The 72,089-nt window shown below is 35.0% G+C and overlaps 1 pseudogene; it reads right to left on the bottom strand.

The window, feature by feature from the left end:
• Positions 1 to 32,939: 32,939 nt before the first annotated feature.
• Positions 32,940 to 33,810, bottom strand: LOC103003819 (voltage-dependent anion-selective channel protein 3-like; annotated as a pseudogene).
• Between the last annotated feature and the right edge of the window lie 38,279 nt (positions 33,811 to 72,089).

Here is a 72,089-nt window from a genome sequence, read left to right as displayed (position 1 = left end):
AAACTTTAAAGGGGAGTTAATACATATCCTTCATTAAAAATTCCCCAAAAATTGGGAAGGAAGAAACACTTTCCAATACATTTTGCAAAGCCAACATTATTCCTATACCAAAACCAGACAAACACACCACAAAACACACACACAAAAAATGAGAATCCAAAATCCCTGATGAATATAGATGCAAAAATTCTCAACAAAATATTAGCAAACTGAATTCAAAAACACATTAAAAGGATCATACACCACAATCATGTATAGGTTATTCCAGGAATGCAAGAAAGATTCAATTTCTGCAAATCAATGAACGTGACACACAACATTAACAGAACAAAAGATAAAAATCATATAATTATCTCAACATGCATAGAAGGCATTTGACAATAGCCAATATCTATTTATTACACAAACTCTCAACAAAGTGGTATAGAGAGTACGTACCTCAACATAATCAAAGCTATATATGAAAAACACAGTTAACATCATACTCAATGATGAACAGTGTTTTAAGATCAGGAACAAACAAGGATGCCCACCACAGCCACTTTTATTCAACAGAGTATTGGAAGTCCTGGCCACAGCAATTAGGCAATAAATAAATAAATAACTGGAATTCAAATTGGAAAGGAAGAAGGAAAACCATCACTAACTGCAGATGACATGATTCCAAACATAGAAAGCTAAAGACTCCACATACACACACACACACAAAACTATTAGAACTAATAAATGAATTCAGTAAAGTTGCAGGATACAAAAATGTATTGTGTTTCTATACATTAACAATGAACTATGAGAAAGAGATTTTTTTAAAAAATCCAATTTAAAGTTGCATCAAAAATAAATTTTAAAAAACTAGGAATAAATTTAACCAAGGTGGTAAAAAACTTGTGCTCTGAAAACTATAAGAGAATGATGAAAGAAACTGAAGACAACACAAGTAAGTAAAAAAAATACCATATTCATAGATTGGAAGAATTAATATTGTTAAAATGGCCATACTAACCAAAGCAATCTATAAATTCAGTGCAATACCTATCAAAAAAACTAATGGCATTTTTCATAGAATTGGAAAAAATAATTCTAAAATTTGTGTGAAAAAACAAAAACCTCACATAGACAAAAATATCTTGAGAAAGAAGAACAAAGATGGAGGTATCATGCCCTCTGTTTTCAAACCAAACTACAAAGCTACAGTAATCAAAATTCTATGATGTTGGCAAAAAAACCAGACACTTAGATCAGTGAAACAGAATAGAGAACCTAGAAATAAACTCATGCATATATGGTCAATTGATATATGACAAAGGAGGCAAAAATATACAATGGAGAAAAGACAGCCTCTTCATGCAAAAGAATGACTGTCTTACACCAACACAAAAATAAATTCAAACTGGATTAAGGACTTGAATGTAGACCTGAAATCATAAAACTCCCAGAAGAAAATATAGGCTCTTTGACATTGCTGTTACTAATAATTTTACAGATCTGTCTCCTTAGGCAAGGGAAACAAAAGCAAAAATAAACAAATGGTACTATATCAAACTAAAAAGCTTTTGCATGAAAAGGAAACCAACAAAACAAAATGGCAACCTACTGAATGAAAGAAGATATTTGCAAATAATATATATCTGGTATGTGGTTAATAGCCAAAATATATAAAGAACTTATACAACTTGAATATCAAAAAAAAAAACCCTGATTAAAAAATGGGCAGAGGACCTGAATAGACATTTCCCCAAAGAAGACATACAGATGGCCAATAGGCACATGAAAAAATGCCCAACATCACTAATCATTAAGGAAATGCAAATCAAAGCCACAATGAGATATCACTTCACACCTGTCAGAATGGTGATTCTCAAAAAGGCAAAAAATAACAATTGTTGGCAAGAATGTGGAGAAGAGGGAACCCTTGTGCACTGTTGGGGGGAATATAAAATGGCACAACCACTATGGAAACAGGAACATATGACTCATACATCAGGAAAAAAAGCAGAAACTGCCTGTGAAAGAATACAGCTGTCAGATTTAATAGACAAAAGCTTCAAAGCATCCATTGTAAATATGTTCAAAGAAAATCATAATGAAAAAGTAAAGTAAGATATGAGGACAATGTCATATCAAATAGAGTGTATCAATAAAAAGACTGAAACTAAAAACAAAACACATGAAATTCTGTAATTGAAATAAAACTATAGCAAACTGATTTTTGACAAAGGTGCCATGACCATTCAATGGGAAAAGAACAGTCTTTTCAATAAATGGTGCTGGAACAGGAAAGTCACATGCTGAGGAAAGAAGTTGTACCTCTACCTCTCACCATATACAAAAATTTACACAAAACGGATCAAAGACCAAAATGTAAGAGATGAAACTATAAAATTCTTAATAGAAAGCTTATGGGAAAATCTTTATAAACTTGGATTTGGCAATGGATTCTTAGATATGATACTAAAAGCACAAGCAACCAAAAATAAAACCATAAATAAATTAGACTTCATCAAAATTAAAAAGTGCTCCAAAGGGCACTATCAAGAAAGATAAAGTATATGGGGAATGGCCAATATGGCAGAGTAGAAGGACCGTGAGCTCATCTCCTCCCATGGGCACACCAAAATTTCAACTCTTTACAGAGCAACCATCAATGAGAAAAACATCAGTACTAACAGAAAAGATCTTCTACAATTAAAAACATAGAGAAAAAAACCCACAATGAGTGGGGTAGGAAGGGCAGAGATGGTGTATAGTCAGGATCGACATGCCCAGGTAGGCAACCCACAAGTGAGAGAATAATCATAATTGCAGAAGTTCTGCCCAAGGAGCAAGGGGTCCAAACCCCAGACCAAACTCCCAGCCCAGGGATCCTGCACAAGGAAAAAGTGCTCCTAGAATGTTTTTCTTTGAAGGTCACTGGGGCTTGCTTTTGGGAGAGCCAGAAAGCTATAGGAAACAAAAACTCCACTCTTAAAGGATACACACAAAGCCTCACATGCTCCAAAATCCAGGCCAGAAGCAGTAATTTAAAAAGAGCCTGGATCAGACCCACTTGATGATCTTGGAGAGCCTATCAAAGAGGCAGGAGGAAACTGCATCTCACCCTGGGGACATAGATGCTGGTGGCAGCCATTCTGGGGAGCTCATTGTATGTATGTATACATATGTACACATACATACAAACAACCGCTAGCTCCTGGGGTTCAGCCAAATCCAAAGCTCAACCCCAGGAGCTAGGCGAACAGAGAAGAGGAAGGGACATTTCTCCCAGCAGCCTCAGGAACAGTGGCTTAAACATCCACAGTCAGCATGATGCACCCCACATCTGTGGAATGCCTGAATAGACAACGATTCATACCAAAATTGAGGCGGTGGATTTGGGGAGCCACTGTAGACTTTGGGTTTGCTTTCTGCACCTAATTTGTTTCTGGTTTTATGTTTATCTCAGATTAGTATTTAAAGCTTATTACCATTAGTAGATTTGTTTATTGATTTGGTTGCTCTCTTCCTTTTTTTTTATATGTATATATATATATATTTTTTTCTCTTTTTCTCTTTTTGTGAGTGTGTATGTGTATGCTTCTTTGTGTGATTTTGTCTGTATAACTTCGCTTTTGCCATTTGTCCTAGGGTTCTGTCTGTCAGTTTTTTTGTTGTTTTTTGTTTTTAGTGCTTTTTATCATTGGTGGATTTGTTTTTTGATTTGGTTGCAATCTCCTTTCATTCTTTTTTTTATTACTTTAAACAAAATTTAATAATATTTGTTTATTTTTTATTTTAATAACTTAATTTTTTTCTCTCTTTCTTTCTTTCTTTTCTTCTCCTTTTTCTTCTGAGCCATGTGGTTGACAGGGGGGTATTGGTGCTCCGGCCAGGTGTAAGGCCTGAGCCTCTGAGTGCGAGAGCCAAGGAAGATAAAAGAGTGGAAATAACTACTGCAGAGCAGAATAAAGAAAAAGGAATGAAAAGAACTGAGGACAGTTTCAGAGACCTCTGGGACAACGTTAAATGCACCACCATTTGAATTAAGGGTCCCAGAAGAAGAAGAGAGAAAAAAAAAAAGGGACTGAGAAAATATTTGAAGAGATTATAGTTGAAAACTTCACTAATATGGGAAAGGAAATAGTCAATCAAGTCCAGGAAGCACAGAGTCCCATACAGGATAAACCCAAGGAGAAACATGCCAAGACACATATTAATCAAAGTATCAAAAATTAAATATGAAGAAAATTAAAGGCAGCAAGGTAAAAGCAACAAATAACATACAATGGAATCCCCATAAGGTTAACGGCTGATGTTTCAGCAGAAACTCTGCAAGCCAGAAGGGTGTGGCAGGTCATATTTAAAGTGATGAAAGGGAAAAAACTACGATCAAGATTACTCTACCCAGCAAGGATCTCATTCAGATTCCACAGAGAAATTAAAACCTTTACAGACAAGCAAAAGTTAAGAGAATTCAGCACCACCAAACCAGCTTTACAACAAATGCTAAAGGAACTTCTCTAGGCAGGAAACACAAGAGAAGGAAAAGACTTACAATAACAAACCCAAAACAATTAAGAAAATGTTAATAGGAACATACATATTGATAACTACCTTAAATGTAAATGGATTAAATGCTCCCACCAAAAGACATACACTGGCTGAATGGATACAAAAACAAGACCTACATATGCTGTCAACAAGAGACCGACTTCAGACCTAGGGACACATACAGACTGAAAGTGAGGGGATGGAAAAAGATATTCCATGCAAATGGAAATCAAAAGAAAGCTGGACTAGGAATGCCCATATCAGACAAAATAGACAATAAAATAAAGACTATTACAAGAGACAAAGAAGGACACTACATAATGATCACAGGGTCAATCCAAAAAGAAGATATAACAATTGTAAATATTTATGCACCCAACATAGGAGCACATCAATACATAAGGCACATACTAACAGCCATAAAAGGGGAAATCGACAGTAACACAATCATAATAGGGGACTTTAACACCCCACTTTCAACAATAGACAGATCATCCAAAACGAAAATAAATAAGGAAACACAAGCATTAAATGATACATTAATCAATATGGATTTAATTGATACATATAGGACACTCCACTGAAAAACAAAAGAATAAACTTTCTTCTCAAGTGCTCATAGAACATTCTCCAGGATTGATCATATCTTGGGTCACCAATCAAGCCTTGGTAAATTTAAGAAAATTGAAATTGTATCAAGTATCTTTTCTGACCACAATGCTAGGAGACTAGATATCAATTAAAGGAAAAAAACTGTAAAAAATACAAACACATGGTGGCTGAACAACATGTTATTAAATGGACCATGAAGAAATCAAAGAGGAAATCAAAAAATACCTAGAAACAAATGACAATGAAAACACGATGAACCAAAACCTATGGGATGCAGCAAAAGCAGTTCTAAGAGGGAAGTTTATAGTAATACAACCTACCTCAAGAAACAAGAAACATCTAAAAGAAAAAACCTATTCTTACACCAAAAGCAATTAGAGAAAGAAGAAGAAAAAAACCCCAAAGTTAGCAGAAGGAAAGAAATAATAAAGATCAGATGAGAAATAAATGAAAAAGAAATGAAGGAGACAATAGCAAAGATCAATAAAACTAAAAGCTGGTTCTTTGAGAAGATAAACAAAAGTGATAAACCACTAGCCAGACTCATCAAAAAAAAAAAAAGGGAGAAGAGTCGAATCAATAGAATTAGAAATGAAAAAGGAGAAGTAACAACTGACACTGCAGAAATACAAAGGATCATGAAAGGTTACTACCAGCAACTATATGCCAATAAAATGGACATCCTGGAAGAAATGGACAAATTCTTAGAAAAGCACAGCATTCTGAGACTGAACCAAGAAGAAATAGAAAATATAAACAGACCAATCACAAGCCTGAAATTGAGACTGTGATTAAAAATCTTCCAACAAACAAAAGCCCAGGACAAGATGCCTTCACAGGAGAATTCTATCAAACATTATAGAAGAGCTAACACCTAACCTTCTCAAACTCTTCCAAAATATAGCAGAGGGAGGAACACTCCCAAACTCTTTCTACGAGGCCACCATTACCCTGATACCAAAACCAGACGAATATGTCACAAAGAAAGAAAAGTACAGGCCAATATTACTGATGAACATAGATGCAAAAATCCTCAATAAAATACTAGCAAACAGAGTCCAACAGCACATCAAAAGGATCATAAACCATGATCAGGTGGGGTTTATCCCAGGAATGCAAGAATTCTTCGATATATGCAAATCAATCAATGTGATACACCATATTAACAAACTGAAGAATAAAAACCATATGATCATCTCAATAGAGGCAGAGAAAGCTTTTGACAAAATTCAACACCCATTTATGATAAAAACCCTACAGAAAGTGGGCATAGAGGGAACTTTCCTCAACATAACAAAGGCCATATATGACAAACCCAAAGCCAACATCATCCTCAATGGTGAAAAATTGAAACCATTTCCACTAAGATCAGGAAGAAGACAAGGTTGCCCACTCTCACCACTGTTATTCAACATAGTTTTGGATATTTTGGCCACAGCAATCAGAGAAGAAATATTGCATTGTATATATGTGCCACATCTTCTTTATCCATTCATCTGTCAATGGACACTTAGGTTGCTTCCATGTCCTGGCTATTGTAAACAGAGCTGCAATGAACATTGTGGTACATGATCATTTTGAATTATGGTTTTCTCAGGGTATATGCCCAGTAGTGGGATTACTGGGTCGTATGGTAGTTCTATTTTTAGTTTTTTACAGAACCTCCATACTGTTCTCCATAGTGGCTGTATCAATTTACATTCCCACAAACACTGCAAGAGTGTTCCCTTTTCTCCACACCCTCTAAAGCATTTATTGTTTCTAGATTTTTTGATGATGGCCATTCTGACCGGTGTGAGATGATATCTCATTGTAGTTTTGATTTGCATTTCTCTAATGATTAATGATGTTGAGCATTCTTTCATGTGTTTGTTGGCAATGTGTATATCTTCTTTGGAGAAATATCTATTTAGGTCTTCTGCCCATTTTTGGATTGGGCTGTTTGTTTTTTTGATATTGAGCTGCATGAGCTGCTTGTAAATCTGGAGATTAATCCTTTGTCAGTTGCTTCATTTGCAAATATTTTCTCCCATTCTGAGGGTTGTCTTTTGGTCTTGTTTATGGTTTCCTTTGCTGTGCAAAAGCTTTTAAGTTTCATTAGGTCCCATTTGTTTATTTTGTTTTTATTTCCATTTCTATAGGAGGTGGGTCAAAATTAAACAACACTTTTGATCAGATGACTTAATCGATATATGAAAAACATTTCATCCAAAAACAGCTGAATATATGTTCTTTTGAAGTGCACATGGAATATTCTCTAAGATAGTTTACATGTTAGGCCACAAGACAAGTATCAATAAATTTAAGAAGACTGAAATCATATCAAGCATTTATTTTACCACAACAATTTGAAAACAGAAATTAATTACAAGTAGAAAAATGGAAAAAACACACACTCAAACACATAGAGGCTAAACAACTTGCTACTAAACAATGAATGAGTCAACACAGAAATCAAAAAGGAAATTAAAAATTACCTTGGCACAAATGAAAATGGAAACACAATGCTACAAAATCTGTGGGACAAAGCTTAAGTAGTTCATGGCTATATAAACCTACCTCAGGAAACAAGCAAACAAAAAACCCCAAAATCTCAAATAAAGAATTTAACCTTATACATAAAAGAACTTGAAAAAGAACAAATGATGTCTGAAGTTAGGAGGAGGTAAATAATAAAGATCAGAGTGGAAATAAATGTAATAGAGCTAAAAGCAAACAATATAAAAGATCAATTAAACTAAGAGCTGGTTATTGAAAAGATAAATAAAATTGATAACCATTAAACCAGCCACACCAAGAAAAAAAAAGAAAGTGGACCCAATAAATAATATCAGAAACAAAACAGAAGATACAACTGACACCACTCAAATACAAAGGATCACAAGAGATTACTATGAACAATTGTATACCAACAAATTGAACAACTTGGAAGAAATGGATGAATCCTAGAAACATAGAATCTTCCAATACTGAATCAGGAAGAAATAGAAAATGTGAACACACTGATCATTAGTAACAAAACTGAATCAGTAAACAAAACACTCCCCAAAAGAACAAAATTCCAGAACCAGACAGCTTCACAGGTGAATTATACCATAATCTTAAAGAAAAGTTAATACCTATCCTTCTCAAATTATTCCAAAAAATGAAGAGGGGGAAACACTTCCAAACTCATTTTACGAGACCAGCATTACCCTGATACTAAAATCAGATAAAAATGCTACAGGAAAAGAAAATTACAGGCCAATATCCCTGATGAACATAGATGCAAAAATCCCCAACAAACTATTAGCAATCTGAATCCAATAATACATTAAAAGAATCATATCATGATCAAGTGGAATTTATTCCAGGGATGAATGATGGTTCAGTATCTGAAAATCAAGCAACATGATACACCACACTGCCAAATTGAAGATTAAAAGTCATATCATCTCAATAGACGCAGAAAAAGCATTTGACAAAATTTGACATTCATTTATGATACATACTCTCAACAAAGTGGCTATAGAGGTTATGTACCAATACAGGCTATATACAAAAACAAAACCAAAAAAAAGCAGGTACGGTCAGGAACAAGACAAGGATGCCCACTATTACCACTTTTATTCAACATAGTAATGGAAGTCCTAGCCACAGCAGTCAGGCAAGAAAAAGAGATAAAACACATTCAAATTGGAAAGGAAGAATTAAAATTTTCACTATTTGCAGAAAACATGATATTATATATAGAAAAGTCTCAAGACTCCACCAAAAAAAAAATTACAACTAATAAAATTAATTCACTAAAGTTGCACGATATAAAATCAATATATGAATATCTGTTGCATTTCTATACACTAATAATAACTATTGGAAAGAGAAATTAAGAATACAATCGCATTTACGAATGCATCAAAATGAATAAAATAATTAGGAATAAATTTAACCAAGGAATTTAAAGCCTATACCCTGAAAACTATAAGACATTGATGAAAGAAATGGAAGATGACACAAATAAATAAAAAAATATATACCATGCTCATGGATTGGAAGAATTAATATTGTTAAAACGTTCATACTACCCAAAGCAAACTACAGATTCAATACAATCTCTCTCAAAACACCAATGGCATTTTTTACAGAAATGGAACAAATAATCCTACAATTTATATGAAATATCAAAAGACCCCAATAGCCAAAGAAATCTTAAAAAAGAAAAAGAAAGATGGAGGTATCATGTTCCCTGATTTCAAACTATACTACAAAGAGGTAGTAATCAAAATTATGTGGTACTGGCACAAAAACAGACACACAGGTCAATGGAACCAAATAAAGGGCCCAAAATAAACCAATTCTTGTAAGGTCAATAATTTACAGCAAAGGAGCCAAGAATATTCAGTGGGGGAAAACTGGTGCTGGGAAAACTGAACAGATAAATGAAAAAGGATGAGATTATACCACTCTCTTACACCATATATAAAAATATACTCAAAATGGACTAAAGACTTAAATGTAAGACCTGAAACACTAAAACTCCTAGAAGAAAACATAAACAGTACACATTTTGCCATTGCTCTTAGCCATATTTTTCTGGGTCTGTCTCCTAAGGCTAGGGCAACAAAAGCAAAAATAAATAAATGGACTACATCAAACTACAAAGCTTTTGCACAGTGAAGGAAACTATCAACAAAACAAAAAGGCAACCTACTGAATGAGAGAAGATATTGGCAAATAATATATCTGATAAGGAGTTAATATTCAAAATATATAAAGAACTCACACAATTCAATATCTAGAAAAATTTTTTATTAAAAACATGAGCAGAGGATCTGAATAGACATTTTTCTAAGGAAGACATACAGATGGCCAACATGCTCAAAATCACTAATCATTAGGGAAATGCAAATCAAAACCACAGTGAGATATCACCTCACACCTGTTCAGTTTGCCTAGCATCAGAAAGACAACAAATAAGAAGTGCTGGTAAGGATGTAGAGAAAAGGGAACTCTCATGAACTGTGGGTGGGAATGTAAATTGGTATAGCCACTATGGTAAAAATGTATGAGGTTACACAAAAATATTAAAATAGAACTACTAAATAATCTAGCAATTCCACTTCTGAATATTTATCCAAAGAAAATTAAAACATTAATTTGAAAAGATAGATACACCCCTATATTCACTGTGGCATTATTTACAATAGTCAAGATACAGAAGCTTGATAGATGAATGGATAAAGATGATGTGACATATATATATAATGGAATATTAGTCATAAAAAAAGAATGAAATCTTGCTATTTGTGCCAACATGGATGGACCAAGAGAGCATTATGCTAAGTAAGGTAAGTCAGAGAAAGACAAATACCATACGATTGCACTCATATGTGGAACCTAGAAAGCAAACAAATGAACAAACCAAACAAAACAGAAAAACAGAAGTAGACTCATAGATACAGAGAACAAACTGGCGATCACCAGAGGGGAATATACGAGGTTGGGAGAAAGAGTTGAAGGAATTAAGAAGTACAAACTTTCAGTTATAAATAAGTCAGAAGAATGTAATGTACAGCATAGGGAATATAGTCAATAATATTGTAATAATTTTGTTTGGTTACAGATGTTTCTTACACTTATTATGGTGATCAATTTATAATGTATATAAATGTTAAAATCACTATGTTGTACACCTGAAACTAATATTGTATATCAACTAAACTTCAATAAAAAAGGAAAAACATAATATATGCAGGGAATAAATAAATAAAATTAAATTTTAATTATGTTTGATATTTTCAGTGTTTTATAACTCAAAATGAAAGATGGGGAATTATTATGAAGATGCCTGATTGTAAATAAATTACAGTACACACAGACATACATATGTACCAACTTATGTATCTATGGGAGATTTTAGCCACTTAAAAAAGACAGAATTTGAAAAGTAAGGTAAAAGCACAATAATTTAAGCCGTGACATCCCAAAACTATATTTTCACTTGAGAGGTAATGTGTTTACTTGTGAATAAAATGGAAAAGAGATTATTAGGGACAATTTTTGAAGTTGATGCTGCTACACTGACTCTTGTGAGTGTTAGCCAAATTTTGAAGTTTATGTCTTTAATCAAATCTGCAACCATACAAAGTTGGCAAAAAATGTAGCTTTGAAATAACATTCTGAAAAAATGTAAATGTAAATGTTATCCAAGGAAAATGTGTTAGGAAGGGAAGAAGAAAAGTAATACTTGTTTATACTCATATTATGTGATCCTCAAAACAATATTCAATGAGTATTTTTTATTTTATTTCAAATTTGTGAAAAGTAAGGCTGAAAAGTAAGATAGATCCAAAGTGCATAGCTAATAAATAGCTTAACAAGGATTCAAACACAATTTTATTATTTTAAAAATAATCTCAAAAATACACAAGTAGAAATTACACGCTACAGAAAAATAGAACCTAAATAATAAGAAAAATTTAAATAACCACTCCTAAGTACACAATGTAATCATGTTAAACATCTTAATGTATAGTGCTGACATTTTAACACACACATACATTTTTAATGAAAATGTAATTATACTCAAAAGCAGGTTTTTGAAACATATGTCAACAATATTTAAGGCAATATATCCTATCAACAAATGCACTTTTAAAGCATCACTTTAAATATCTATGTAATAATCTAGTTTTGACTTACCATTTCTCCACTATTCCTTTACTGTAAATAATATTTTTATGAGCATCCTTATAGTCACACAATTTCACTTCTGTTCCAGAAATTTATTATGAGGAAATATATAAAGACATAGGCAAGTTTATAATGTTTTTAATTCTTCGCATCAAGTTTTCTTCCATTTATATCAATTTTATATATTTTATAGTATTACATCAATTTTTAGCAGCACACGAGAGTGTATTTTTCCCAAATCTTTACAAAGAATTGTCTTGAAATAACTGTTAGCAATTCATAAAAGAAATAAATATACTTTTTAGTTTGCATTTCCATTATCAGAAATAGTAAGATTTAAAAATGTTTCCTGGACAATTGTATTTCTCCCTTGATGAATTGCTTGTCCATGTCCTTTGTATGTCTTCTACTAGGTTGATTCCTGTTTTCCTAATTAATCTATTACTACTTTATTTATCAAACTCATTTTTTTGTAACTTTGAATTATTTTCACTCATGTATTCAAATAACCAGCTTTTTTCTGCATGGCTTCTACATTTGATGTGCTTCCTTGAAAATCTTTCCCCATACCCAGATTATATAAATATTCATCTGTATGTTCTTTTCTCTATGTTTTTTCTATTTTACACTTTTAATTCATCTTGAATTTATTTCATCATGTGAGATAAAGAGACAATGCTATATTTAACAAATAGTTACCCAGTTGTCACATTTTAAATAATCCACCCTTTTGCCACTACTTAAAAATGTTCTTTTAGTTATATTCTTAATTTTTGCATCATTTAAACTTATAGGTCTATTTCAATGATTCCAGTTTTATAATGGGTAATGCCTGGACAGCCTAGTCCTTGAAGACGTTTGAGACCAGAGGTAAAGAGGTGCTTCTCTTACCCTAAGTGGACCAGAAAGAACCCATTTTACTTGGGTGCCAAAAGACTGTTAAAAAAAGTCTATCTCTTTTCTTTCCCTCTGTCTCTTCTATCATGTGTATCTAAAGTGGTAGAACACCCTAACTACTAACTTCCATTTATAACTAGGAATCCTCCCCCTCTTTCCGTAGGGTAAAAAGCAATAGTAAAATACATATGTGTTTTACCCAAACTTTGAATGTCTTCATTTTCTATGAAATTACCCACAAGTTAAGGACATAAAGCTAACCTCTGAAACCAGAAAGTTAGTTATCAATCAAATACTCAACTTAAATACCATTTCCTCAGGGAAGAATTTCCAGACAATTTGATAAAATTAATTCTTTATGTGATTATTCAGTGTAAGACTTTTTCTATAAATTTTCATTTCCTTGAGTGCAGGACCCTTGTCTGTCTTGTTTCACTGTACCTAGTACCTCACATAATACCTGTACTACAAAGGATACACAATAACTATTTTGATTAATGGATGGATTATACTTTAGTGTTTGATTAGTTCTTTGCTTCCCTGAGAGGTTATTTAATTAAGTTCCCTTAAAATAACTAAGTGATTTTAATTGGAAACACCATGAATTTATAAATGTGTTTTTGGAAGAAGTGAAATCATTATAATCTTGAATCTTTCCACCTGGGAACATGGATATCACTTTTCATTAACTTAGGCTCACTGAATGTATGTCACAAAAAGTTTTGTTTTTCTCTTCATGTAGTTTGCTCACATTTGCAATTACATACACTCTTAAGTAGCCCATAATTTGTTCTGCTATTCTGAATGAGAGTTTTTTTCTGTATGTTATCTAAATATTTATTACAAATATATAAAAACAATAATTTTTACTTATTTATAAGGCAACTGGTCATCTAACTGAATTCTCTCAAGTTCTAATATTTATATAGTTTTTTCTCTTCATTTTCCCAGAAAGATAATCACATAATGTGCAAATGATGTTAATATTTGTATGTCTAACAACTGGTATAGTAGTAAGCACTTAGAAAATATTGCTGAAAAATATGTCATATGCATATGTTGGCTAAATATTTGTTGAACAAATTAACAAATGATGAATGCATTTTAAATCTCAAGTTCTAATATTTATACAGTTTTTTTCTCTTTATTTTCCCAGAAAGATAATTGCATAATGTGCAAATGATGTTAATATTTGTATGTCTAACAAGTGGTACAGTAGTAAGCACTTAGAAAATATTGCTGAAAAATGTGTTTTATGGATATGTTGGCTAAATATTTGTTGAATGAATTAACAAATGAATATATTTTAAAATATTCAAAAGAACTTTAAAAGTGTTCAAGAATTAGTGACACGAACTGAAAGTTCCTTTCACATGCTGTTATTTTGTATGTGTTTTATATCTTTGTTCTGCCCCGCTACATGTAAAAACCCTAGTTAAAAGTAACTGGAAGGAAAAATAAAGTAACTTAAGGGAAGTTCTGCTACCACATAGGATGCAAAACTCTTAAAGAAAGCATCACACTCTTCCTAACAATGAGAAACTTCCAGGTAATGTATAAAATCATAATTTGAGTCCTTCACCAGATGCCTCACAGGTGAATTCTATCAAACATTTAGAGAAGAGCTAACACCCATCCTTCTCAAACTCCTCCAAAAAAGTGCAGAGGAAGGAACACTCCCAAACTAATTCTACAAGGCAACCATCACCCTGACACCAAAACCAGACAAAGATATTACAAAAAAAGAATATTACAGACCAATATCACTGATGAACATAGATGCAAAAATCCTCAACAAAATACTAGCAAGCAGAATCTAACAACATATTAAAAGGATCATACACCATGACCAAGTGGGATTTATCCCAGAGATGCAAGGATTCTTCAATATATGCAAATAAATCAATGTAATACACCATATTAACAAACTGAAGAATAAAAACCATATGAGCCTCTCAATAGATGCAGAAAAAGCTTTTGACAAAATTCAACACCCATTTATGATAAAAACTCTCCAGAAGGTGGGCAGAAAGGGAACCTACGTCAACATGACAAAGGCCATATATGACAAGCCCACAGCAAACATCATTCTCAATAGTGAAAACCTGAAAGCATTTCCTCTAAGATCAGGAACAAGATAAGGATGTCCACTCTTGCCACTATTATTCAACATAGTTTTGGAAGTCCTAGCTATGGCAGCCAGAGAAGAAAAATAAATAAAAGGAATCCAAATTGGAAAAGAAGAAGAAAACTGTCACTGTCTGCAGATCACATGATACTATACATAGAAAATGCTAAAGATGCCACCAGAAAACAACTAGAGATAATCAATGAATTTGGTAAAGTTGCAGGGTACAAAATTAATACACAGAAATCTCTTGCATTCCTATACACCAACAACAAAAGATCAGAAAGAGAAATTAATGAAACAATCCCATTCACCATTGCAACAAAAAGAATAAAATACCTAGGAATAAGCCTACCTAAGGAGACAAAAGACCTGTACTCAGAAAACTATAAGACACTGATGAAAGAAATCAAAGAAGACACAAGCAGATGGAGAGACATACCATGTTCTTGGATTGGAAGAATCAATACTGTGAAAAAGACTATACTACCCAAAGCAGTCTACAGATTCAATGCAATCCCTATCAAATTAACAATGCCATTTTTCACAGAACTAGAATAAATAATCTTAAAATTTATATGGAGACACAAAAGACCCCGAATAGCCAAAACAATCTTGGGGGAAAAAAAAAAAAAAAAACAGAGACAGAGGAATCAGACTTCCTGACTTCAGACTATACTACAAAGCTACAGTACTCAAGAGAGTATGGTACTGGCACAAAAACAGAAATATAGATCAATGGAACAGGATAGAAAGCCCAGAGAGATAAACCAATACACCTATACTCAACTAATCTATGACAAAGGAGGCAAGGATATACAATAAAGAAAAGACAGTTTCTTTGATAAGTGGTGCTGGGAAAACTGGACAGCTACATGTAAAAGAATGAAATCAGAACACTGCCTAACACCATACACAAAAATAAACTCAAAATGGATGAAAGACCTAAATGTAAGGCCAGACACTTTAAAACTCTTAGAGGAAAACATAGGCAGAACACTCTATGACATCAATCACAGCAAGATCCTTTTTGACCCACCTCCTAGAGAAATGGAAATAAAAATAAACAAATGAGACCTAATGAGACTTAAAAGCTTTCGCACAGCAAAGGAAACTATAAACAAGACAAAAAGACAGCCCTCAGAATGGCAGAAAATATTTGCAAATGAAGCAACTGACAAAGGATTAATCTCCAAAATATACAGACAGCTCAAGCAGGTCAATATCATAAAAACAAACAACTCAATCAAATAATGGACAGAAGACCTAAATAGACATTTCTTGAAAGAAGACATACAGATGGCCAAGAGGCACATGAAAAGCTGCTCAACATCACTATTAGAGAAATATAAATCAAAACTACAATGAGGTACCACCTCACACTGGTTAGAATAGGCATCATCAGAAGAAAATCTACAAACAATAAATGCTGGAGAGGGTGTGGAGAAAAGGGAACCCTCTGTACTGCTGGTGGGAACGTAAATTGATACAGCCACTATGGAGAACAGTATGGAGGTTCCTTAAAAAACTAAAAATAGAATTATCATATGACCCAGCAACCCCACTACTGGGCATATACCCAGAGAAAACCATATTCAAAAAGACACATGCACCCCAATGTTCATTGCAGCACTATTTACAATAGCCATGTCATGGAAGCAACATAAATGTCCATCAACAGACGAATGGATAAAGAAGATGTGATATATATATACAATGGAATATTGCTCAGCCATAAAAAGGAATGAAATTGTGTCATTTGTAGAGACATGGATGGACCTAGAGACTGTCATACAGAGTGAAGTAAGTCAGAAAGAGAAAAACAAATATCGTACATTAACACAGATGTGTGGAATCTAGAAAAATGGTACAGATGAACCAGTTTGCAAGGCAGAAGTAGAGACACGGATGTAGAGAACAAATGTATGGACACCAAGGGGGGAAAGGGGAAATGGGATGAATTGGGAGATTGGGATTGACACATATACACTACTATGTATAAAATAGATAACTAATGAGAACCTGCTGTATAGCACAGGGAACTCCACTTCGCTGTACAGTAAAAACTAACACAACATTGTAAAACAACTATACCAATTAAAAAAAATATTTACAAATGCAATAAACAAATAAATAATGAAAGCAAGACCCAAACATTTTATTTGTTTTGAAATATAATATCGAGAAGTAATCGATTCTTTTAATAACTAAAATCAGTAGACATAAAGAAAAATTTTTTAAATAGAGTCCTTCAGAAATTTGAGATTACAAGCCAACCAGATGATGTAGATTTCAAAGAATGAGAATTTCTTCCATTAGGAGATGGAATGCTGAACTCTTATTTTTGACAGAGCATAAGAAGAAGTAGCTGAAATGAAAATAACTAAATAATTTAACAAACTCTTAAATCTGTTTATGCCTTTGTATGACAGTTTAAAATCTCTAGATGTGTCAATCATATAGGCTACATCAATTCACCAGATTTTTTTCCAAGGGTCTCTGTACTAGGTGCTCATAAAGATTGGTGTCAGGGAAGGACACCTAAAGAATTCCCCTGAAAACGACAGACATTCAGTCTGCCCTGGTTTTAGGATGGAACAGGAGAATCTGTAGAAGTCTTCCTGAGCTCTGGACCCTGCATGAGAACAAGGTGAGGATCAGCAGTCCCTAGAGAAAAGGCTACATATTACCCCCACATACCAGACCTTTCTATGCTATAAAGCAAATATTGTCTGACATTAAGTGAGGAGCAGGGGATTTATCCATACTGCAGACCAGCTCTAACATAAGGCAAAAATCATCTGCCAATGAGAGAGAGAAAGGAAATACTTTCATGTCTGGTTACTAGCCTAACACCACAAAAAAGTTGACTGCCATTTGGGGAGGAGGGAAAATCCTTTTGTGCACCAGATGCTGCTATATGATATATAGAGTGCTACTGCCACGTGTACTCAACTTTTCCCTCACTACCACCAATAAAAGGCAAAGTTAGACTGCCATGGAAAGGGAGGCAAAGAGAGAGATAACTCATCTTGCACTATGTAAAAGTCAGAAGTTGTCTGCCATTAGAGAAGGATGAGAAAAATTGAAAAAGATCTACCCCTGAGACTCACACATACAATGCCTGCCTCAGACTGATGTTGGAGCAGAAGAATAGAGATATCTCCCTGCACCCACCATGATCCTTTACCAAATCATAAGCAATAACAGTCTGTGACAAAAGAAGAAGCTAGAGCACAGAGAGAATGACTATGTTATGCAAGCATACAGGGCAGCACACAGGGCCTGCTGAAATCTTAGGGTAGAGAAGGGATAACTGAGAAAATCTTCTGGAACTCCAGGCCACAGACAAGGGCAGGGTAAGGCAGTCCACTACAACAGAAATTTGAAACCTATGGTTCACTGAAGGTAACTATAGAAACAAAAAACGTAAACTCAGTACAATTACTGACTAGGCTGACTTTAGCTACACACAAATGGCTTAACAACAGTGTGCTCATTTCTGGGCATAAATTATATATATTTCAGTCTCTATTGTTCTTTTATCACAATGTGCATCATTTTAGACATAAGAGTTATAAGACATACACAGAAAAAGAAAAAAAAATCAAGAAAAATGGACCCATTGTCAAGAGATAAGACACTTAACAGAACCAGATCTAGATATGCCCAGATATAGAAACTATACTGAAACAAGCATGATTAATATGTTAAATAATCTAGTGGAAAAACTGGACAATGTACATAATCAGCAAATTTGAACAGAATTAGAAATTATAAAAAGAGATCAAATGGATATGTTAGAAATTTTTTAAAATATAATATCTGACCTAAAGAATTCCTTTGATAGTTCTATTAGCAGATCGGACACAGCAAAGAAAAGAAGAATTGTACTTTAAGATAGTTTGATAGAAATGATCCCAACAGAAACACAGAGAGAAAAAAGAAAAGACTAAAAAACAAACAAGTTAGCTAACAATAACAACAAAGAGAAAAAAATACATTCAAAATCTGTGAGGCAAAATAAAACATAATAATATATCTGTAATTGTAATCCCAGAGAGAGACAGACAAACAGACAGACACAACAGGGCAGGAAAAATATTTAAGGAGATAAAGAAATCATGGCCAAGAATTTTCCAATATTTACTTATGACAATAATACACAAATACAAGAAACACAATGGACCCTAGAGAGTATAAATTCAAAGAATAAAACTCCTAGGCATTTAATAGTTAAAAGGCTAAGATCCAAAGATAAATAGAAAATATTGAAGACTTCCATAGGGTGAAACATTTCAATCAGAGGAACAAAATTAAAATTATAGCACACCTCTCATCATACACTTTCCAAATCATGGAACAATAAAAAATATTTAAAGTACTAAAAGAAAATACTGTCAAATTAAAATTCCATACACAGCAAAAGTATCTTTTAAAAAAAGGGTGTAATAAAGGGTTTTTTTTTTAGCTAAACAATAGCTGAGAAAATTTATTGCCAACAGGACTGCACTATAACAAATGTTAAAAAGTTCTTTGACAAAAGGAAAATAATACCAGATGGAAATTTAGATGTACACTAAGAATGAAGAGTACTAGGACTAATTAAAGAGTTAGCAATGAGTTAGTAAATAAAAAATATTATCTTTACATTTAATCTCTTTAGAAGATAATTTCCAGCAAATAGAAAAAAAATACTAATATATTGTGGCTTTTATAACATATATAGGACAACAACACAGTCCAAAGAGAGAGAAACAAAAATATAATGTTGTAAGATTCTTACATCTAAAATGGTATAATATTATTTGATGGTACACTGAGATAAGTTAAAACTGTATATTGTAAGCCCTAGAGAAATCACTAAAAAAGGGGGGAAAAGAGATAATAAAAAATAAAACAAAAATGTGTTTGAAAGACAAAATGTCATAGTACTTTAGAAAGCATTTTGTCTGTTTTTTCTAAAGAAAAACATAATTTTACCATATGACTCAGAAATCTCACTATTGGATATTACACAAGAAGGAAAAAAACTTAGGTCTACACAAAGATCTATATGCGAAAATTAATAATACCTTTATTCATAATTTCTAAGAACTAGAAACAGTCCAACTGATTGATACATGTGATAGTTAATTTTATGTGTCAACTTGACTGGGCTGAGGGATGTCCAAATACCTGGTAAAACATTAATTCTGAGTAATTCTGAGTATGTCTGTGAGAATGTTTCTGGAATAGATTTGCATTTGAATTGGTAGACTAAGTAAAGAAGATCACCCTCACCAGTGTGGATGGGCATCATCCAATCTGTTGAAGGCCTGAAAAGAACAAAAAGACAGTGGAAGGGTGAATTTACTTTCTTTGTCTTAGCTGTGATATCCATCTTCTCCTGCCCTCAGACAGGACATCAGCATTCCTGGTTCTTGGGCCTTTCAACTCAGACCAGGATTTACACCATCAGCTCACACTATTGGAGATATGTACACACACATGTCTCCATCCTACTGATTCTGTTTCTCTGGAGAACCTTGACTAACACAATAAGTAAATTTTAGTATATCCATACAATAAATTATTACTTGTCTATACAAAGTTATATAGCTCTGATACTTATAACAACATGAATTAAATCTCAAAAAACATTAGGCTAATGAAAGAAGACAAAAAATAAGACTATATACACTATGATCCCATTTATATGACAAACTAGGAAAGACAAAACTATCAAGACCACAACTCATATCAGTTCTTTCCTTGGAGGCAAGAGTTGAGGAGAGAAGACTGACTGAAAACTGGCAGGAAGGAACAATCTGAGTAAAGGATATATTCTATGCTTTGATTTTGGTGGTGGTTATATACATATAAACATTTGTCAAAAGTCATCCAGCAATACATTTAAAAAGGGCAAGTTTTATTATGTACAATTTTTACCTTAATAAAAAATTTTAAAATGCATTTTTTTAAAAAGTGACTGAAGTGACAACAGAGAGACACAAAGAATTTTTGTGAAAGGGAAGACACACCACATTCCATTGGGAGACAACACTTCATTCCCCTTTAGTCCTTTAGGTTGGCAATTCTTGCCTGTAGGAAGTGATTACTACATGCTCTCTGATATACTGTAATTAGACTAAATGCTTTGAATCTCACCTGAAATTCCTGAATCCATTGTAACACTATTAAAAATAATACTGGGTAACATTTATTTCATGATTTATATGTGCCAGGTCCTGTTTAAAGTCTTTATAGGGCTGACTTTCCAAGATGGCAGAGGAGTAGGATGATGTAGAGTTAATCTCTCCCCACAAACACATCAAGAATACATCGACAAATGGAACAATTCTCACAGAGCACCTGCTGAACACTAGCAGAGGACCTGTGACACCAAAAAGGCCAAGAAAGATCCCCATGTAACCAGGTGGGATGGAAGAAAGAAAAAGGGAAAAGGAAGAGGAGAGGAAGCAGGATGGGACCTGCGTACCTGGCAGGGAGCTAAGGTGAGAAAAGATTCCCACACCTGAGGAAGCCCCCTCTCTAGCGGGGAGATCAGCTGGGACAGAAGGGGAGCTTTGGGGACTTGGAGGAGAGCCCAGCAACTGGTCTGTGGAAGGCAGGACAGAGTGAGACCTACACAGATGGTCTGTGCCACAGCACTGCATGCCCCAGACTGAGACAGGTGTCCATCAGTGTGCACAGGGGCTGGGGGCTGGAACGTGGGGTTTGGAGAGCAGACCTGGGGAGGGACTGCTGTTGGCTGTGAGGAGATGGCCCGAGGGGACGGGAGTGAGGGGTTCCACAACCAGGACTTCTTGTGGAGGAAGCCTGGACTGCTACAGAAGCAAAGCTCCACTACTGAGTGACATGCAAAGAGCGGTGCCCACTGCAGCCTCTCTCCTCACACACTGGCCCCTGCCTCTACAGGCACTAAGGAGGGCTCCTGCCAGAGTTGGCTCACATGGCCCTGCCGTCTCCTCCTCCATCATCCTCCCCCAAGCCTGGGTGACCCACTTACCCCGATCACTGCCTGATGTGTTTGCGTTTTCCAATCGCTATGCCAGCACCCTCCTGCCTGGGTGGCCCACTCATCCCCATCACCACCTTGGCTTCTTCCTGCCTGATGGGCTCGTGTTCTCCAGCAACCTCTGGATCCAACTCTGGTGGGAGGAACACAGGCAGAGGTGAGGGTGAAACCACAGCTGAGCCCCAATGGCCATGTGACTAAAGAAGAAGAGGTGAAATCTCTCCTCACGGCTGCACAGACCACAGAGTTACACCATACCTGATGGCTTCCTAAATTCAGTGCCTGCAAAAAATCGGAAAGGACAAGTGCTCCTGCAGCTGTGATGGGTCTGACTTTAGCAGCTGTAGGCTTTGTGGGCAGGTACACATGGGGGTTGGGCCAGGCAAGAGTCTAATCTGCCTCCTTGGCTCCCACAGTGGTTCCAGGTGCATGATTACTGCAGTCCTGGGACATGACCTCAGCAGATCTGTGCTGGTGGCCCGGTGAAAACAATGCCTGGGAGTCACCAGGGCCAATTGCTGGCATATCCACAGTTAAGGTGGGACTGAGAGCAGTGCCAACACCAGTGTATTTTGTAAGCCTACACAATGGGCAAAAGGGGACATAACAGAGTACATTCACAGGTGAACAGATCCATAGGAGTAATACTCAGCGGCTTCTCTCCCAGTGGGAGTGCTCCAATCCTGCCTACCTCACACTGTAGATAAGAAACACTGCTAAGAAACAGATCAGGGGGCCTCTACTCAAACAACTAGTGAGCAGACCCTGTCCCTGACAGGGCAGTGACAGCCACAGAGCAAAGGGGCGGCCCCATTCAATATCCAGGGCATGCTCTGGTCACCACAACACCAGTCAAACCCCCTATCAAGAGGATAGTGGCACAAGCCTCTGGACCAACCTCACGCACCAGGGGACACAAGCCAGAAGCAAGAGGAACTACAGTCCTGTAGCCTGTGGAAAGGAAACCACAAACACAGTAAGTTAGACAAAATGAGGTGACAAAGAAATATGTTGCAGATAAAGAAGCAAGATAAAAACCTACAGTAACAACTAAATGAAGAGGAGATATGCAATTTACCTGAAAAACAATTCAAGGTAATGATAGTAAAGATGATCCAAGATCTCGGAAAGAGAAAGGAGGCATGGATTGAGAAGATACAAGAAATGTTTAACAAAGGCCTAGAAGAACTGAAGAACAAACAAACAGAGATGAACAATAACTGAAATGAAAAATACACTAGAAGGAATCAATAGCAGAATAACTGAAGCAGAAGAATGAATAAGTGAGCTGGAAGAAAGAATGGTGGAAATCACTGCCATGGAACAGAATAAAGAAAAAAGAATGAAAAGAAATGAGGACAGCCTCAGAGACCTCTGGGACAACATTAAACACACCAACATTCGAATTATAGGGGTCCCAGAAGAAGAAAAAGAGAAAGGGCCTGAGAAAATATTTGAAGAGATTATAATTGAAAACTTCCCTAACATGGGAAAAGAAATAGTCACCAAAGTCCAGGAAGCACAGAGAGTCCCATACAGGATAACCCCAAGGAGGAATACACCAAGATACATATTAATCAAACTAACAAAAATTAAATAGAAAGAAAAAATATTAAAAGTAACAAGGGAAAAGCAAGAAATAACATACAAGGGTATCCCCATATGGTTATCAGCTGATTTTTCAACAGAAACTCTGCAGGCCAGAAGGGAGTGGCATGATATATTTAAAGTGATAAAAAGGAAAAATCTATAACCAAGAATACTCTACTCATCAAAGCTCTCATTCAGATTTGACAGAAAAATCAAAAGCTTTACAGAAAAGCAAAAGCTAAGAGAATTCAGCACCACCAGACAAGCTTACAGCAAAAGTAAAGGAACTTCTCTATGTGGGAAAGAGACCAGCAACTTAAAACAGCCTTATAAATATAAAGACTGCTATATCATCACTTCATGGGAAATGCAAACTGAAAAACTACAATAGATACACACACAAAAAAGAAAAAGTAACACAAACACAACACTAAAGAGGGTCATCAAACCACAAGAGAACAAAAGAGGAAGGGAAGAAAAAAACCTACAAAAACAAACCCAAAACAATTTTTTAAATGGCAATAGGAACACACATATTGATAATTACCTTAAATGTAAATGTAGTAAATGCTCCAACCAAAATATAGAGACTGGTTGAATGGATACAAAAACAAGACTCATACATAGGCTGCCTACAAGAGACCCACTTCAGACCTAGGGAAACATACAGACTCAAAGTGCAGGGATGAAAAAAGATATTCCATGCAAATGGAAATCAAAAGAAAGCTGGACTAGCAATACTCATATTAGACAAAATAGACTTTAAACTAAAGACTGTTACAAGAGACAAGGAAGGACACTACATAATGATCTATCCAAGAGGAAGATATAACAATTGTAAATATATGCACCCAACATGGGAGCAACTCAATATATAAGACAAATGCTAACAGTTGTAAAAGGGGAAATTGACACTAACACAATAATAGTGGGGGACTTTAACACCTCCCTTTCATCAATGGAGAGACCATCCAGACGGAAAGTCAATAAGGAAACACAGGCCTTATATGACACATTAGAGCAGATGGACTTAACTGATATTTATAGAACGTTTGACAAAAGCAGCAGAATACACATTCTTCTTATATGCACATGGAATATTGTCCAGAATTGATCACATGCTGGGCCACAAAGCAAGCCTTGGTAAATCTCAGAAAATTGAAGCCATATCAAGCATCTTTTCCAACCACAACACTATGAGATTAGAAACCAATTACAGGGAAAAAAAACATAACACAAACACATGGAGGCTAAACAGTATGTTACTAAATAACCAATGAATCACTGAAGAAATCAAAGAGGAAATCAAAAAAATACCTAGAGACAAATGACAACAAAAACACGATGACCCAAAACCAATGGGATGCAGCAGAAGCAGTTCTAAGAGGGTAGTTTATAGCAGTACAATTTTACCTCAAGAAACAAGAAAACTCTCAAATAAACAACCTAACCTTACACCTAAAGCAACTAGAGAAAGAAGAACAAACAAAACCCAAAGTTAGTAGAAGGAAAGAAATCATAAAGCTCAGAGCAGGAATAAATGAAATAGAGACAAAGAAAACAATGGCATAAATCAATGACCCTAAAAGCTGGTTCTTTGAGAAGTTAAACGAAATTGATAAACCTTTAGCCAGACTCATCAGGAAAAAAAGAGAGAGGACTCAAATCAAAGAAATTAGAAATGAAAAAGAAGTTACAGTGGACACCACAGAAATACAAAGGATCATAAAAGACTACTCTACTACCAGCAACTCTACCCCAATAAAATGGACAACCTAGAAGAAATGGACAAATTCCTAGAAAGATACAACCTTCCAAGACTGAACCAGGGAGAAATAAAAAATATGAACAGACCAATCACAAGCACTAAAATTGAAATTGTGATTTAAAAACTCCCAACGAACAAAAGTCCAGGACCAGATGGCTTCACAGGCGAATTCTATCAAACATTTAGAGAAGACTTAACACCCATCCTTCTGAAACTGTTCCAAAAAATTGCAGAGGAAGGAAAACTCCCAAACTCATTCTATGAGGCCACTATCACCTTAATACCAAAAGCAGACAAAGATACCACAAAAAAAGAAAACTACAGGCCAATATCACTGATGAACATAGACACAAAAATCCTCAACAAAATACTAGCAATCAGAATCCAACAATACATTAAAAGGATCATACACTATGATCAAGTGGTATTTATCCCAGGAATGCAAGGATTTTTCAATATCTGCAAATCAATTAGTGTGATACAGCACATTAACAAATTAGAAGAATAAAAACCATATGATCATCTCAATAGATGCAGAGAAAGCTTTTGACATAATTCAACACTGATTTATGAAAAAAACTCTCCAGAGAGTGGGCATAGAGGAAATATACCTCAACATGTAAAGGCTATATATGACAAACCTACAGCTAACATCATACTCAAAAGTGAAAAGCTGAAAGCATTTCCTCTAAGATCAGGAGCAAGGAGCAAGAGAAGAATGTCCACTCTAGCCACTTTTATTCAACATCGTTTTGGAAGTCCTAGCTACGACAATCGGAGAAGAAAAGGAATCCAGATTGGAAAAGAAGAAGTAAAACTGTCACTGTTGGCAGTCAACATGATACTATATGTAGAAAATCCTAAAGATGCTACCAGAAAACTACTAGAGCTCAGCAATGAATTAGGTAAAGTTGCAGGTTACGAAATTAATACACATAAATCTCTTGCATTTCTATACACTAACAACAAAAGGTTAGAAAGAGAAATTAAAGAAACCATCCCATTTACCATCATGTAAAAAAGAATAAAATACCTAGGAATAAACCTACCTAAGGAGACAAAAGACCTGTATTCTGAAAAGTATAAAATGCTGATGAAAGAAATTGAAGACGACACAAAAGATCAAAAGATATACCATGTTCTTGGATTGAAAGAATCAATATTGCCAAAATGACTACACTACCCAAAGCAACCTACAGATTCAGTGCAACCCCTATCAAATTACCAATGGCATTTTTCACAGAACTAGAACAAAAAATCCTAAAATTTGTATGGAGACACAAAAGACCCTGAATAGCCAAAGCAATATTGAGAAATAAAAATGGACCTGGGGGAATCAGGCTCCCTGACTTCAGACTATACTACAAAGCTATAGTCATCAAAACAGTTTGGTACTGGCACAAAAATAGAAATATAGGTCTATGGAACAGGATAGAAAGCCCAGAAATTAACCCACACATCTATGGTCAATTAATCTACGAAAAAGGAGGCAAGACTATATAATGGAGGACAGACAGTCTCTTCAATAAATGGTGCTGGGAAAACTGGACAGCTACATGTAAAAAAATGAAATTAGAACACCCTTTGACACCATACACAAAACTAAACTCAAAATGGATGAAAGACCTAAATGTAAGACCAGACACGCTAAAACTCTTAGAGGAAAATATAGGCAGAACATTCTCTGACATAAATTACAGCAATATCGTTTTTAATCCATCTCCCAGAATAATGGAAATAAAAACAAAAATAAACAAATTGGAACTAATTAAACTCAAAAGCTTTTGCACAGCAAAGGAAACCATAAACAAAATGAACAAACCCAGAGAATGGGAGAAAATATTTGCAAACGATGCAACCTAAAAGGGATTAGTCTCCAAAATTTACAAATAGCTCATGCAGCTTAATATCAAAAGAAAAAAAATCTACCCAATCAAAAAATGGGCAGAAGACCTAAATAAACATTTCTCCAAAGAAGACATACACATGGCCAAGAGGCATGTGAAAAGCTGTTCAACATCGTTAATTATTAGAGAAATGCAAATCAAAACTACAATGAGGTATCACCAGACACCAGTCAGAATGGCTATCATCAAAAAGTCCACAAAGAGTAAATGCTGGAGAGGGTATGGAGAGAAGGGAACCCTCCTACACTGTTGGTGGGAATGTAAATTGGTACAGCCACTATGGAGAATAGTATGGAGGTTCCGTAGACAACTAAAAAATAGAGCTACCACATGATCCTGCAATCCCACTCCTGGGCATATATTTGGGGAAAAACATGGTCTGAAATAATACATGTCCCCCAATGTTCACTGCAGCACTGTTTAGAATAGCCAAGACATGGAAGCAACATAAATATCCATCGACAGATGAATGGATAAAGAAGATGTGGTACATATATACAATGGAATATTACTCAGCCATTAGAAAGAATGAAATAATGCCATTTGCAGCAACATGGATGGACCTAGAGATTGTCATACTGAGTGAAATAAGTCAGACGAAGACAAATATTGTATGATATCAGTTATGATGCATGCGGAATCTAAAGAAAGGGTACAAATGAACTTATCTACAAAACAGAAATAGAGTTACAGATATAGAAAACAAACTTATGGTTACTGGGGGTAAGAGGGGGAGGGATAAATTGGGAGATTGGTATTGACATATACACACTACTATATATAAAATAGATAACTAAGAAGGACCTACTGTATAGCACAGGGAACTCTACTCAATACTCTGTTATGGCCTATATGGGAAAAGAATCTAAAAAAGAGTGCATATATGTATATGTATCACTGATTCACTTCGCTGTACATCTGAAACTAACACAACATTGTAAATCAACTATACTCCAATAAAAATTTAAGTAAATAAATAAAGTCCTTACATGTATTATTTAATTTAATCCTAAAAATAACTCTATGAGGCAGATGCTATTATTCCTGCATGTAGATGAGATAAGCAAGGCCCTAAGACGTTAAGATAGACAGTGGAGAACTGGGAAGCCCAGGCACTCTGACTCTTTATCTTGTCCCAGTGCCTTTTGTCTCCCTCACCACAGATCCACTTCCCAGTCTTCCCCACCCTGCTGGGACCCTGGAAAGCTGACTTGGAGTATGGACTCCAGTGAAGATTTCTCTTTCCCTCCAGCTTCTGGTTAAGTTCAGCAAATAAAAGAAGGCAGAAGAGGGATATCTGCATATTTATTACTCTGGTTTCCTCCTTGTAAGGTGGCTGCTGGCATCAGGCCTTCCTCTATCAAAGGTTACAACTTCTGTTAGGTGCCATATACTCTCTGAGTTCTAGTAACTATTCCCCTGACGTCATTACTCTGGAAATCCTAGGTATTACACTAGTCCTTTAACGGACAGTTGCACCTAGGGTGCTTTCACAAACTTCAGAGTGAATGCCTTCTTAAAGTTTATGCCCTCCGTCCCTAGCCCCAGCCCTCATGCCCAACTATCTAGTGTACCATCTGTTTTCTGCTGGGACACTGACCAGTACATGTTCTAACTATGATCTACTCCTCTACACTGCCTCCTCAAATGCTCAGAAATAGTAAATGAAATGGTCCTGCAAGAGGATGACCACAGGGTCAAGGCTAAGGGGCTCAATCTAGAAGCAACACATTTTTTAAATAAAATAAATGGGAAAAAAAGAAGTATTTGACAAGTTGATTTTCATGACAAAATTACTGCTTTATTCTTGAATGGTTTGAAAATTGTTTCTATAGTGTGCCCTGATGTATTTTTTGAACAAAGGATACCGTTGGATTCAAAGCAACATAGGGGCCATCACTGACAAATATTTACACCACTAAAATAAGCTTCCATGTCCACTGAAATCATCTTGGAGTTTGTAACATGCTAATCATCAAGCAAACTGCATACAAATTCTACCTCAGTAGCTCTGAGGTAGGATCCTGAAATCAACATTTTAATAGGCATTCCAGATGATTCCAATGCACATGATCCATGGATTACACCTAGAGATGGAACTAGGCTGTTACTCTATTGAATCTTCATAGAATTGGCATATTTTTTGCTGATTCCATGATATTTTTTATACTTTTTCAATTATCCATACCATCGCCAGGTGCAACTAGGTTCACTTGATAGAAGCCATGGAAATGGCAACTGGTGGCCAGAAGATACAAATATTCTGAAGTGCAGTGGAAGATCTCACCAACCCACACGTCCAATGGAGAATAAAACAAAACAGAACAACAAAAAACAATACACTACTACAATATTAGTGAATAAGAAAGACTCATGGGTATGAGGCCCTTATATCTTTCATAATAAAGATAAAGATTCATAATAAAGATTCTTTATTAAGTGGTAGAATTTAAGGTGCCATGACAGCTCAGTGGATGAAGCTATTTTTAGGTAGGCTGCCTTTATACTGTCACACAAATCATATTTCAAATTTGTCAAGTTCACTCTGAGTATAGCATCTTACTAGCACTAAAGTTAGACAAATCTTTAAAAGCACCAAATTTCTATCCTCAAGCTACAGTAATTTAAGATGATAGAGTTGAAAATAAAGGCTATGAAACATATGACACAAATTACTACTCTTCCTTTATATACTCTTTTCCAATCACATTCATTACAATGACATTTATCATATACTTAATTTAAAATATTTCCTATACTTCAATGAAAAAATTAAAAATAAATAATAAATAAAATAGTTCTTATCTTTGCAACTACATACTTTTCATAAATAATACACGAGAGAACTCTGAGTATAAATTCCTTTGTTTTGAATGATGGTTTGCTTCTTTTGGTAACATATGCTTAAATAATACAGCTTTATCTGTCCTAGGAGAATCTTTCTTGTAGTTGTTTTCTATTTTGTGTGAGGAAATTTGCAAGCTGAATGCTACATTAACATACATTTAATGAGGCCATGAGATGACGTGTAAAACACTGACTGCCCCTTCCCTTCCAAATATTTAAATAGAAAAATCTATTCAAATTACAACTTTCAGGTTCTCTGGCAAATGACATCATGCAGCAATTTAAGGGTAGACTTGGTGAAGCAACGATACAGCTTTGTCATCTCACTTTTCTCTCAGTATAAGCAAACCAGGTTCTGCAGCTGAAAGTTTCGAATGATTCCGAGTCCAATTTTTTTTTTTCAGTAAAGAAAATAACAGTGGGATTATGATGATTTGAAGCTACAAAGCAAATAATGTCAATCTTGTAGAGCCCTGTTCTGTACCACCTGGCTTTCAGAAACAACCATTTCATAAAAGCCCCATCTACTTTTGTTTTAATTTACAATTATTGAAATTTTAATAAGGATTTTGCAGCAATATCAGGCATCACATAATGCCAGGGAGGAATTATAACTTTATTGCAGCCCACACTGACAGCCAACTCATAAAAATGAATGACATTTTATATCATAACATCTCATAGGCCGTTCAGAATGTTAATAGCTTACTTCATCTTTCTTTAGAATAATGAGGCAGACAGTATAACAATATTCAACGTGAAAATGAAGATTAAGAAAATTTGAATTGAGGCAGGAAAGCAACATTTAACAGGATTCAAACAACATTCAGATTAAAAGTTTCAATTAAAACACTGTTAGTAAGATTTTTATCACAAAAGCAAAGCTTTGCCACCAGGACCAATCACTGTTTTGAAGAATATTTATCTGTAGACACATTTAGTTCTTCAACCTCTATTTCTAAAATGTTCCAAAGTTTCTTACCCAGTTCAGCAATGCAGATTCATTGGCTCAGATAGAACTATAAAAGGTCATTAAATTAAAATACTTGCAAAAGACACCTTATAGACACATAACCAAAATAATATTTATCTTTGTGAAAACCATTCTTTAATCAAATAGCCTTAAACTTCTACACATTTTAAAATTCTGTAGTTTACCTTTGGATTGAGATTAATCAAAAGACAGTTGAGGGTATGTGAATTTTTTAAAAATGTATATATGATTTATTAATATAAATTTATATAAATACAAAATATATTACATAATAATACATTATATTATATATATTATGTATTTTCTACTTCCATATATATGGAATTAAAAATACAAAAACCATGAAGAATGAATGAAACAAAGTGAGATACTCACAGTAGCATATAAAACTTGAAACTGGTTATCCACCTTTGTAAAACTGTATAGCAATACCAAAATAGGGTATTTTTAGTTGTCTGTATCTTTGTACAGAATTGAGAAATTCATTTTCATCATCTTTCTATGAATTTGAAGTATCAATACAGAACATTTTTACTTAGTTGGGGTGCCCAAACTGCCAGAATGAAGCAGACAGAGAAAGCAGTCAAGGCTAGCCACAGATGGGGATAAATGGGTTTCGCATTCTGAAGCTGAATACAAATTGAGGAAGGTAAAAGTGTTAGGGACAGATTAGCTGTGTCTAATAGACTTCTAATACTAATAATATAATAAGTAAAGAGAATGATAATGTGTCATTTTTGAGTGTTGTCGTATATCTTGTGTGGTTTATTTATGATGTCAGAAGAAACCAAGATACTAGAAAATACAATAATGTTATTTCACATTTTAAAACTAAGATTTATTATCATCTAATTAAATTTGTTCCTCATTTTTCAAGGTGTTAGAATAGTATCAATTCCCTTTAATGAGTGCTATGTCATCATTAGTCATTTGAGATTTTCCAGAAACTTGTCTATTTAGTAACATTACTTAAAATTTTTTTCATTCTTCTTATTTGGATGGATTTTTTCTTTCCTATTCAGATGACTGCAGGGTTTCTTGACAAATTTTTTAAAATTTTCTGACTTATGCTAACTGCACATTTGTTTTCATGTATTACCTAACTGTAAGAAATCTTCAGAAAACAGCCCGCATTTTCATTCAGTGATTCAATTACCATGAACTCTTAGGGGTAATTAAAAATTTTATGATGGTACTATTACATAGCTACTTTTAAATAGATTTAACACTTTGTTGAATTCTTTGAATTTAACACATTATGTTAATTTTTTCTTGGAAAATCTCCCTATACCCATCCATTGTATTTAATATTTATTCCATTAATGCATTATAAAGTCTTTTATGTGTAACTTCTGACTATGAATAAAAGGAATAATTGCTTCCATTTTCTTTCCTTTTCATTATTACCCTAGCTTCACATACTATGATACACATTGTATTTTGGATCCTAATCTTAGGAAATCAAAGTCCATCCTTCCTTTTTAGAGATGGTGACCTCTAAACTTTATCTTTTTATACAGTACTTTTGTTTTTTGTTTGTTTTTTATGTTCTAAATGTGATGGGTTTACTTTATTTTACTCTGATGCAAAACCAAAGATTCCACTACCACAGAGATGCCAATATATTACAAGGTCATGAAAAAGTGGTGTGGGACATGCAGGACACGATGGACAACTGGAGGGTTGGGTCACCTCCTTTGTTACAAGACACTACACCGTCTCTGAGGAAAACATTTAAAACAACACCGCAGAACTGAACTGAAATGTGGCACAAACATGACAACTTCTGGGCATGCCTTCAAGCACCTCCCTTAGGATGGACTCAATATCTAGCCCTCAGTGTGGGAAGGATTATATTTCTTTGGAAGAATAAAAGTTCACACTTTTGAAATTTCACAGAATTTTAAGCCAAAACATAGTGGGTTCATTTCTCTTCACCTCTAGGGACAAAGCTGATGCTTTTACTCAAAACCACATTAAGCTTCTAGTTCAAATCCCAGCCCGACCTTGTGCCCTCCTGCATTAAAGTTCTTTCCATTGATTATTGCTGACAGGGTCAGTTTCACTCCTGGTCGAAGGGTCTGAGTATGACCCAGTCCAATCAGACTGGCATTATTTACTTTAGCAGACAGAGAAGTTCTACAATCCAGCTTGTACTTAGCAGCAATGCCAAAATGGCTGTTGGTACTGCTGGCCATCCACACAAGGTTTATTGATGTTTCAATCTTCTCGTTCACTTTCTGGTAGATTGACCCTCCAAATTCAGTGCCATCATTCACATGAGTGTGCAGCTAGAAGTCTGCGGCCTTGTAACCCAGGGCGAAATTATTCTGAGACAGTTTGGATTTGGCTGTGTCAAAACTCATCTGATGGCCAGCAAGCCAACCTTCAAAGGCCAACACAGCCCAGCCATAGATGGTTGGTCCAGGAAAATCTATATCAAAGTTACTGCCAAGACTGAAACAATCCCATTTATAGGAGGCCTTCAATTTCCCACTCTTCTTTCCTGTGTTCAGTACAAATATGGTATCAAAAGAGTCAGTTTCAACCCTTCAGCCAACTTATTCTCCAAAGAGATTTCTGTCCCAAGAGTACTGTCTGTGTTCTACCTTTGGGTGAAGGTCAGTCCATAGTTACAGATCTTGTATTTGGTCTCCAGGTTGCCTGATCCTTTCCCTGTATCAGTGTAAGCATGACCAGATGTAGAAAATTCCACTCCACTACATGACTTGGTTCTCAGATCTATTTTGACCATGCCAAATCAATATCCTTTGTTGAAGACGTCCTTGGCAGCCTTTCCTAGGTCACAGTAAGTCAGTGTGTTATACATATCTCTGACCGGAGGTCCTGTCCACTCTGTCAGGAGGGCCTGTCCACTCCCTATACAGTAAGTTTTAAGTGATATCTACTGTTGTTAAAGAATATATCTTTGAAATCAATGCAATTTACTGTTCAGTCTCACAAGGACAAAGACAACATATATTTTCCAAAGTTTTAAAATGAAAAGAGAGACATCAGCTTCGTTTGCCGGCCCTAGTTGTCCTTGTTGATACCTGAATAAGTAACAATATTTTTGAACATTAACTTGTCTCAGACATAAAATGGGTATATCCTTTTTGTTTTACTTTGGTAAATAAGTAGGCTAGATTGACCTATTTTCCCCTCTTTTCTTTCTTGTCAAATTGGAGCAGTTTTAAAAACTGCTAAATTTCAAAAGCGTAAAATAACTTTCAGGAATGCTGTGGATCAAATCAAGGAGAGAAGATGCAAAGAAGGGGTAGTGCAACCATTTAAGTAAAACAGTCAGAAATAATGAGTTAGATGTCAAGTTTGTCCCAGAAAAGCACACAATATGGTGGCTAAAGAATGGGTTTTAGAGTCATACTAACATAGATCTGAATCAAATTTACATTGTGGCTTATTTTTAATATAAATTTATTTACTTATTTACTTATTTATCTTTGGCTGCGTTGGGTCTTCGTTGCTGCATGTGGGCTTTCTCTAGTTGTGGCGAGCAGGGGCTACTCTTCGTTGTGGTGCACGGGCTTCTCATTGAGGTGGCTTCTCTTGTTGCGGAGCATGGGCTCTAGGTGTGCGGGCTTCACTAGTTGTGGCTCACGGGCTCTAGAGTGCAGGCTCAGTGGTTGTGGTGCATGGGCTTATTTGCTCCGCAGCATGTGGGATCTTCCCGGACCAGGGCTTGAACCCGTGTCCCTTGCATTGACAGAGAGGTTCTTAACCACGGCGACACCAGGGAAGCCCTACATTGTGGCTTTTGACACATTACCTCTTACCTCCTTGTGTCTGGTTTTGTTTTGTTTTGTTTTGATAAATAAAATAGGGATAATAAAACCTGCTTCTGCATGTGGGTATAAGAATTAAATAAAATCATGGAGGCGAAGCGATCAGCACAGTACCTAGCAAATAACTATTTGTATTTTTATGTACTAGCCTCCATTCATTTGAGACTTAATGACAAGATGGCATGAAACAAAGAAAACCTACCCTGGCAGTATTACTCACAAGTGACCTTTCTGTTTCAGAGTATTTTAGTAAAGTTTTGCACCGTATTTGAGACTTCATTTATGTAAAATTCAAGCAGCTCCTCTAAGAAATAGCTCAAACCAACCCTTGTGAAAAATGCCCCTTTCTCGACGAAACTGCTTTGAAGATGATGAATGTAAAACTGTCTAGGTGTGCAAATCTAGACGTGCAGTTTTCTAATGCAGCTGTAGAATTAATCTGATAAAATAACATTATAAATCACTGCAAATGTACACTGTGTAGCTTCTAAAAATTAAATTGGCATTCTTGTCTGAGCTGTGAAAATTATGTATTGTGGCTTAGATTGTGTCAAGTAAACAGTTCTGGTGGAGTAGGGGAAAGAAAGACAAATCGAATCTTTCTGACTAATGATTTAAATAAAGGGATAATTTGATTTAATTCGTATCTCATTGATCCTAACTCTAGTCAACTTCCGATTAGCTGTGAGTGGAGATGCATAAGGCAAACAATTCAAATAGTTTAGGAACTGATGTGGCAAGTGATACTATGTCAGTCAAAGAACCTCTAGCCTCTCCTCAATGAAAAGAAAGAGATTGGCTACTCACTGGAAATCATGAGCTAACTTAAGTGGTATTCAAGAGATATATCCATAGGTAATGACAAATCAGACTTATCATTTGGATGAGTGAGTCATAGACAGTATTATGTCATAGACAGTCATAGACAGTATTATGGAAAGAAGATAGCTTGGTTAACTTATGAAATAAAAATGAAAAGAAAAAGAAAAAAAAGGCCAAAGAACTCACAGATATATAATCTAGACAAAACTCTCTGGCAGCACCCTGGCTGGCCGAACTCATTGGCATTAGATCCAGCCCAAATTTAGCTTGAATCTCTATACAGTCACTTATTAGCTGTGCTATGTTTAGCAAGTCGCTTAACATCTCTGAGCCTCGTCTTTGTCATCAGTAAATAAGAATAACAACACTTCATCCACATTGTTGTAAAAAGGATTACAGATAAAATATGCAAAGCATATTAGCAAAAAAGTAAGTACTCCACAAATGGTAGTTATTCTTATAAATTGATGATGGTGATGATTACCCCTTGCTTACAAACTGCCCATTTTTGAGAGCCCTTAAGATTCTTTTCTCTCAGGAGGCTGCCCTTTATGTTTGTTTTAACTGGATTTCACTTATGTATAAATGAATGGAAATAGAAAATAATATAATTTGAATTTATACAATCTTGTATTTCCACCCATACCCCAGCCCCCACTCTGGTTGGTATTACGAAAAGATAGGAAGCTGATGCAGAAGCCGTCGCATTTATTCTAATCAAGCCTGGTCAAGAACGGAGAAACCAAACCTCATTGGTTATCTTCTAAAAAATTACAGAATTAAATGAAAATAGTTATACATGACAAGGTTTTACCAGTTTATAATTACAAAGCAAGGTCATATTATTTGGTAGTCCTGAAATTACAACAACTCGGAATCCCATCCCACTACTCTGCAGCGATTTGTTCTTTAGTCTTACTTCCCCAAATACTTTCTAGATACCTCAGAATAGGCTTATATATTCCACATATCTGTTATGATGCCCCTTACAGCTCAACCATCCATTTGGCTGGCTCCACTGCTGACCACCTCCCTGGTTCTTGAAGCACATACATATGTGCTAGAACATCTGGGATGACTTTGTTCTGTATGAGAGACAAACACTTTCCTGAATTCTCAACAGTGATAGCTGAGACAATGCTGCAATACTTAAACAAGATTTACAAAAGTTAAAGAATAAAAGAAGAAATATTAGTGCAGTGCAGATAGTGAAGTGGTGCTAGATGTGACCAGGACACAAGCACACAAATTTAGACCCAGGCCCATTCTTAACAGTTTCCAATAGGCTGTCACCTGCCTGGTTTCCTGAGTGCGGCCCTGAAGCACAGAGTGAATTACTTTTTGCAAAATGTCATATTCTTTTCTAACTGCCCCTATTCCAAGGGCAATAACCGCAAAATTCAGAGAGGAAAACACCTCATGGCCAGAGCCCCAGATCATCTTTCCAGACCTCATTTCTTGTCTCCTCTTGCAAGAAAGATTTATGCTCAGTATTTCCAAAGCTCTCAGAGGACACCCATCTCCACGTCCTGAGGTGAACCTACTTGATGAGTATCCATGGAATAATTCCAGCACATACAATTGCAGGATATTGTATCCTAAAGCTGGGTACTCAGCCAATTCTAGGACACCAGCTGACTGGTCCAGGTTGAGTTTCTGTTACCCAGCCCAATCTCCTTTTTACTATTTTTCCACTGCTATGGGGTGAAAATCAGGCTTGCGTATCCTTTTTTTTTGCAATCTCTGTGGCACCTGTTTCCAATCTAATAAAAGACTTGCTGTACAAGATAAAATACAAACATTCCCGCCAAGATTAAGTGAAGATTTTCAGAGATGCTGAAATCTATATCCTTACATAAAAAAGAAACCATTAGCTGACCACAAAGCAGAATATATGCATAGTCAGACTCCCATTCATATGTACTAACCAGAATACTTGTCTAGCTGGTCTGAAAATTTCTATTCACCGGTTTCTCACTTTTATCACTGATTTTTAGGAGGAAAGTTTCCATTTCTTTTGAAATCCAGGGATAATCTGTCAACATTTCTTAATAATCTACATTAAAACTTTTGACATTCACTAACACCAAAAAAGTTTGTTAAAAATAAAAGGAGTCTTTTTTAAGTTAACTCATGCTTTTCTCAGGGATAATTGGTGGATACTTGCTTTACATTTGCATAATTAAATGACCATAGTTTTGCAATTTTTTCATTAAAAAGGAAATCCTCAAACGTAAATTCATGTTACAACCTCTTTAAGACAGAAAACTGCCCAGAGCTTTGAAATTACTGTCTTCCACGAAGGTTTCAGGAATTTTTTTAAAAAGTAATATGCTTTTAAGAGTCTTCATGAAAATATGATATTCATTACAATCATTTGCTTTTCAAAGGGTAGAACCTTTGAAATGGCATAGCCTCCAGGTAGCTGCACTCCACAGGCTCATGGCTTACCCCAAACTGAGTATTCTTAACAGAATTGGAAAACAGGGTCTTTTACTTGCTGCAAACTGGGGAACGAAGTCCTACTCCAGGGCTAAGGGCTTGAGAACAGAGCATTAGTGCGCTCATGTTCCACTTTCTCTTATCTGTTGGGAATCCCTAGAGCGGACACAACTTGCAAAATCTTATGCGGTGGCTTTGAATCAGGAAAGCAGAGGTGTAATTGTGGTATCGTTTATGTTACTGGGGATCACTTTAACTTCTTATTTCCCCAAAGCCAAAGATTACTCTTTTGGGCTCTTACTTGTAATGAAGTCCATTTATTAATTATGTCAATTTATAATTGTTCCGTTAAGTGGTTTATCAATACTCAATCTTGTGTTGTTTGGGAATCAAAATGATTACCTTTTTTAAAAGTCAAATTCTGAGTCATATTTAGACATTAACCCAGAGTTCACAACTAGAGACAGATGATGAGAGAAGACTAATAGGAGGGAGAATCCAATTTACCAGCTAACTGTTATAGACATTCAACATTACAATAAAGGTGAGGTACAAGAAGAAAAGCCTAACTGAAAACAACCAAATGTACATCAAGAGAAGAATAAGCAAATAGTAGTATATTCATACAATGGAATACTGTGCATCAAGAAAAAAGAACAAAGTACCTATAACACAGAAATATAGATGAATTTCAAAAACATATAGAGTGAAAGAAGTCAGACACAAGACTACATATGCTGTGGTTCCAATTACATGAAGTTCAAGAATTGGCAGAACTAACCTTATACCTTCTATAACCTTGGTTATAGAAATCCAATCACTGCTTGCCTTAGGTTGGGGGAATAGTGACTGGAAAGGGGCATGAGGGAATTTAATGAGATAGTGGAAATATTTCACGTCCTGATTAAGGTGCTAGCTAAATAGGCATATACATTTTAGATGTATTTCACTCTATGAATGTAATACCTCAAAAAATAAAATAAAACTGAAGAGAGGTAAATAAGAGAAAAAATTTTCCATGCTAATCTAAAGAGGAGGTTTGCCTCCAAAAAAGAAGTCTGGGAGAGGTTTGATTTAAGCTAGAACAAAAATAAGGCTTGTGAGGAAAGAACAGATATCAGGGAAAAAAATGGTTTCTCTGGGAATCAAAAAAGCAGAAATAGATAAAAATGATTGTGGTTCTTATGAATTCAGTGTATAGCAAAGTATTTTTATGAATTTACAGAACTTAGCATGATGTGGTTTTCCAATCTGGCATAATGATTTTCAATCCTAAATTTCTTCTGCTCTAACTACTGGATTTACTGTAATATTTAAACAAGTGCAAGAATAAGTGAAAACATCATAAGAAGAAAGAAAGAAAGAAAGAGAGAAAAAAGAAAGAAAGAAAGAAAGAAAGAAAGAAAGAAAGAAAGAAGGAAGGAAGGAAGGAAAGAAAAAGAAAGAAGGAAAGAAAGAAAGAAAAGAAAAAGAAAGGAGGGCGGGAAGGAGGGAGGGAAGGAGGAAGAAAGGAAGAAAGGAGGAGGGAGGAAGGAAGAAAGAAAGGAAGAAAGAAAGAAAAAGAAATCTCCCTTGAAATACTCTAAAATCTGAATTTGCAAACTGTACCAGTCAGGGTACTGGGGAAAAAATACAGGATACAGTTAAATGGGGATATTTGAATAGAGTATAATGAATGAGCTATTTAAAACTTGTGGGTAAATACACCAAAAGGGATAATGCTGTATGTGCCCTGTAGCTGGTACTGTCTCTAGGCCTAAAGGGGCAGAGAGTAACAAACTTATCAAAACCTGGAGACAAAATGTCTGTGTGAACAGAGCCACCTTGAAGAACAGTGATTTTCTTTTGAGGAAGACTCATCCTGTGACCACCCAGAAGGGAGAGAGATCTTTTATCTCCTTCCTTGCTCACCACTGATAATGATAACTGATAACCCAGCTGGAAGCCAGAAGACAAGTGACCACATCAAGGTGCTCCATATCAAGAGATTCCTAAGCCACAGGAGTACACGAGGAAAAATGGAGCACGTTCACACACTCCATTTGCTTCATTCTAATCCATTCAAGACATGATCTGAAAGTGAAAGTGGGCTGTAAAATTGTGAGGTAGTCTACTTAGTATCACAGTGTTGTCTTTCTTATATATAATTCACACAAGCATGTAGAGTTTCTCTATTATAATTTTAAAAACAGAATTAGAATACCTGAGAGTGAAGTGGGCTGAATTATACAACTAGCTTAGAGGTAACCACCAAAGAAGCAAAATAAATTTTAACTTTCATGTGTTATAATTTCTCCAGTGATACTTTAATACAGCTATGCCAAACACTACTATCTTTCAACCATTGTTAGACTACTCATAATTCAAATCCTACATTAACATCTGTCAAAATGATAAAGCTGGGGACCCCTAGACTACAAGGGAGGAGAACACTAGTATAGAATGTGTCACTGCTATTTTTCCCATGTACTATTATACCTGTGCACAGACCTCACAGATAACCCCAAAGAGAATAAATACATATATTATTTTGAGGAGAAAACACTCCAAATACTCTACCATTTTTTAAGAAATATAGCATGTTCTTTTTATATATCACATGTTCTGATTATATGTGTTTGATTTTTATGGGTCTGTGCAAGTTTATTATGAAAATATATATGTATGTTTTATACATACATAAAACATATATATAGGGAAAAAGAGAGACAGAGAATGAATGAAGAGAGAGATGAGAGAATGTAAATCTCCTGGACAACTCTAGTCATTAGGACCATCCATGGGTCAGCTCCATGGAACAAAGATGTAAAACAAGATTAGTTGAAACAAGGTAGTTTATATCTCCTTCACGTTAAGCCCACACTGGTATGGCAGCCTGCTTCACAGAGTAATAAGAAACCAGATACTGTGAAGGAGTTCTAGCCATGCTGCAAGGATCCAACTTTTTTTCCATGTTGCCCAAGAATGTTGCACCACCACATCTTTATTATAGCCAGAAAGAAAGAGAACATGGAAAGAAAAAGACATACTTGTTCCTTACAAAGGCATAAATGTGAAATTCCCATATCTCCTTCGCTCTCTCATCCTTCTGGCCAAAACTTAATCACAGGGAGGCAAGAAAATATAGTCTTTTTGGGGGGGGTGGCCACAAACTGAACTACAAAAGAGGAACACATGGATACTGAGGACAAGGAGCCAAAGTCATCTGGAGTGACTGAGCAGGTATTTGTCATGAAAATTGGTTCCTTGGTATTAGAAAGGAATGTCACAAGGGATTCACTCCCATGTTTACCTAAATATACCCCACAAGAATTGTTGACAAAGTGCCAGATTATTCAGTGCTCACCTTACACACAAACACGCAAATTAAGGTTAAACATCATATGGGTGCAAGATAAAATACTATGAACCAGAGAAGGAAATTATAAAGGAAAATCATTAGCATGGACAAGACAAGCTAGGATAGAAAAAAGAAAGGAAGACAGAAACAAAGAGTAGGGAGAGGGGACAACTCAATGATTAACGAATGCAATCAAGCACTGCAGTATGGAAATGGGTATGATTTTATAAATATCTTTTTTGTTTTTATTAAGAGAAAGACATGAAAGCCAATGAAATGTACACGAATAAGTCTTTTACTATTGTGTGCAGCTAGGGCTCAGTTATGCTGGAGACTCTGAAAGATGTAAAACATGCCTATAATTTTGACCTTATAACTGTCTACCTGAGGAATGAGAAAACTGTGTACTTTACTTATGATTTCCTGATTTTATTTACTGATTGAGGGTTGTACCTGGAAGCATCAACTTTCTGGCATTTCTTGCTTGCCAGGAAGAATGTCCAGAGAATGCCCTCAGGCAGAAGGTGTTGAAGTAGAAAGCTTTTTGGAATATATAGGAACTGTCAACTAAAGGGGCAGGTGATTTCCAGGATGGCCTTAAGAGACCATGAGTGGAGGATGAACAGCATCTGTTACAGGAAGTGACCAAGATATACAAGACATCTGCTCTTATGGTTCTTATAATGCATGAGAGTTGATGTAAAATAAACAAGTAAAAAAACACATGGATAGGGGCTTCCCTGGTGGCGCAGTGGTTGAGAATCTGCCTGCCAATGCAGGGGACACGGGTTCGAGCCCTGGTCTGGGAAGATCCCACATACCGCAGAGCAACTGGGCCCGTGAGCCACAATTGCTGAGCCTGCGCATCTGGAGCCTGTGCTCCGCAACAAGAGAGGCCGCGATAATGAGAGGCCCGCGCACCGCGATGAAGAGTGGCCCCCGCTTGCCACAACTAGAGAAAGCCCTCGCACAGAAATGAAGACCAACACAGACATAAATAAATAAATAATAAATTTAAAAAAAAAAAAAAGAAAATTAAAAAAAAAAAAAAACACATGGATAAGGTAATTCCTGAGAACAAAAGAAATATGCTATACAAATAAAAAAAGAATCATATGACAAAGAATGACTGGAGGATAGAATGAGGGAAAGAAAAGGGAACAAGGAGAAGCCAGATTAGGTATAGTTATCAAAGAAACTTTCTCTGAGAAGGAGAAATTTGAAATATGTTCTGCAAAAATCTGGAAACAGAACATTCCAAACAGAGCAAAATATAAGAACAACAAAGACTCAGAGGCAGGATCAATCTTGGCATGCTCAACAGTCAGAGAAAAGGGAGAAGAGTGAGGAGGTAGGGAGTGATAGGAGATGACATTGGAGAGGGGGTCAGATTACATGGATCCATAGATCACTGTAAGTATAAAAATGTTATATCTCATTTACATTTTTAAAATATCACTTCGGTTACTCTGTAGAATACCGATTTTATGGGGGCAAGAAGGAAGGGAGTTATCACGATAAGTAGTCCAGACGAGACATGATGTTTGCTTAGACTAGACTGGTGGCACTGGAGGTGGAAAGAGGCAAGCAGATCAAGATATATTTTGGATCTTCAGTTCACTGAAGGTGTTGATAGACTGGAGTATAGAAGGTAAATGAGGGCTTCCCTGGTGGCGCAGTGGTTGAGAGTCTGCCTGCTAATGCAGGGGACACGGGTTCGAGCCCTGGTCTGGGAGGATCCCACATGCCACGGAGCAGCTGGGCCCGTGAGCCACAATTGCTGAGCCTGCGCGTCTGGAGCCTGTGCCCCGCGACGGGAGGGGCCGCGATAGAGAAAGGCCCGCGCACCGCGATGAAGGGCGGTCCCCGCACCGCGATGAAGAGTGGCCCCCGCTTGCCGCAACTGGAGAAAGCCCTCGCACGAACCGAAGACCCAACACAGCCAAAAATAAATAAATAAATAAATAAATAAATAAGAAAATCCTTTAAAAAAAAAAAAAAAAAAAAAAAAGAAGGTAAATGATATTCTACTCTTCATCACTGAAAGAGAGAAATATAGGGGGGGAAATGGAGTGTTGGGAGTTCAGTAGACTTAGTTCTTGACTTGAATTTGAACCTATCTAGTTGTTTCATCCTAGCTCAGCCAAACAGCTGTTTTAGGCTTCTGCTTCTTCATTTCTGAAATGGTATCAATAATAGCATCCCTATGACAGAGTTTCTAAACTTAAAAACTATAGGGATAAAAGAGAGTTGACAATTTCAATGTGCTATATAAATTTAAGGTATTATTAGGGATGTCTTAAGTTGCTTTTAAAAAATTCTATGCTGTTACTTGCTGCTCTTTTATAACCTTTTATTTATGATAATTAATGTGATTAGTGTGCTAATTTTCTACAGCTGTGCCCTGGGGTAATCGTGCAACAGTTGTAATTTTTAAAATTGGGCAAATAAGTAAATGTCAACCTGTAATAAAATCCAAATGAGTCCCTGATGAATGTTGATGGTGACGGGTAATTTACCTGATAAAATATTGTAACTGCCCATTTACCTTGGAATAGCTGATTTCTCAAAGTAATTACCTTGTTCTGCATAGTGAAGTGTCATCAGAGAGAATTTTAACACATAATGGTGATTTTTAATTTGCTAATTTAAATATCATATTTATCAATGAAATAGTAGCATTTTAATTCAGATTATGTCCAAAGACAGAAATGCATATTACATACTATAGAGTGCACTGTTATACAATGATAAGGTCCTCCCTTGGTCCCTTCCAGATGATTAGCACTGCTATGACTCTACAATGGAGTTATAAGTAACTGGTGCAGTACAAGAGGCCTGCTCATTTCTTACCTGTTTTTAACTACCATTTATTTTTTAAAAATCTTTCCTCCTGATAAAGATAAAACCTTATTGGAGAAAGAGCTAAAAAGCAATTGGATACAGCCTCCCACCTGGAACCTGACCAAATCTTAAGTCTAAGACATATTTAAGCAGTCAATCTCTAACTTTGTTTTCTGAGAGTCATATGTTAGATTTCATAAGATCTGCAAGCACACTACAGAATCATACTGACAGTATGGAGTTCTAACATTTGTCATGATAGTGTTCACTGCTCATCAAATTTTTGACTTTTAGTTAGCTTTCTGTTTTGCTTTTCACAGCATAATTCTCACAGATACCATCAGTTCAAGAAATCCAGGAAAAAAAGAGCTTAAGATCCTGACTTGAAAATGCATTCAAGAATCACAAAGTAATTGCCTATAAAGATATAAAACATTAGCAGAATATGAAATAATTTTAATTTAAAAATTAAAAAGGAGAAAAAGATTTGAACAAACACTTCACCAAAGAAGATATACAAATGGCCAATAAACACATGAAAAGATGATTAGTATTATTTGTTTTGAATTTTATTTTATCTATTTTTTTACGCAGCAGGTTCTTATTAGTTATCTATTTTATACATATTAGTGTGTATATGTCATTCCCAATCTCCCAATTCATCACACCACCACCACCACCACCCCTGCCACTTTCCCCCCGTGGTGTCCATACGTTTGTTCTCTACATCTGTGTCTCAATTTCTTCCCTGCAAACCAGTTCATCTGTACCATTTTTCTAGGTTCCACATATATGTGTTAATATATGATATTTGTTTTTCTCTTTCTGACTTACTTCACTCTGTACGACAGTCTCTACATCCATCCACATCTCTACAAGTGACCCAATTTCGTTCCTTTTTATGGCTGAGTAATATTCCATTGTATGTATATACCACTTCTTCTTTATCCATTCGTCTGTCGATGGACATTTAGGTTGCTTCCATGACCTGGCTATTGTAAACAGTGCTGCAATGAACATTGGGGTGCATGTGTCTTTTTGAATTATGATTTTCTCTGGGCATATACCCAGTAGTGGGATTGCTGGGTCATATGGTAATTCTAGTATTATTATTCATTAGAGAAATGCAAATTAAAACCACAATGAGATGCCACTATACATATACCAAGTTGACTAAAATTTTAAAAGTAAACAAAATTGAAAGTGATAATGAGTAACAGAATTCTCCTACTTTGCTGGTGGGGATGCAAAATGATACAGTCCCTTAGAAAACTGTCTGGCAGTTTCTTATAACTTTAAACATACATTTACATGCGACCTAGAAATTCCTCTCCTAAGAATTTTCCCCAAAAAGTGGGGGTTGGAGAAATCCATGTAAATATCCCTATGCAAATATTTATAGCATCATTACAATTCCCTAAAACAGGAAACAACACAAATGTACACCAATCAGCTAGCGATAAACAAATTGTGATACATAGATACAATAGATTGTTAACAATTATAAAAGGACAGACTTCAAATCCATGCAAGAACATGGATTACTCTTACAAAAGACACAAAGAGTGACAAACTGTTTCATTCCACTTACATGATAGTCTGGAAATGGCAAAAATATAGAAACAGAAATCAGATCAGTGGTTGCCAGGACTTATAGGTAGCAGTTGGGGATTTAGTACATAAAGGAACTTACTGGGATGATGGAAATATTCTATATCTTGATTTTGATGGTGGTTACATGATTGTATACATTTGTCAATAATCACAGAACCATATACCTACAATGGGTGAATTTTAATGAGTGTAGATTATGCATTAATAAATATGCTTTTTAAAAATTTATTAAGATGGTCTTATGACTAATTTTATGGCAATAATTTGAAAATCTAGAATAAAGAGATAAATTTGAAGAAGAATACTACTTACTAAAATAGACACAGGAATAACAGAAAATCTGTGTTTTCTGATATATATTCATGAAATTAAATATTTACTATATTCAATTTTGGAATACTACATGCCAGAATTCACTTATAAACTTTTTTTTAAAGATTTAAGAAAATAATAATAATTGTAGTCTAACACTTACAGAAAATAGAAGCTGTGGAAACCCCTTCCAGCACTTTTTATGAAGCTAACATTATCTTGATAGAAAATCTGACAAGGTACTACATGTAAGAAAAGCACAATCCAGTTTTATCATAAAAATTGATGCAATGCAAAAATCCTACACAAATATTTTGCAAAACAGCTCCAGCAACATATAAATATTAAAAACAGCCTAAAAGATTTCTGTTTTATCCTAGAAATACAAGGATGTTTTAATATTCAGTATCAATAAATAAACTTTGAGTTTGATAATTGTACTGTGGTTATGGGGAGATGTCTTTGTTCTTAGAAAATCAAGCTAATTAGTTTATGGATAAAGGGGACAATATGGCAAATTAGTCTTAAAAGATTCAGAAAGAAAGAGAAAGAAGGAAAATCATAAACAAATGGGCAAAATGTAAACATTTGGAAAATCTGAATGTATGGTAGTTTCTTAACTTTTCTTGCAACTTTCCTATTAGTTTGAAATATTATCCCCTTCTCCCAAATTTGCCAAAAATACGTTTAAAAATCAATCGGTATAATTCACTAGTGAATGAAAAGACAAATCAAATAGTTTTCTAAAATCTATGATGAATGGCATAGATTAGAAATCAAAACCAATTAGAAATCAAAACCAATTTATGTAAAAGCTCAGCAAACTATAGCAGCTTTTTAATTTAATAAATGTCATCTTCAAAAATATGAGAAAAAATCTACAAGTGAAAATCCTTCTTAGTGTGAAATGTTATTTTCCCTCCAAGATAAAAAGCGAGGCTAGCTTAGTTACACTCATCACTTCCATTCCATTTCATCCTCTTTTATTCAAAATCAGTGCAAAGACATGGAGTAAAAGAGTAATGATTAGAAAGGGAAAAATGCCACTTTTGATTTCAGTCTATATGTTTGTGTTCATGTGATATCCAAGAGAATTTTCTACTAAATTATTAGAAGTAACACAGTTAGAGTGGTTTCTGATATAAGGCCAATATTTAAATTTCTTTATACAACAAATAGAATACTAAAATGCGAAAATGATACTACTTAGAATAGCATCAAAACATCAAATACCTTGAAATAAATCTAATCGAATATATGAAAAATCCCAAAAGACCTATATAGCATTATTGAGTAAAAATGAATCAAACCTAAATAAATGGAGAGATAAAATATGTTCCTATATGTAAAACCCAAATTTATACATCTGTTCATTTTCCTAAATTAATCCATTGACTACAACAGCAATCATACTTCCAGCAGGCTTATTTATTTTCAAATATTGACACATTAACTCAAAAATTTAGATGAAAATACAAAAGTCTAAGAGTAGCTAGCATCTTTAAAAAGAATAATAAATTACTTGTAGTACCAGATATCAAGGCCTATTTTATAAATATAGTAACGAAGAAAATAAAGGAGTATTGCAAGGGTGGATAGACCAATATGACAGAATGGAGTCCTGAAAAAGAACATCCTGGTTTTATGACAAAGGGGGCAATGCAGTGTAGGAGGGATGATCTTTTCAATAAACAGTGCTTACCAATTGAGTATCCATAAGAAAAAACAAATCTAGACTCTTACCACACATCAATCCCCAGAATCATTTTCATTTATTGTAGATATAAATGGGAAAGGTAAAGTAGTAATAATTTTAGAAGACAACATAGATGAATATCTTCAGGGCCTTGTCAGGCAAAGATTTTTTAATAGGTAATTAAAAAAACATTAATAATTTGAACTACATTAAAATTAAGTATTGCAGTCCTGAAAAAGGCACCAGTAAGAGTTCAAAAGGAAGCCAAAAGACTAGGAGAATATTATTGCCACTCATATAGTTGACAAATGGCTTGCATGCAGAATACACAAAATCTCCAACAATAAGAGGTAACCCATAAGAAAAATGGTAAGAGTTTTGAAGAAGCAGTTTACAAAAGAGGCTATACAAATATCCAGTAAACATTTGAAAAAGTACTCAAGTTCACTAATCTGCAACTAAATGATAATTAAATCCACCATGAGAAACCACTACACATCCATCAGAATATCTTTAAAAAAAATTTAAAGTGTTGATGAGGTCCTGGAGCAACTGGAAATCTCTTACAATACTTTTGGGGATGCAACTTGAACAACCACTTTGGAAAAGGGTTTCACATTATCTACTACATTTGAACATACACTTACTGTATGACTCAGGAATTTCATTTCTAGGTATCTATTCAAGGTATCTATTCAATAGAAATATGTGTACATATGCACTACTAGAAATTTTTATAAATGTTCACAAAAAATTATTTATAATAGCCTCAGACTGAAAAAAATGTATAGCAAGACAGGAAAGAAAAAAGTGTTATACACATAAACTGGATTACTATACATCTAGCGAAATAAGTATGATAAAGAACAATCATGTATGTGAATTTCAATCATAATTTTGAGCAAGAGGAGTAAATACAAACAAGGACATTCTGTATTAATACACTCACATAAACTTTTTAGGTTTAAATTATTCTACTCCATTAGAAGTCAGGATAGCGGCTACATTTTGGGAGAAGGGGTAGCATAGTGATTAAGATGGGGCATGAGGAGCCTTTGAGGTCCTGTTAATCTTCTATTTCTTAACCTAGTATGGTAGTTTCAAGCGTGTGTTCACTCAGTCCTAATTTATTGAGCTGTATACTTATGATTTGTACAATTTAATGTATGTATACTATATTCCAATGAAACATTTTAAAAAGAGAAACACTGAAATAAAATGGTATCATTTTATTTAGTGGAGAAACAGGATTATGTCAAAAGGACCAAACACACAGCTAGATTTCCCACTAGTCAATTTTGTGACAACTTGAGCATCAAAAAGAAAAATGATTTCAGTGGGTTGGAACACAATGGATCAATAAAAATCCAAGAGTCCATAATGATTTTAAAAAAAGAAAAGCTGGAAAAAACTCATTTGTCACCATTCATCCTTTGAGGCAGCTATTAAAACAACTCCTTACTTTGAAAATTGATAACTAAAGATAAAGATTTAAGTACTCACACTGCCCTTCCAGTAAAGAACTATATTTTAAGACAACAAAATAGCCCCAGTTGATGAGGGAAAGCTCTGCTTTAAAGGTATTCCCATCACCAGCTAATATGGAGAAGGAATAATTTGAGTTAGGAAAAAATAATTTCACAAACCCTCAATGAAATCATCGATTCAAGCAATTTTTAAAATCCATTAAATGAATATTTTATGGGGGAGCATTCATAGAGTCCCATACTTGCAAGGGGGAACAATCTAATTGAACAATAGAAGGGTCAGATATCACATAAACCAGTGATCAATCTTACCATCACTAACAGTGAGTCAAACTAATATTGTGTATTTTGTGATGTGATGCACAATGAGGTACAAAATATCCTTAAGATTTATTCTAGCCAAGCATGTTTAACTCAAAACCATTAAGGCTTAAGATATAGCTGTAGATAAAGCAATACAAACTAAGTGATTCCACAAGAAAGCAATCAGACAAGTCCAGAAGGTAGGATATTTTGTAGACGAATTGGCCCCATTCCTTCAAAAAGTCAGTGTCATATAAGGGGAAAAGTTCTAGATTAAAAGAAATTTAAGGGGCATGGCAATCAGGTATAATGTGTGATAATGCATTGATACTGGTTTGAAGAAATTTGCTCTAAATAACATTTTAAATTAACCGGGAGAATCTACAGTTTGGGTATTTTATGCAATGAAAATGTACAAAAATATAAATGTGATGATTGTTGACTGAAAAGCAGGTTACAAAGCAATAATATAGGAAATTTACATTTGATAAAATATAACATGTAAGGCTAGAGGAAAATGTATTAACAATGGTGATCTGTAAGTGGTGGGAATATTTTGGCCCATTTTGCTCCTCTATATTTTCTAATTTTGCTACAATGCATATATGTATGTTGTTTTTGTAATAATAAAAAGTAATTTTTAAATGGGTGAAAATTTCTCAACAGCAAATTATATTTGTACACATTAAAATAGGTAAAATATTGGGCTCTATGGCAACTACTGACTGTACATCATCCAGTCAATATAGATGTACCTACTACCTTACTTTGAAGATATAATTATGAAGTCCTGACCTTATTAGGAGCTATTAGCACAGTAGATATGTTTGCTGAACTTGGAAAACTTATATGGTATCACTGTTTACTTATGTTCTAAGTTTGATATTTGTACAGTATTTTAAAATTATACATTGTTAAGTTTTTTTAATATATTTGGATATTTTGATTAAAAATATACAATGTTTATTCAATAAAATATAGAATAATTATAAAGAGTGTAGAAATTAAAAATTGTAAGCAGCATCACAACCCAGAAATAACTTCTAGTTCAGTTATGGGTTTGTCTTTTAAATAATCTATGTCTATCTATCTATCTATCTATCTATCTATCTATCTATCTATCTGTCTCTCTATCTAAATAGATACTGAACTAATACTGATTTGAACAAATAAGATAGATACAGAGATAGATAAATAAATAGATAGATAGATAGACAAACAGACAGATATCTGAATTGTTCAAGCCAGAATCAGTTCAATATCTATTTAGGTGGATGGATAGACAGACAGAAAGAAATGGAGCTATAACTTTAACTATAACCTATGGTAACTATCCCTTTCTATGTTATAATTTTGTGTGTTTACTTTAGGACTCTCTCCTTTATGTTGTTTTAATGAGCTTAAATATTTGTCTATATTTTTTATTTTAATTTTTAAATTTTGGATTAAATTAATTTTGGATTAAATAATGGCTCTTGGATTTATTCAATAGTTATACCGTTTTCTATTTTCTAATTCATTCATTTCCATTTCTATTTTTATTCCTCATTTATCCTTTATTTTGATCCATTTCACTGTCCCATTTTTTAATTCTTTACTTGAATGCTTAATTTATTAATTTAAATTTTTTCTTTTTTATGTTAAATTAAGTATTTATAGTAACTAGCCTCTGAATGCTGCTATAGCTATGTTCAATGTTTTAAAGCATGATGCTCTATTATTATTTCTTAGATTTCAATTTAATTTTGCTTTGCTCTTTGACCCAATGAAATGATTGAGAGACTTTTACACCAGGTGGTATAGATATTCTGCTTACAGTTGTTATTATTAATATCTATTCTTATTACATGGTCATCATGGATTAAGCTCTGCATTGCTTTTCCATTTTTGAATATCCTGAGGTCTTCCTTGAAGCCCAGTACTTTGTGGACTTTAGCTTCTTCCATGAGCATTTGAATGAATATCCACCTACTAGCTCTCCCCCCATAGTTATTTTTGTCCTCCTTAATCTCACTTATGTTTTGCCCACTTGATCTTTCCTCAGCTGAGAAAAGAGTATTATAAATTTCTTTTAAAAATGTTTCTACTTCCTGAAGTTTTTACTTTATGAATTTTGTAGACATGGTATTTAGTAAATTAATATTTATAAATTATTTATGTATATTATCTTTTTATTAATATGTCTGTATTTGTCCCTTTAATATTTTTTACCAACCACTAATGAAACTAACTTGATATTAATATTGTGATCCTTGCTTTTTTTCTTAGTTTTCATTTGCCTGTCATGCCTTTACCCAAAGCTTCCCTTTCAAGGTTTTTGAGTTAATTTTTATTAGATATGTTTCTTTTTTTTTTTTTTTTTAAAGGATTTTCTTTTATTTATTTATTTATTTATTTATTTGTTTATTATTTTTGTCTGTATTGGGTCTTCGGTTCGTGCGAGGGCTTTCTCCAGTTGCGGCAAGCGGGGGCCACTCTTCATCGCGGTGCGGGGACCGCTCTTCATCGCGGTGCGCGGGCCCCTCTCTATCGCGGCCCCTCCCGCTGCGGGGCACAGGCTCCAGACGCGCAGGCTCAGCAATTGTGGCTCACGGGCCCAGTCGCTCCGTGGCATGTGGGATCTTCCCAGACCAGGGCTCGAACCCGTGTCCCCTGCATTAGCAGGCAGACTCTCAACCACTGCGCCACCAGGGAAGCCCCAGATATGTTTCTTATATACAGAAAATCAGTGGCATTGTTACTAGAGATAATTCTGAAAAGAATCATGATTCCTCTCTGAGGTTCAACTGTAGAGAACTAAATAAAGAGCCCATTTATAGAGATATAGCTAGGGTTAAAAAATATATGAGAAAGCAAGAGATGCTCAGGAACAGAGACGTAGCAACCAAAGGAAGCCATAAAGAGACAAAAGGATGGAGAGTGTCACCAGAGCCAAGTGAGTGCTGGAGCTATGAGGAAAGGTCCCCAGCAGGAGCCATACATGGAGAAATGCTGCCAGAGGCACAGGACCAAAGTAGGGAGGAAACAGGGTAGAAACAACCCCTTCTCCCTCCTCCTAGCTTGAACCCTACTGGAGCCTCCCATTGAGTGTATTCTGCTAGAATTCAGATCACAAAGGAACCTGGATGACAAGTTCTGTATCCATGACCAAAAAGAAAGTTAGAGAAGGAAAGAAAATAGATATAGGAAGCAAACAGAAAAGTTCCAGAACACTATGCCCACTCAGCATCCATTCTTGGATGCTTTTGAATCTTTTGCTAAGATCAAGAAAATTATTAAGAAAACCACAGTTCTATTATTACTTAAATTGTGACAGGGTATCAGCAATTCAGCCATAATCCGAACTGAAACCTAAATTTTAATGTTACCCACTATCAGTAGGCTTCATATAAGACAGCAAGGAGTGTGGTAAGAGGAAAGAAATGCTCAATTAACATAAAATATGTTAATTAGCTGCTATTGTTCTTGCCTTTGATCATGAGGCCAAATTTAATTTTTTTTCTATCATCCATTCCATGTTCAAACTACACTTTGCTTAATTTCTGCAGGACAGGATTTTTTGTCTCATGAGATGACCCAAATCTTCATCTCATAGGACACAAAACTAACAATCTTTGGTGAGCCTGTCTTTATTTGGCGGCCACACTGTTTCAATGACTATTTTTATGGGACATGTAAGTGATAAAGGGCTCTATAGTGAATCTCCTGGATTCCAGACCAGTCTTTCTAGCCCAATTTTCTCTTGCTAATCAGAATTAATCACTCTAGCCAGTAGAGTAAACTTCATTGTTGCCAGTTAGGTCAATGGCATTAGAAGTGAAAAATGACAAGGGTGCAGTTTCAAATCTCAATTTAATAGAGACACAGCTATATTTCTTGGCAGAGGTCTTCCTTCCTTGGAAAGCAAAACCTTCAAAGTCACCCAGTATGTACAAGGTTTCAGGGAAGATAAACAAAATTTTGTAAATAGGATATTAGGTAAAATAATGAGAAAGATTCCTCTCAATTCTATCTCTTAGTTCATGGACCTTCATATTCTGGCTTTTGAGCATATGGAACCATGTATTAGCTGATGGTATAAACTATTAGGCCAGTACCACAATTTCAAACAATACTGTCTCCCAACTGGCACTGTAACTGAGCCTCCAGGAAGCCATTCCATCATTCTATCAGGCCAGCTGCTTACTGGCGATGAGACATGTGGGGAAACATGAGTTTTATGGCTATGAATCTACTGTGACAATTCTTTTGCTGTAAAATGAGTTTCCTGATCAAAGGCAATGTAGTGTTGGACATTATGGCAATGAGTAAGGCATTCTATACGGCCATGTATGGTGATACTGGTAGAAGCATGGAGGGCAGGAAAAGAGGAACCCATTTCCAGAATGTGTATCTGTTTCTATGTGGACAAATCATTGTTTACTCCATAATGTAAAGAGTTCAATGTAATCACCCTGCCACCAGGCTGGTGTCCCTGTAGAATGGTGGCATATCAGAAGCTCAGCATTGCCTCTGGTACTGGTTGGTTGGACACTAGTGATAGTTACCAAATAAAGCTTGCTAAAGAGTAGTCCATTTTGTTGAGTTAATGCATATTCACCAGCCATGCTACCATGATTACTACATGGTCCCAATAAGTAAGCACTAGAGTCACTGGTAAAAGAGGTTTACAGACAACCATCTATTGGAGAAGTCATACACCTGACCCATTTGATTACTGAGCACCTTCTCTTCAGAGGATTTTCTGATGAATACAAATATGGGATGAGGGAGATTCAGCAAATAAGGAATAGACTGTAGGAGTCTGAGTTATCTGATCATACAATGTACTTGTGACTCCCTTACCTGTTCAGATCGTTTCATATAAATAATTTCCATTTTATAATGCTAATGTACATGCACTTTAAGATTTGATAACTCAGAGAGCAATAGCACCCACTTGGCATGAGCACTTCAAAGCATACAGTTACCTGGTGTCCCATTCTCAACTATTTTACTGATATTTCTTCCTGGGTCCATTAGCAAGTCAGAAACTGCTTTTCAAATAGAGAATATTTGGCAGAAGCAGGTGTGGCTTTGCTTCAAAATATTAGGCAAATGAACTGCAATTCTCTTCTAGCAGCTAGCTAGAAACTTCAAACAGCATCTCTCTCAGTCACAGAGACTTCCAGTACCATTAGATCTAATAAGTCATTATGCTTACATGGCAGGGGAGCTTATAGGACCAACTGGACCTGCTGAAAGGGTTCTTTCTGCATGGTGGGCAGTACAAAATGCAGTTGCTTGACATTATCTGTAAAGGGGATATTCTTATATACCTCACTTTGTAATAGCCACTATATCAGTCAGCATCCTTGCAAGAAACTGATTTCTGCTTCAATGGTCCACCTTACAGACTTTAGTGAAGGGACTATTTACCTCAATGTGAGTAGGATTCAGGGACTCAACAAAGGATGCTGCAATACTCAGAGACTAGAAACAGTGAAAAGCTCTTAACATACAATATTTAGACCTGAAGAGACAAGGGGTGTAGATAGCATTATTTAAGTCCAGGAAGAGCTGGTCCTGCTGAGAAAGGTTATTTGGTAGAAACTGTACTCCTGTATAATCATCAGGGACATAGGGAAGAAGTGTCATGATTTTTCTCTCTCCTCGTGCTCTCTGATCTCTTGCTAGTACCTTGAATCAACCCGGTTTGACTAGAAGCCAGCTGGCAGGGGAACCAAGTGACAGAGTTTGCAGTCTGCCTCCCAGAGTACACAGCAGACCAGCAAAAGTTGGAGAAGGGATCTGCTGGAAGAAACAGGATAACCAACACATTTTTTTCTTGTCCAATATGAGGTTTTTTTCCTTTAATTTTTAATTTTATTTCATTTACATATATTAGTAAAGATATGCTTAGTTTGAACTTTGTCATCTTATCATTTCTCCTTTGAATGGTTCTATTTTTTTACATTTTCCTATAATATATCCCTGTATGTATACATTTGTGTTTGTTTCCCATCAGACTATTAGACTATGAATCTACGTGTATGTACGTATCTCTTACGAAGGTTGCTAATAAAAAAATTAAAACTGACTTTTAAATTTGCAAATATCTATAAAGTAGGGATGAACCAAATAAATTTTTGGTCAAATGCTGAAAGGCTGAGTATCAAAGTCATTGTTCACCAGAAGCTAAACATTACTATCACAGAATGAATCCAAAATTTTATCAAACTCAGCTGTAACTGCAATTTTGTTAACGAAATTCTAGAAACAAAAATGTAAAGCTTGATGTTATTGTTCAAGACAATAATTTCTTAGCACTGTCAGCTGCTAGATTGCTTCTGTGAGCAATAGCACAGGTAGATGCTAACTTGACTACCTTTTCCATTATTGTACTTATGATGACGTTGCCACCAAATTATTAGATTTCCCCCTCTATGATATTAAAGGACTAAGGTACAGTTTTGAAAATTCTGGATCCTGCAAATAGGGTTGATGGTGATGACACAGTTTCATTGGTGCAATCCTGTTAGGGAACTGTTGACCGAAACTGCCCACCTTGGCCAGGCACGATAATAACCACTTGCATGAACTGTCTCACAACAGGAGGTCTGGATAAGGAACACAGTGCTGCCTCGTAAAACTAACCAGGAGAATTCGGGTGGGGCCACAAGGAAGGAGGAGATGCCAGGCCATAATATGTCCTACCAACCGCTGAGAAATTCTCATGCTAGAATCCATCTTGGCTGAGAGATGCATGCACCACCAGGAAGGACCCTGAGTTAGACCAAATATGGGCACGAGCAAGATGATTGGCCAGAGATGACCCAGAAAGCTAATCCAGTTACCATAAAACCTGAGACTGCGAGCCATGTGGCAGAGCAGTTCTCCTGGGTTCCATTACCCTACTGTTCTCCACCCAGGCGCTGCTTCACAATAAAGTCTTTTGCTTTGTCAGCACGTGTGTCTCCTCAGACAATTCATTTCCAAGTGTTAGACAAGAGCCCACTCTTGGGTCCTGGAAGGGGTCCCCCCTTCTTGGTAACAATCCCACCAACCAAAGCTTTGCATACTGACAATATTTTCAGAAGCAGAATTAGGATTGTTACCCTGACTTACATCTTTTTATTCTGTATTTGCCTGCACTAATTGCTCCATGAAATCACTTGAGAATATTTGTCAATGTCTTAAGTTTTTAAAATGTGGCAATAGAAGAATTAAATTGGCTTTCAAGAAAAAACACTGGTCTCTGAATTTTCAGTTGCATCTAAACTTTCATCATGCACACTAATTTCAGCAATTTACCCAGGTTAGGATGACAAAAAGGTCTTCACAGCAGGTATCCTATAAGAAACATGTACATTCTAATGGTATATTATAGCGGCTACTTCCTCAGCAAATTCCAGCAAACAATTAATTTCTCTGCAAACAGGCACTGGATGCCAGTAAGTCCTGCTATGCAAAGTATTGCTGTTAAGGTTTGCTCCAGCAGACATTGTAACATATAATTGTTGCTGATTCATATTGCATAGATTCACGACAAAGGAGTTCCAAGGTTGTATGCATATCACACAGTATTCTTTAACTGAAGATTTTTAGATTCCACTTAGACAAATCAACCTTTCAAAGTAAATATTCAAATATCTACAGTAAATCTGAAGGATTGTGAGATCATTGATCCCACCCAAGTTCAAGGATGCTAGAAATGAAGGTAGAGTAGGTTTGTCTAATTTGGTCTCCCAAAGTCTCAGGATAAATCTGAAGGCGAATGGAGATTTGAGCCAATACAGAGTGTAAAGCCAAATGTTGGTGCATTCTTAATGTGTGTGTGTGCACACATGCACACGCACACATGTGAGTGCATATGCGTGCTTGTATGAGAAAGGAACTTTCAAATTTGCAGAGAAAGATTATGGGTTTCTAATACACACCAAAGAATTAAAAGAGGTATTGTTGAAAGTTCACTGCCTATTACAGTGGAAAGCGAATCTCAAAATAATGGCATTATGGATGATTTGATAGCTATGTTAATTTCCTCTACTGGGTAAAAGAGAGAGTGCTTTCCTCATTTTTGTGAATTTGGGTCTTTGTTCTAAATTGGGAGTTGTCATATTTCTGGAATTGAAGAGAAAACTACAGTCAACCAGAATCTAAACTTTCAATCTAGCCAAGAGTTTACTTATTTCACTCAGTTAAAATGTCAATTCTCTATAATACCTGTTAATAATCTCTTTTAGTCCATATTTTCTCCATTATGTGCAATTCCCACCCACCAGTTGCTGATTTATAGTGAAATCTATTTTTTAAGATAGTAGAATTAATTTTTGAAATATGTATTCCCTAATTCTACAGACTCATAAAATCCATATTCACCTCTATGTTTTATTGCTTATTCACCTAGACCAGTGGTCAGAAAAAAGATCGAGTATATTTCACATATAACTCAATCACTGCCCCTCTTATTTCCTTTTGTTCACTAGTCAGAGGAACATAAGGGAGAAACAGGATTGGAGCAAGAGGGCACATAACTGGAAAAATTTATATATGATCCACCTCTTGAAAAGGTAGCCTAATGTCCTATAGGAAGACTGCTCCTAGGCTTCCATCTGTAAATCATACTACTCTAACTCTTCCAGTTACCAGAGGGAAAATGCCCTTTATTTATGTTGTTATGTTGTTTAACTTGGAAATTAAATAAGAACTTTGTAATAACACCTAAGATAACAGTCTCATAGTAATCTATGTGATCATATAAGATAGTGTGTTTTGTAGTTTGGGATTCCTTAAAAGATTGAGCTACAACTGTGGAGTATGTGATGTAAGGTGTAGAAACCAAGTTATACCAAGAGCAGATAAACAACTAGAGATGTGTAGCTTGAAATGAAGATTTTATGGTGATATCAGAGCTTTCTTCAAATATTTGAAGGCTTGACAGTAGATGACCTTGGAGAGAAATTTTATACTGTAATAATTGGTAGAGAAAGAAATCGTATATAGAAGTTTTAGAATAGCAAATTTGAACTACTATAAGAAATTAATGGTAACAATCAGATATTGATTGCATTAAGGGTTAGAAATGCAAATAGAACGGTCATAATAGAGTTTTGTTGTTATAGATGCTGTAGAGGAAATTTGGGCATTGAATGGGGAGTTAGACTAACTAAGCTTTATTGACTCTTCCAATTCTGATGTTCTGTAATTGTATGAAATTATATCACTGACTCTAGCAACTTAGAATAAAAAAATATAACAAATCTGGGTCTTAGTTCTTTTACTAAAAATAATGATAGTTATACAATCTATCTCACAATGTTATTATGTGAGTTAAATTAGATAGAACATATTCAATATAGCAGCCCTTAAAGGTGACCTAATGTGTGCAAGACAGTGTTACACACTTAGACTCAAAGATAAGAGAGAGGCAACTGCAGCCTAAAATTTTGCTAGGGTTTACAGTACATAAAGAGATAGCTATACTTCAACATGGCAAATGCTATAATAGAGGTGAATCAAAAAGCATTTTATGAAAATATAAGGTTGGGAAAGTAGGGTTGGTTTGGGAGATGAATTAGGAAAATAATGTAGAAAAAAGATGCCATAAATCCCATAAGATAAACAGATAACATGCCAAACATATTCAGCATGAGAAAATGCATAGTGGTGAATAAAAGTCTGCCCTAGGCCTCCTTCCCTCCCAAAATAATAAAATGTAAGCCCTACCTGGTGAATAGCAAATAGTAAAGGCTGACTTGATTATGTATTTGAAAACATTTAGTATGGTACACAGCAGATAGCAGGTACATAATACATGCTCTTTTAAAACCAGAGTGTTTGATTTCTGGTTCTAGTAATAACAAAATAATGGATTTCAGACTTATTCTTCTGCAATAAATGACTATAAAACTAGATAAAATATATGATACAATAGTTTCCAAGCATTGTACAGCAAACAGTATAGAGTTGTGATTCTTACAGTGAACTCCATATTTAAAGCTGGGTTTCTATATACAGCTACTTTTAAAACTTCAGTAAGGAAGGAGAAACCCAAATAGATAGAAGGAATTTTTCTGGATAGAGAAAGATTATAGGATGAAGCTGAGGCGACTGGAATTTATGAATATGAGCAAGGTCCCAGAGAGGAAAGAGCTGCAACAAGGAGGAGATCCAAAACCATACATATGGATCTTCTTCAGTTTTTGACTGAATACTAAATTGTGTGTACACAGGGTAAGATTCCACAAGGCCAGAGAGAGAACAGTTACTGAGTACCAATTAGCTGAGTGTTCATACAATGTTGGGAGGCATGAGAGTTTCAACTAGCCAAAGTGAAAAGATTTCACCAAGCATCCCCAGGTGTTTAAGAACCCAGAAGAGTAATGCATAATTAGGGATAGTCTAGCCCTATCAAAAGAAATGCTCTAAGTTTTAGAAAGCTTAAAATCAAGTATAACTGAATCAGGTTCATCTGACAGTAAATTAATTGCTTGCTCATAACAAAATTCAACACAAGTTCATAGAAAATAAAAATCAAGACTCTCAATAATATAGCCTAGAAAATATGAAGCATCAAATTTTAAAAAACCATTAAACATGGAAAAAAACCCAAAAAAACAGGAAACTGTGACACAATCAGAACAAACAAGCTATAGAAGCAGATCTGTAGATAACCGGGATGTTGTCAATAGCAGACAAGCACATATCAAGTATTAAAATATAGCAAAGATTTAAAGGAAAAGATGGAAGAGAGAGAAGATATAAGGAATACCAGGAGAGAAATGAAAATTGTAAAATCTTAAATGTAGTCAGTTGGGAAGACACATAATACAAAAGGGAAAGATGATAATGAATACTGCTAACTTCTCATCAGAACAAATTTAAGCCAGATAACAACTGAAAAAATATTCTAAGAACTGAAAAGAAGTATCATTCCAGAACTATAAACCCAGCAAAAAACAACCTTCAAAAGCAAGGGCAAAATGAACAACTTTTTTGGATTAAAATAAAAGGTAAGAGAATTTGTTACCAATGGAACAGTACTAGGAGAAATGTTAAAGGAGGCCTTTGTATAAGAAGAGCAGTGATACAAAATGTAAACTCAAAACTACCAAAGACATAGAGTGTCAGAAATGGGAGATATGTGGATAACACAAAAAAAGATATTTTTGTTTCATAATTTATTTAAAAAACATGATTGTTTAATGAAAAATAATGTGTGGTACAGAACATATGTAGAAGTAAAATGTATGTTGGATGTATCAAAGGGAACAGTAAGGAATAATTGGAAACAATCACATGGACTCGTAGATTGGTGTGTGTGAACATGTACCTTGCCTCCTTAAGTGTGTCAGTACTCCCAAGTTTGTATCTCTACATGTGGTGACAGTGGCAGTACTGGCAGGGACTGTAGAAGAGCAATCCTTGCTCTACTGGGAAGTTTCAAGCATTGCTTCAAGACCACAAGCACCACAAAAAAATTTAAAATACCTATCAGGTTTTAAGGCATGGAAATGACACAAAATTGGAGAATATTATTAAGGATTATTGTCCTTTCTTTTCAGTAATTAATTCAGTAATTCTTTCCTCTCCCCACCCCCACCCCATTCCCATGAAAGAGCATTTGCCTCTTAAAACAACTGACATTGGTAATTTGGTCAATGACTTTGTACAGGTCTATTGCAAGTTGTCTTGGATTTTTTTTTCAATTAATGTTGTAAAAATGTGTATGTAGTCTCAGAATAATAGGAAATTCCAGTCTTTCTCCAAGATTTTATAAAACTTCTGGCAATAACAGGATAGGAAATTAAGAAGATTTTTTTTCACAGATACCCATTTGAATTATCATTAATTCCTCAAGTTCTGGCACATAAAACAAATTATGGGTTTTTGTTAAAACATATGAAATAATCAGTTACATGTTAACTGCCGAATGAATAGAACTTAAAAAAAGAATGAAGTTTGGGCTGGTTTTTAATAGCCTATTACTAGTTGGTGCTAGAAGTCACCGGGTGGGGAAGTGGGGCATGTTTACCTTAAGCAATAGCGGCAACAACAAAGAATAAAAAGGTTCAACAGGAAAAGATATAATTTTTTATTATCCTTATCTGACAACTTTAAGCTATTGTTGTACTTAGTAATTGTCATATCTGATGATGTTTGTCAGGGAACTTAATATATCCAAGGCTTTTTTTTTTTTTCAAAACAGAGTCATTACACCTTCTTACTGAAACATGAGCTTCCATACCAGCTAGAGAAAAGGTTTTTGGAGCCCTAAGACTTATCTAGTTTATTTTGTTCTCCATGTCTTACTTCTTGCTCTTTAGAGGTGTAATAAAAGAACTTGAGAACACCCGTGGTAGGACAAAGGAGAAGAAAAAAGGTTAAAGTATGGGTTTATTATGATAAATTGCTTATACAAGTTTTGAAACCAGGTAAGTATAGGGATGTCTTTATCCAAACAATTGTATTTCATCTAGAAAAAAGCAGATCATGAAAGTTCCCATTATACTAAGTAGGTTTGAAAGTTATGTGCTTAGTTATTCCTGAGTGTGAATATGAACTCTTCAAAAAGATCTTTAGGTTGATTTCAGTTTTGTTGCCAAAAACGAAGAGAAACTTAAAATCTATTCTAGGAATGTCTTCCTCTTAAGTTTCTCATTACTTGGGTATAAATCAAACACTGCTTAGCTCTGGTTCTTTGAATTATTGGTGTCAGTTTAACAAAGGTCTTTAGCTTTTTGCATTTGATTAGTTAGCTTAGTATGTTGAGGCATCCGATTCTCTCCAAGTTCTCAAAAAAATTTTATTTTCAGAAATTTATTTTTGGAAGTCCATTCATTAATTAAAAGTTTAGGTTTTATCTTGTTTCTTAGTGTTCTAGGGAAAAAAAACATGCAAATTACCAACAAAAGTCAGGGTAATTTCTTCCCATAATATTAGCTTTGATTTAGATTTTTATATCATTCTGGCAATCTTATTTTACAGTTTATTCATTACAATAATAAAAGCATTTGAGAATGTAAGTTCTATTGTAAGACTTCAAAGAGAATTGTTTCAAATATTTGGAGTTGGCGCCAGCTTATCAGACTGGTCACTTACCTAACAGAGATGAAAACTTATGTGTTAAAGGAATTTACTTTTCCAGATAAATAAATAGCATAAAACCTCACTCCTTTGATATTATATATAATGTATCAACTACATAGGACCCACTGATTGAATACCTAAAAAATATGTAAGAAAATCCTGGAAAAGTGTTTTACCAACTTTAAAAACTCTTCTCTGTAAATATTATATAATGAAGATTGTTTTCCTATATCTTCTACAGCAATGTCAGCAAGTTTATAAACTAGAGAATCTAGAACTTATTTTATGATAATGACAGTAGTTTCTTGACTCAAACTAATCACATTTCCTATTATGTTTTCCATCGTTCTGGATAACTGCAAGTGTATATGTGCTTATATCCACCAAAATAAAAGGAGGGCCTCAATTGGTAGTATATGTCTTTGGGAAGGTAATCTAAAAATTGACCTCTAAATTCAATATGACTTTTTAAATAAATAAATTGTACATAATTCTAAGAAAAATGATTATGAAATATTATTAAGCTCAGCAGTAATGAAGGTTACAGTATCTTTGTTCTCATAACCAAAATTTGAAAAGAATGCAAATACCCAAAAATAAGAAAATTAATTTTTAAAATGTGATATAATCGAAGAATTGAAAAGTAGTCATAAACATTACAGTAATGAAAAGTAATAAGCTGCATACATACAATGACATACATACATACAATGACATGGAAGAATCCCCAAAATACTCTGAGTAAAAAAAATCAAACACAAAAAGTGCCTACTGTAAGATAATATTCATGTAAAGTTTTAGAATGGGAAAAATCAATCTACAGTGATAGAAATCAGAACAACAGTTGAGATGATGGGAACTGGTTAGAATGTGGCATGAGACATTTCTGAGGTGATGAAAATATTGTCTTGACCAGAGTGTGGGTTACTCAGGTGTAGGCTTTTGTCAAGAGTCTTTGACCAATGACTTAAGATGCATGTGTTTCACTGTATCCAAAGTATACTACAGTTAAAAAGGAGAAGATTAAAAAAAAAAAAAAACAGTATCTAAAAACCTAGGAAAGTAAAATTCTACACATTAGTCAAAAACCAATGATTTCTGATATTCTTCTTAGTCTGTTAACATGATTTTCATTTTTAATGATCTAGATATTCTCTTAGTATTGTGCTTCAGCCCAGAGAGTGAATTTTTAACAAAATGCGAAGAGTATAAATTTCAGTGAGGTACTGGCCAAATAGGAGGCAATGAACAAATTATCACCAGATTAGCATTTGTAGTATGCATAATAGCTCCCAAAGATATCTACACCCTAATTTCTGGAGTCTGTGAATATGGTAAAAGGAAGTTTATTGCTATAATTAAGTTGATTAACCTTATGATAGGGAGATTATCTTCCATCATCCAGGTGGGCCCAATCTAATCACACAGACTCTTAAAAGCAGAGAACTTACTCCAACTGGAATAAGAGAGATATGGCAGAAGGAGAAACTGAAAAGATTCCAAGTGAGAAGGATTCTATGTGCCTTGCTAGTTTTGAGATGTAGGGGTTCACAGGGAAAGACAGGAATCGGGCCTCCAGGAGCTAAAGCTGACACTAACAAGGAAACAGCGATCTACAACTGCACAGAAGAGTGGAAATGGTGACCAACAACCACAAACTCTGCCAATAACCTGAATGAACTTGAAGCAGATTTTTTTTTAAAGCTTCCCAGTAGGAGCTCCACTGGCTGACACCTTGATTTGGACCTTGTGAGCCTCTGATCTACAGAACTGTGAGGTAATCATTTATGTTGCTTAAGCAATTAAGTTTGATATAATTTATTATGGTGGCAATAAAAAACTAAGACAGTATTTCAGAATGAGACTGGAACATGAAGGAATCTTGATTTTCAGAAAGGTTAAAAAAAAATCTCACAAATCTTGTGAAAACATGGAAGATCTAGAGAAAATAAAACTGATAACATCTTTTACATCTATATTTAATTTGTATCAAATTCTGCTACATCAGTTCTGTTAGCTCATCCCTCTCCTTTCTGTTTTCCTAGAGCTTCTCCTTGCTTGTATTAAAATCCTCTCTAGGGATAAATTTTATTCTCAATAAAACTTTGCATATGTGTGCACACTTGGCATTTTAACTTCATTTATATGTAGGAATTTTTTTAAGCCCAAATTCTTATTTTAATTTTCTAGTTATAAGAAAAATAATGGAAAATATAAATATTTTATTTGGAAATCAAATCAGAATCTTTGGAGAGGGCCTCAGGACTTGTGAACCTCCAACCAATGTAGAAGAATCTGTTTCAAGAACTGGCATCAGTGACTGATACTGTCAGGTCCCTTCCTTGTTCCCTCACTTATACTCTTCCTCGCTCCTCCTAAAAATATCATTGTGTCTAGTTAAAACAAAGCTTTCCCGTCTTTTAGGAGAGCTTTTACAAACGATTGTTGCTGCTCTTCATCAAAATTTTCTCCTGATGTACAATGTTTTTTCTTACCTCTGAAGGATATTTTTTCATGCTGGACAGAAATGAAAGATAGAAACCAAACCACATGCAATCTTGCTCCCTATAGTCAGCAAGGTGGTAACTTTCCACCATTACTTGAGACCATAATGTTTTGGGTTTTTAAAAATTGCAATCTGATCTCAAAACCTCTCAATAAATGAGAAATATGAATCTAACTAAAGAAGAAACTTTTTCTTGAGCCATTATGCAAGAAACACTAACTGAAATAAGAAATCTTAAAGTTCTTTAATGGAGAAACATTTTCTTGTTGAAACATTAAATGATGGTTTATTCACTCCATGATTACAACAAGCCCCAAAGAACAAGTTTGCTATTTATTGTATTTTTAAAAAGAATAACAATTGTAGAAGGACACCTCAATTTATTGGCTTTAATTAAATGTGTTTGTTCAAAACTGATGTAATTTAAATACAATCCATAGAAAAGATTTATGGCATAGTTAGTACTGACTTACCTGTCTACATAAGAATATTCATATTCTATTGCAAGTAAGCCTGAATAACATAGAGAACACTATAAAACTTCTGATAATGTTATGTTTTTTATTTTAAAGCAAACATTTTAACACATTTGCCCTGCAAATCTTTAGTTCTTAATTCAAATATTATTCATTACTTTCTGTTAGTAATTCTTTTTCAGATACTGTGGTTTTATTTTTTAAACAAATTTAAATAATGATGGACAGTAAATTTTTCTTACTATTTATGAGGCTGGGTTTCTACATTGGGTATCTAAGAATCAGTGACAAATTTTCATATTTTTTGATATTAATTACAGTTATTTGATATATGTCTTGTTCATTAAAATTTCAAACAAATGCTTATGTGATTTCAAAATAATTTAAGAACTGAGGCTTACATTTTGTTCCACAAATATTAGGACATGGTTTGCTCAAGTTCATTTAAGATGAAGTTCCTGATGTTTTTGTTATTTTATGTAAATAACTTTTTATAGTCTAATGAGTGAGAATAAGTTTAGGAAGTAAAATAAATTTTTCTTTTTTTCCCTTGTTTCTCTTTCCAACAACTAAAAACTACATTGAGATTTTAGAAACAGCAATATGAATTCCTAAAATTGTGCATCATCATAATAATTTACCTGAATATTGGGGTTTAGATCAGGAGTTAGAGTGGGTTTAATAATCCTATTGATTATTTCCCTCCTCCTATTATTAGTAACAAACTAACTCCTTCCTTTTGCCATGTTTGAAGTATTAAACTGTTTTTAAATATAACTGAGCCAACTCCAAATGGAGAAACTCTATCATTGAGGTCTGTGTTACACTTTATGATCACAACAATAAAAGACACATGCAGAAGCATTTCAAAAAGATTTTTTTCAGTTCTATATGATAGAACTGAATAACACACTGTAGGTACCATATTGTATCAAGTTGAGGAATAGGAAGCAAAAGAGCAGAATAGAAAAATGATATTTATTAAGTGCATGCTATGGACTAAGCATGCGATAGATTTTCTGTACATGATATTTATTCACACAAGAACCTTATAAATTGAAAATCATCCTCATTTTACAGACAAGAAAGTTGAGACTCAGACAAGTAAAGTAACTCATCTAAGGTCACATTAAGTGGAATTTCTCTCCTTATTTGTCTAATACCAATGCCCATTATCTGGCTTTCTGGAAGGGGAACAAACAGGAGAGGACAAAGAGCAAATAAAGTAGTGAAGCAAGGAATCTCTAAATTCTGGAATGCAGTCAGGGTCATATAGGCATCTTTCTGGAACTATCACCATGAAAATGTAGTCCTCTGCCAATATCTCTTACCATTTCTTTGTAGTAAGCTACAGAGAAATATAGAAGGGCAAGGTCTCATCTGTTTATTAAATGCTCCTAAGTGGATATAAGTGTAAAACTTCTAGGTCTTGTGCAGGACCTATCTAGGGTAGGGCAGTGAGGCCCCTGCCTCAAGTACCAAAAAAACTCAGTAATCAAGGTAAATAATATTCTAATGCAATATTTTATTAAATCAAAGTTAATTTTAAAAAATCCATGATGAGCAATGTAGCAACATTTGAAAATAAAGACAGAATCAATATTACTGATTTTTCCTTTTGCTTCAGGCTCCCACATGGCTTGGCAAGGTATTGTTACCAATCCTGTCAGACAACTGAGAATATCTGCTATAGATAATAGGTAAAAATGTTAAGTCAAAGATTATGTGCATTATAAATTCAGATAATTACCATGTTTAACGACTCTAACTGTACCTTTCTACGTTTTAACAGATTTGAAATTAGAATGTCTCCCAGAGGATCCTATATCACATTTGCTGATGGTAAGACAGCAGTCCTTCTATAGTTGTCACTGCTTATGCAGGTAAATGTGGTTGTAACTCTTGGTGGCTTGACTAGACTAGACAAACAAAACCTGCTTAATTTTCTGACAAGCTATGTTATCAGAATATTCTTAGGAGTTTCCTATGAATGACCCCCAAAATTATATGATGCCTAAATGGTCATTCAAGCTACAAACATACATAAAAGACCTGAGAGAACACAGCCCAAAAAAACCTAGCCAACCAAAGAATGAACCAAAATAAAGAACTAGGAAGTAGAGATACTTTATAAAATGATGAGGTAAACAGTAAATTCTACAAAATACAGAACCAAGATTAAACGACTAAAAACATTTATTCAGAACATAAGTTATAAAATCTGGCAAAATAAAAATAATGCAATCCACAAAACTCCATAGGTTGCATAAAGAAAGTAAAAAAAGAAAAAAAGCTCAAAGAATGCTAACTAAACAATCCCTTATAACGATATGTAGATTGATACTATCTAAAAGTAAAATCTGAAGGTAAAAGAGAAACCACCAGGACTTCTACCACCAGTAATAACAGACTCAATTGATATCAACTCTCTCAGGAGAGCAAAAGAAAATTTTCCTCAAGACATTAAGTGTTAATATAACAGTGAAGGATTACAAAAGCAAGATCCAAGAGAATGTGAGTTTGGCATTGAGAACTCCCTTTCTGCTTAAGATTTCTGCTGATTCTAGGAAGTCATAAAATAGATTGTGAAACTGATGAGTATTTCTGACAGCCAAATATGTATATTTTTGTGTGTTTGTAGCATGGGGTAAAAAATTTGAGTAAAGGGCCCTCTAAGTTTTGAGTTGGGGCCAAGAACTACATTCCAGAAAGACCAGCCTACACAGGTACACAAGATTAGTGTCTAGATCATGTGTACATTTGTAGTTGCATTAAAATAACACTGAAATGCTACTTCCCTTAGCTTCCTGCAGAGTAAATTTAATTCCTCTCTAAGGAAAGTTAACATTTTTCTAGACCTCAAATTATTTTCAAATATATAACACCTAGTACTCAAAACAAATACAAATAAATAGGCACATGTGGAGATATGACAGAAAAGAAATCACCAGGAGGAAAAAAAGACATACAAGAGAAAAAAAATCAATAGAGAATAAGTTTCTCCTTGAAAATTAGGTAAATATCCTTTATAATTCATGAATAATAATGTATTTAAATTATTTCAGAAAGACAGAGATACAGAAAGATAGACAGGGACACAAAGAGAAAGAACACAATTTACCAATAAATTAAAGAGAGAACATTATACATGTTCTAAAGAGAGCAAAAAATTTACAAAAGATATTCTACTGGTCTCAGTGCAATAACACAATAAAAAGAAGTGACATTGATAAAGATTGCAAAGAAAATATAAATATTATTTTTAAGAGGACCATGTACTCTTAGAAAGTACAAAGAAGATTCAAAATTACCTACAAACAATTAGAATTAAAAAGTAAATTTAATAAGGTAGCTGAAATTATGACAAATGCACAAAAAGTAAAAATCGCTTACCTATACACTAGCAACTGGAAAATGAAATTTTTTTTTTTTTTTTTTTATATTTATTTTTGGCTGTGTTGGGTCTTCGTTTCTGGGCGAGGGCTTTCTCTAGTTGCGGCAAGCGGGGGCCACTCTTCATCGCGGTGCGCAGGCCTCTCACTATCGCGGCCTCTCTTGTTGCGGAGCACAGGCTCCAGACGCGCAGGCTCAGTAGCTGTGGCTCACGGGCCTAGTTGCTCCGCGGCATGTGGGATCTTCCCAGACCAGGGCTTGAACCCGTGTCCCCTGCATTGGCAGGCAGATTCTCAACCACTGCGCCACCAGGGAAGCCCCGAAAATGAAATTTTTAAAATGTCATTTAAAAAAGCAACAAAATTATATGCTTATATATGACATCAACAAAAGATGTGTAAGACCTCTACACTGAAAACTATGAAAGAGTAATGAAAAAATTAATCAGCTCCACAAAAAGAATAAGCCATACTCAAGGATTAGAAGGCTGAGTAATGTTAAAAGGCCTATTCCTCCAACATTCAATACACTTATCACAGATATAGATATGGATATGGATTTAACTGTAGATCAAAGGTACAACAAATTTAGGAACAAAGGAGAAAGAACAACATGTTATGTATGATAAGTTGTGTGTTTTTTGCTTGCAAAGTAGAAATAATGCACCAAAATGGGATAAGAAAGAAGAAATAAGCCCATCCTTAAACTGTGTACCTAGGTGTCTGTCTTGACTCACCCTGGTATTGGCCCTGATATACCCAATAAACATAAGAAGCTATTCACTATTCATTAGGGAAATTCAATTTAAACTATAAAGAGATACCACGGTACACATACCATAGTCTCTAGTATTAACAATACTAACAACAATAACTATTAATGAAGATACAGAACAATGATAATTCTCAAACATTGTTGGGGAAAAAAATAAATGTGTGAGTTACCCACTTGCACATTTATACTATAAGACATGTGCAAGGATATTCAGATATTCACAGCAGCATTATTTGCTTTAAAAAAAAAAAAGAAAAGGTAGAATAAATTTTAAAACTTTATATTGAATACTATACAAAAATGAAAATCAACAAATTAGAACAGCATGTAACAACACTGACCCCCCCCAAAAAAAGGACTGTGTGCTAGTTTACTGTGGTTGTTCTAAAACATTACCACAAACTTAGTGACTTAAAATACAGAAATTTATTCTCTTATAGTTCAAGAGGCTCAAGTCCAATGTCAGTTTCCCTAGCCCAATTTCACAGAGCTCCAGTCTCTTTGGAGGCTCTAGAAGATAATCTGCTCATTGACTCTTCCAGCCTATTAAGTTACATTCCTGGACTCATGGCACTATATTCCATTTTCAAAACCAGCGGCGTCACATCTTCAAATCTCTTTGCTTCCACTGTCACATTGCCTTCTGTGTTCTCTTTTATAAAGAAGCTTGTGATGACATTTAGAACCCACCCAGACAACCCAGGACAATCTCCTCATCTCAAAATCCTTAACTAATTACATCTGCAAAGACCCTTTTTTCAAATAAGGTAAAATTTAAAGGGATTAATATGTGGACATATCTTTGGGGGCCACTGTCAGCCTACCACAGAGTAGATATATAAATTTCACAACACCAAGAAAAAAATACTCCAAATAGTGGGTATCTTTGAAAATGAAGGAAGAGGTAGTGATCTATTTTGCAGAAAATGTTTCTAGTAGTTACTGAAGTATATGTTTTGTGATAATTCCTTTAACAGTGTAGATTTTGCACTTTTATGTTTTGGCCCCATGTGGGGTGTGGGTGTGTGTATGTGTGTGTGTGTGTATACAGTTGTCCAATGAACTCATCATGAATTATGTACATGTGTGTGATCTCCCTAAATCTTCTTCTCCTTCTTCATCCTCCATCAAAACACACATGATACACACAAACACAATTAGTACTTTGAGAATTGAGGTCATAGTTTATATATACTTTAACACCAGAGTGTAGCACACACAGTATCTCACACTACACAGTCACCCCCAAGATGCATATTATGAATGAATTAGTGATTAGATTCTATCTTAAACCCATAACCATCAACTTGGACCCCACTGAAGTTGTGCCATTTTCAGTTATGCAGAAGCATTGCAACCAAAACTAGAGCTTGGGTAGTAGGCAAGTAATCTCTTCCCTGCTCCCCATACAAAAAGACAAAGTCAATGCAGTCTATAGCTGTCATATCCAGAGGTCACAACATCGCCACTATAAGAGCTCTCACTGCTATAGTTTTCCATAAGTGATGTCAACTGAAACCGAGGAGAGGCAAAAGGATTATCAAGCAAATCAAATATGAATCTGACCACATTCTCTTTCAAGATTTTGCACTTGAGAATATCATAAAGGAAAGCAATTCAGAGGTAATCATATGCTTATTGTGCAAATCAATAACATGCTGGTCTAATGCTTGACTTCATGAGATTAGTGCTATATAAATGTACACAAAAGAAAACAATCAGGAGTCAAAATTCTCTTATCAGAGAAAGTGCTTAAGTTTGTATATTCACAAAACTCCTAAGAGTACTGATTAACCCAATATGCATTCGAAGCAGCTACAGCCACAATGTTTAACCTGCGTGAGAAAGAACATAAACCCAGTGAACTCAAATTTAATATCCCTAATTGTCCCAATGTAAGTAGCAGTCAGTGAAAAGAGCACGCAGCCCTTTCCTTAAAAAAAAGAAAAAGAAAAAAAGAAAAAAACACACAGTAAAGGCGAGAATTTCTAAAATGCAATACAAAAATCATTAAATGATAGCACCAAATGATTGCTTTTCACATCTCAAGTTCAGATCATCTTCTCATAAAATCAAGTCCCCCTAAAACTGAGTTCCTCTGCTGAACTTATGATTAACCCCTCTATCCAAAAATTTTTCTCTTCCTTGTCCAGAACCTGTTCCCCTCAAGATTGAGGAGTATCAAAGAAAAGGAGGGATTGAAACAATAAAAGACCCTGTGGCCCTGTCCTTTGAAGTAAAAG

This window comes from Balaenoptera acutorostrata, chromosome 3, assembly GCF_949987535.1.
Source record: "Balaenoptera acutorostrata chromosome 3, mBalAcu1.1, whole genome shotgun sequence".
NCBI classification, from domain to species: domain Eukaryota; kingdom Metazoa; phylum Chordata; class Mammalia; order Artiodactyla; family Balaenopteridae; genus Balaenoptera; species Balaenoptera acutorostrata.
This window is presented reverse-complemented; position numbering and strand designations above follow the sequence as displayed.